At 38.1% G+C, this 72,089-nt stretch overlaps 3 protein-coding genes and 1 long non-coding RNA gene across 4 annotated transcripts; 2 read left to right on the top strand and 2 right to left on the bottom strand.

Moving 5' to 3' along the window:
- The first annotated feature begins 36,883 nt into the window (after window positions 1–36,883).
- Window positions 36,884–51,912, top strand: LOC107582011 (uncharacterized). Its single transcript, XR_001608887.1, has 3 exons — window positions 36,884–36,987; window positions 40,901–40,902; window positions 51,901–51,912. It is a non-coding gene; the product is annotated as an uncharacterized lncRNA (long non-coding RNA).
- Window positions 51,913–58,395: 6,483 nt separating this feature from the next.
- Window positions 58,396–63,803, bottom strand: brcc3 (BRCA1/BRCA2-containing complex, subunit 3). The gene is made up of 9 exons (XM_016267701.1): window positions 63,597–63,803; window positions 63,384–63,503; window positions 61,629–61,716; window positions 61,448–61,536; window positions 61,310–61,365; window positions 60,921–61,052; window positions 60,786–60,829; window positions 59,237–59,294; window positions 58,396–58,663 (listed from the first exon to the last, which is right to left on the bottom strand). The coding sequence occupies exons 1-9, from the start codon at window positions 63,699–63,701 to the stop codon at window positions 58,573–58,575; spliced, it is 783 nt and encodes a 260-aa protein (XP_016123187.1). The 5' UTR covers window positions 63,702–63,803; the 3' UTR covers window positions 58,396–58,572.
- A 1,441-nt stretch (window positions 63,804–65,244) lies between these two features.
- Window positions 65,245–65,680, top strand: LOC107581974 (cx9C motif-containing protein 4-like). Its single transcript, XM_016267670.1, has 2 exons — window positions 65,245–65,499; window positions 65,598–65,680. The coding sequence occupies exons 1-2, from the start codon at window positions 65,442–65,444 to the stop codon at window positions 65,678–65,680; spliced, it is 141 nt and encodes a 46-aa protein (XP_016123156.1). The 5' UTR covers window positions 65,245–65,441.
- A 404-nt stretch (window positions 65,681–66,084) lies between these two features.
- fundc2 (fun14 domain containing 2) lies at window positions 66,085–71,257 on the bottom strand. The gene is made up of 5 exons (XM_016267572.1): window positions 71,176–71,257; window positions 68,739–68,886; window positions 68,583–68,658; window positions 68,364–68,492; window positions 66,085–66,540 (listed from the first exon to the last, which is right to left on the bottom strand). Exons 1-5 carry the CDS (start codon window positions 71,186–71,188, stop codon window positions 66,463–66,465), a joined length of 444 nt encoding a protein of 147 aa, XP_016123058.1. The 5' UTR covers window positions 71,189–71,257; the 3' UTR covers window positions 66,085–66,462.
- Window positions 71,258–72,089: the final 832 nt, after the last annotated feature.

Genomic DNA, 72,089 nt, shown 5'->3' with positions numbered 1-72,089 from the left:
TGGCAGCATGTAGAAAATGTAGGGGGCAGCGTGTATATGGAGATTGTATCCATGATTTACAGTACTTCAGACTCGCCAGCTTTTCAACCCCCACAACGCCAAGTTCAGAGAGACACCTACTAACATGAAAACCATGGCCAGTCAAGCTCCTCCAAGCGACAGGGATTCTTTATGATGCTGGTAAATCAATATTACACACACAAACAGAAGTTGAACATCTTCATCTGATTTAACTGTCGATACTGGTGAATTCAGGGAGATGTGAAGTGAGATAAGCTAATGTGAATTTTTCTAATGTGACTGATGCTTGTTTTTAGTAGTTAAACAAAAAACTAAGAATTAGGGCTGTTAACGTTAATTTAGTACAATTAATACAAATACAAAAGTAACACATTTAACCATGTCCTGGGTCTGTATAGATGCTATTTTTTATCTATATCATATATATATATATATATATATATATATATGTATGTGTGTCTTGAGTAGTGTGTGTAAACCAACATGCAACAAACAAAAAATAAAAACATGCAGTAAAACAAGTAGGCTTGTTTTTAAAATGACATTATTTGACCTTTTACAACGAGGTTTAGTTCATAATAGGTCTTGTAATGCAAATCCTGAATAACTTAATGGTATTTTAAATGCATTTGAAAAACGTTTTTATCTAAATAATCTTATGTTGCATTCAAGGTATACATTTTATTAGCTCATACCGTTTAAGCTACTGGAATGTTATGAATTAAATTTATGATAATAAATCATGATATTTTTATATTTTATGTTTAAAAAAAATATTTTCAAATATCAAAATAGTTTTTACCTTAAATATGTACAAACCTTTTTGAAAATAATGATGAAGATGTAAGGTGTATTCAATGTGTATTCACCACATGAGTCATTTGTTTAAATATATATATGTTTAAATGACTCTTCCACAATCTTGACACCTCGGTGTGGAGATCAGGAAAAACAGCAGACCCCCGAAATGGAGGTTGTGATTTTATTGGCAGGAAACATTCATCCAATTTATTTTCAGCACAAACATCCTGCCTCTTAGCTGGCCAGTCAATGTTTCACTCAGCCACGTCACGAGTAACAACCTCCACCATAAGCAAGAGATAAGTGGCGAGTCATCAATGCTGAGCACATCCACCTCCTCATTTGCGATCCCCACAATCTCAGCCGCCACTGTGCCTCAGCAACAGTAGGCCCTGAACCATGAGGACCGCAAGCTTGAGCACCCTTTTGTAGAACAGCTTGAACTGAACTCACTTCAAATTGATGAATGTTACACTGTTATTGATCTCAACTGAACCTACACTGAGCTGATTTGAGCTAATGACACTATTATTTCAAGCAGAAGGAACTGGATGAATATTCAGAAATATATCAGTCCATAATTCTGACTTGTGATGCAGCCTGGAATTAAACCACACCATGTTGGTTCATCTTGCCAGAGAGGAATCCCAGGAGAAGAAAAAAAATTGCACTTCCATTATGTACTTAAAGTGCTCTATATTCACGCAAATTTGCGATCCCCACAATCTCAGCCGCCACTGTGCCTCAGCAACAGCAGGCCCTGAACCATGAGGACCGCAAGCTTGAGCACCCTTTTGTAGAACAGCTTGAACTGAACTCACTTCAAATTGATGAATGTTACACTGTTATTGATCTCAACTGAACCTACACTGAACTGATTTGAGCTAATGACACTATTATTTCAAGCAGAAGGAACTGGATGAATATTCAGAAATATATCAGTCCACAATTCTGACTTGTGATGCAGACTGGAATTAAACCACACTATGTTGGTTCATCTTGCCAGAGAGGAATCCCAGGAGAAGAAAAAAAATTGCACTTCCATTATGTACTTAAAGTGCTCTATATTCACGCAAAAAAAAAAATTCCAGCAGTTGATTTGGTCAGTTTTGTATTTGCAGTTCAGACATTGCCAGTTTCTTGCCATGTTAGATGATCATAGACGAGATTTAAAGACAAAACGATAAGAACATTTGAGACGATAGACACACCTTGCACTGTTATTGCTAGAGCTGGGTGTGTGCCACCATCTTGGATTTCTTAGAGACAAACATTTTACAGCGAGACATAAAAATACATAGAGAGAAAGGGGGAACTGAATTATTTGGATAAGTATTTTTCCAATAAGCCTGTGCTGATTACAGACAACCCAGAATGTTGTCCTATCTGTTGCTGCCTCACAAGCGTGACTTTTCAGTTGCTCTCTCTCTGCCTTCACAGGCCACAGACTCAGAGTTGTATCATTGTTATACCTGTTATTGCCTGCTATCACACGGGCTGAGACTCAGAAGCATGGAATCTGTTATTGTCTCTTTCTTCACAGGTCTCAGAACATGGAAATATCTGTTAATGTTTCTTCTCTCATGGGCCAGAGGCTCAGAACGTTGTATCTGTTATTTTCTCACAGGCTGGAGACTTCTATCTCTTTCCAATGAGAAGGAGATTGGCATCAGATGATCAAAAATGCACACCGTTAGAACAGCGTCTTTTAAGTGTCTTTACTGTATTGGAAGTAGTAGTAGTAGTTGTTGTAGTAGTTTGCTATTATTTCTATTTATTTCATAACTATACAGGTATATAACTACAACAAAGAATTACAAATTATGTAAATTTTATTTATAATCTATTATTTTTAATCTTTTTTTCTTCTTAACTCCTTTTTCCAGTTGGATTAAATTGTTGCAGTACTTTCTGAGACTTCTTTCTCTGTGACTGCCTTCATTTTTTATTTTTATTTTTTGCAGGTATTCTTGCAGCATAATGTTGATGCCTACCTTGTGAAACAGCTTTTGCATCAGTCTATGATGCCTTAAAATGCTTTTGTCTTTGTAGGCAGATCTTTGTAGGCAGTTTTGAAGTGGAGCCATAAAATCACAAACAGTGAGGAAGTAAAGCAGCCTCATTGGGCCCATGGGTCACCACACAGCGCCGATGACAGCACACAAGTCAGCTTGCACCCTTGACTCACCGAAGGACATGTCGTTTGGAAATTACAGCCCAAGTGAGAAGAAAACATACTGACTGAACACTCCTGCCTGCACATTCCATCACCTTTATTAGAAGAATGTTTTCATTATGGTGCATCTAAACGTTAATTATTTAAATCATCACAGGGCATGGGACTGCTATCTGAGCCCAGCTAATTGAGACAGTGACTGGACAAAATTGGTAAAAAGATTAAAAAATAAATCATCAAAGAAAATTATGCTGGTTTTGCTGCTGCTTTCTGGTATGTGCATGTTATCTATATTAGTGACACTGACATGGATTGGGGATTCAAAGCAGCATCTAGATAACTATCGGCCCAAACGTGGTTGTCCTACTGCGTTCAAGGGCCAGACATTTCTACTGTCACTGCCAGAGACTGATCAAGCCTCCTCAAGGCAAACTGCCAAGGGCTTTTTGCCCAGCCAAATACCTTCGTTCAAAGTGGGCCAACTGGGGCTTGAGTTGTCACATATGGACAAAGGCAGAGTAAAAAAGGGAGTTAGGCTGCGTTTACACTGGCAGAAAAAAATCAGATTTTTGACATGGATCGGAATTTGATGCATGCGTGTAAACACAAAAATCCACACGAGATCTACTGCGTTCAAGGGCCAGACATTTCTACTGTCACTGCCAGAGACTGATCAAGCCTCCTCAAGGCAAACTGCCAAGGGCTTTTTGCCCAGCCAAATACCTTCGTTCAAAGTGGGCCAACTGAGGCTTGAGTTGTCACATATGGACAAAGGCAGAGTAAAAAAGGGAGTTAGGCTGCGTTTACACTGGCAGAAAAAAAATCAGATTTTTGACACGGATCGGAATTTGATGCACAAAAATCCACACGAGATCCGATTTTTTTCGCATCCGATCTGAGCCGTTTCCAAATGTGGTTTTAAATCGGATACATATCCGATATCTGGACATCTAAACACGCATATCCGATTCTCCGTGTCAATTACGTCACAGTTCTACGACGGATTGCGTTGAACGTCATCATTTCGCGCCTGTTTCAAGCACGAGTTGCACGCGGCATTACGATATTTATGTGTTGCGATGGATGGAAGTCAGTGGAGCCAGGAGGAGGTGTCACGTTTAATTAGTTTATGGGGGGAGGCATCAACCCAGGCAAAATTGCATGGTTCATACAGAAATCGGGCTGTGTCTATGAAGACATGGGCCATGCATGAGGGTGGCTACAACCTAACCTGGCTGCAATGCCAACACAAGATAAAGAGCATTAAAGCCAAATATAAGGAGGACAAGGATCACAACAACGCAGTGGACAGAACAACCTGTCCATTTTATGAGCAAATGGAGCGAATTTTGGCCGATAAACCTAGCTGCCGACCCCCCGAAGTTCCAGACAGTTTGACGGCTGAAAACATGCCAGAGAATGAAAATGCGGATGCAGAAGAAGGTAATAATTAACAGAAATCATTAATTTAGTTTAAAAGTTTAAAGGATGAATAAGCAAAAGTCCATGCAGAATTCGAGGTTAAGTCGCTGCGCTCATGGTCATGAAAGCCAGTGGAATGATTTTAGGTGGGAGATTAGTGTAAACACGGATATCGGATACGAGGCGTGTCTAAAGTTAATGTAAACAGGCAGGACAAAAAAATCGGATATGGTGAAAAGATCGGATCTGTGCATTAAGACTTGCAGTGTAAACGCAGCCTTAGTGTCCCAGCTCATTTGTGTTTATAGTATAAGTATACTATTTATAGATTTGGCGGAATGCTAAAGGTTACGTATGTTAACTAATGGCATAATAAATAAACATTATTCTTATACAAATACCAGAGACTGCTTGAGGAACTTAGACAAATTATCTAATCATAATTCTGTGTTTATTTGATTTTATATTACTATCAATACCTCTGTCTGAAAATGCTGATGTTAGCTGGTAGCTACTATAAATGACAGACCCACTTTATATTAGGTGGCCTTAACTACCATGTACTAACATTAAAAAAATAAGTACAATGTACTTATTGTGTTCATAATGTATTGCAAAACATTTTTGTTGCTATTGAGGTGGGATACGGGTAAGGTTAGAAGAGGTTTGGTGGTATGGATAGGTTTAAGGTTGGTGTAAGGGATGGTTCAACAGTGTATTTATAAAGTACTGTTATAAATGAAATAATAACAGAAATTAATTACAGATGTAATAACATGCAGGTATTTTAAACATATACTGTAAGTACAATAGATTCAGTCTTTCCAGCCTGGTGCAGGTCTACAATTTTGTTTCTGGTGTCCTTTGACAGCTCTTTGGTCTTGGCCATGGTGGAGTTTGGAGTGTGACTGTTTGAGGTTGTGGACAGGTGTCTTTTATACTGATAACGAGTTCAAACAGATGCCATTAATACAGGTAACGAGTGGAGGACAGAGGAGCCTCTTAAAGAAGAAGTTACAGGTCTGTGAGAGCCTGAAATCTTGCTTGTTTGTAGGTGACCAAATACTTATTTTCCCGAGGAATTTACCAATTAATTCTTTAAAAATCCTACAATGTGATTTTCTGGATTTTTTTTCTCATTTTGTCTCTCATAGTTGAGGTATACCTATGATGAAAATTACAGGCCTCTCTCATCTTTTTAAGTGGGAGAACTTGCACAATTGGTGGCTGACTAAATACTTTTTTGCCCCACTGTAAGTACAATGTAAAAACATGTATGTTCACAATAAGTGCAGTATATCAAATTATTAATTTAAATGTAAGTACACAGTAGTTAAGGTACTAACCCTCTCCGGACTCATATAAACTCCACCTTTGTCCATGACCACACGTTAAGCCCCACACCGAGAATCTGTGTCCCTCAATTAAAACCTGATCCATGTCTAATCAAAACTGTCTCTGTGAAACTCTTATTGTGGACTTCTAAAAATCCTTCCTCCTACCACCTTGTAAAGGTGCTGGTCCAGCTGTTAAGGCTACTGTACAGCTGTTCAGTTTGTCGCCTTGCCAGCACTGGTCTTAATTTGATAACTGTCACTGTCAACTGTCAGAATCATTCACAGACAGTGTATTCCAATTTATTTTATTCATTCACAAATGAGTTGCCTTGTTTAGTGCTGCATCTCAGACTAAATCAGACTAAATCAGACTAAAACAACCCCAGTTAAACACATCTGAACTAGCTAATCTAAGTATTTCAGATTACTAGAAACTTCCAGGCTGGTGTGCTGGGACAGCTTTGAGCTAAATTCTGCAGGACACTGACCCTCCCGGAGCAGAATTGGACATCCCTAGAGTTACTAAAAATGCAACTACATTTGCTAAACTGCTAAACTAAGAACTCAATATGAACATATAGATGGAGATTGTATCATTGTGTCTAACATGCAACCCTTTATGATCTGCAATCTTTGCTCAATCTGAAACTCTGTTTTGGACCTTGACGACAATGTTTTGGGTGTCTCCCGTCCCTACCCTCCACTGTTCTCAGTGGACATCCTGGATTAAAATCAGCCAGGGAAGCACTGCTGCTCAAGACCTCACTGCTTAATGTTCATTCTTTGATTATTAAGAGTTTGATTTTACATAACTTTTTTTATATCACGAAACCTATCACAAAACCTGGATTTTATCTTTACGACAGAAACTAGGACAAAAGATGGGACTTGAACTTTTTCATCAGAACTTTTTTTTCCTGAACTTTTTTAACCTTTTTTAACTCCCCGAGATGATCGGGTATAAGGGGGGAGTAGTTGTTGTTTTTAAAAACAAATTGTATGGCCTAACCATTCCATCAGATGCATATGGCAGTTTTGAGTTACAAACATTTTTTTTAATGAATTGGCAGATCCTGCAGACTATATATATCGACCTCAACAGTCAAATATTTTTTAAACAAATTGGCAGACTTCCTGGGGGTTATACTATCAAGGTTTGATCAAATGTTATTTGGTGATTTTAATATTCACATTAAGCCACTACCAAGGGAGTTTTGTAAACTTACAGACTTTTAACTTCACATAGTGGGTACAAGGACCTACACATACTAACAGTTACACTTTGGACCTGTGTTTTTTGCACATGGCTTTTACATCTTGGACACTGAAAGTTGGGATACTAGTTTTCCTCACCATAAATCTTAATTACTAGTGGGTTTCCCGGTCGATTTGACCCAATGCAAGCCCAAAGGACTCATAATTTAACAGCAGTCTGTAACTATGGCACTATGAAATCAAAATGACTAAGTGTAAAAATGACTAAATGTAACATTAATGCATACAAAATGATTTTTTTTTTTAAATATTACATAATCAAGCACTGTTTTATCTCTGAACTTTTTTAACCTTTTTTAACTCCCCGAGATGATCGGGTATAAGGGGGGAGTAGTTGTTGTTTTTAAAAACAAATTGTATGGCCTAACCATTCCATCAGATGCATATGGCAGTTTTGAGTTACAAACATTTTTTTTAATGAATTGGCAGATCCTGCAGACTATATATATCGACCTCAACAGTCAAATATTTTTTAAACAAATTGGCAGACTTCCTGGGGGTTATACTATCAAGGTTTGATCAAATGTTATTTGGTGATTTTAATATTCACATTAAGCCACTACCAAGGGAGTTTTGTAAACTTACAGACTTTTAACTTCACATAGTGGGTACAAGGACCTACACATACTAACAGTTACACTTTGGACCTGTGTTTTTTGCACATGGCTTTTACATCTTGGACACTGAAAGTTGGGATACTAGTTTTCCTCACCATAAATCTTAATTACTAGTGGGTTTCCCGGTCGATTTGACCCAATGCAAGCCCCAAGGACTCATAATTTAACAGCAGTCTGTAACTATGGCACTATGAAATCAAAATGACTAAGTGTAAAAATGACTAAATGTAACATTAATGCATACAAAATGATTTTTCTTTTTTAAATATTACATAATCAAGCACTGTTTTATCTGTCCGAGTTGTTGTGTCCACACAAGTCATTGAGACCGCTTGCATCTGGACACTTATGAATGCTCTCTATCCCCAGGTCCAAACTGAAACACCATGGCGATCAAGCTTTTGCTATAGCTGGTCCAAAATCTTCCGTTATCTCTCTGAACAGCGCCTTCTCTTCCTGTTTTTCAGTCCATGCTTAAACTGTAAAAATTTGAACAGGCATTTACAGCTCAATGATGTCTAAACCAGCACTGATTGTGTTTGTGCATTTAATTATTCATCTTTTAAACCTGCGACAGTTGAGTGCATTGTGTTCAACATTCCACACTTTATTTTTTCAGTTGATTAAGTGCATCATCTGGTTATTTAAAGTGCACTTTTTCATTTTGTGATTTTTAGTATGAACACACTACTCACACAATTTTACTACAAAGCTATATTAATAGTATGCAAATTGGCATGCACCTTATATTGATAAAGTATCTGATTCTCCAAAACATTCATACCTCTACCATGAATAATACCTCAACAGTCTGACACATCAATAGTCATTCAACTTGTACCACGTCACTGTTATACAAAAGCAGCAAATAAACAAAAACAAAAATTCCATATATACAGTCACTTATTAAAATAGGTCACTCACACAGTGACACTTTAGGTGCGGCAAATCTAGTCACATTCAACAGTAGCCCCTGCTGAGTCCTAACATTCAACTAGCTATATAAATAAAAATTTGATTCTCCAAAACATTCATACCTCTACCATGAATAATACCTCAACAGTCTGACACATCAATAGTCATTCAACTTGTACCACGTCACTGTTATACAAAAGCAGCAAATAAACAAAAATTCCATATATACAGTCACTTATTAAAATAGGTCACTCACACAGTGACACTTTAGGTGCAGCAAATCTAGTCACATTCAACAGTAGCCCCTGCTGAGTCCTTACATTCAACTAGCTATATAAATAAAAAAATCACCTTCAGTTTTCTACTATTAAACCTCTGGGGCACTGGCCTGGTTCACTTTAATTGTAAGTGTCTTTTTTACTTTTTTGGCTTTATTTATTACAATGTGCTGTGAGTGCACTGTAACTTTCAACAAACAGACAGCAGAAATATTTACAGGTCATATAATAGCTCTGTGTTGATGGTGACATTATTTTAGCAGAAGGTTCTGTCCAGACTGATCTCATTGTTTATATGTAGCTATTAATATGTAACATTTACAAGTACAAAATGTACATTTAGTACAAATAACCATTTTAGTAACAATATAGCATTAAAAATATTTGTATAGACGCTAATCCTACTCCAGTTAATAAAACCTTACTTGTATCACACTTGACGTGTTCATTGTTTGCTCATAACCGGAGTCACTAATCATGCAGATTTACGCTACAAGCTTTGTAGAATTGTACAGTAAGAAAGTTATTTCCCTTAACCAGGAAATTAACGTTCTTAGAATTGACAAGACAGTTGACCCTGAGAGGTCAGCTAAATATCTACAGCGGATCTAAAATATGAATAGTTAATTATAACTAGTTATGGTTAATTATTCATGTTTCACATGAGCTGATTCGTTATATCCAAATGACGATGCATTGCAGCCACAGTCCTCTCTGGCGGAATACAGTAGGTTTGTGTGATGTGGAGAGCAGAATTTAAATTGTTAATCGCTGAAAATACTATACAGATTATTTTCCCAAACCACGAAACCAGGCATGTCGTAAACTGTGACGATTGCAGGCATGATCCAATGAGCGTTTGATTATCCTGCCGTAAAACCTGTCGTTTGAAGCGACAACATTTGAATTTGTAAAGAGCGTGTCAATCTTACTGCTTTGCAGCTTACGGTCACTGGAGTCGCTGCTTGGGATGGAGATGAAGATCGCTGAATAAAGGTTTGAATTTGGGTCTGTTCCTCACAATCGTATTGATTCTGACGATTTAGATTACAGCGCACAAATAAAATTGTTTTATTTCGTAATTATGTTGCATTTTTTGTTGGGGAAGTCGTGGCCTAATGGTTAGAGAATCGGACTCGTAACCCAAAGGTTGTGGGTTCAAGTCTCGTACCGGCAGGGATTGTAGGTGGGGGGAGTGAATGTACAGCGCTCTCGCCCCCCTTCAATACTGCGACTGAGGTGCCCTTGAGCAAGGCACCGAACCTGGTGCCTTTCAACTGCTCCCTGGGCGCCGCAGCAAAAATGGCTGCCCACTGCTCCAGGTGTGCATTCACGGTGTGTGTGTGTGCACTTTGGATGGGTTAAATGCAGAGAACTAATTCCCTGTATATAGGTCGCCATACTTGGCCACATGTCATTTTTAAATTAAACTTTACAATTTTTGGTGTATTTTATAGTTCTATTGTCAGTCACAGCATGTCGGAGAAAATGCCTTTTGTGGCCCATGGCAAACAAAGTAAAAAGTATTACATGACAAGTAAAAGTTAAACGATTGCAAAAATTTTATTTATTTTAAGGGTTTAAAGTGGTCTTGTTTAACATTATGTAGGCCTATTCTTGGAAACGAGCAGAAATCACACAGAACAGAACGAAATGTTATCATTTCATATTAAGTAAAGGAGTAAACAATGTAGTAATGCAATTGAAAACAAGGTCATTGATATGACAACTAAAAACAACAATAATAATAAAATTAATGCCGTGATTTCAATATTTATAAGGATGCATTTTTAGGTGTTGTCAATACGTCCGTTTTGTACGTTTAAATGCTGAAAATACAGGTGTTTTAGATGCTGAAAATACGCCAGTATTGTACATTTTAGTGCCTGTAAAAACATAAGTACATTTTTGTTTTATAGAACCACATTTTAAGTAAAATACATATGAATTATTATGAGATCACGTTGTTCTGTTTCACAGAGGGAAGCTTCACGTTGTTGGCTGTTATTTCATTACCCTCACTATTGGATGTCCTGACCAGAGTGGAATTCAGTAATGGAATTTATTTTCCTGGGAATGCATATTTTCTGGGGGTAGACAGCACAAGCTATCTCTCGGAATGAGAACGAACAAGCACGGAATTGATTTTGCTTATGCATCAAGTGTATGTTAATATACAACCCCTACATGTGCTCCACTACACATCTAATATATCTAGCAGCAAAACATCAACTCTAAATGTGTTCTTCTGGGCTATACCACTTTATGCCAGCAATAACCCAGTTGGCTTGTCAATCAACACTGAGTGCTTGCAGCCGTTTTTGCTGGCACAGCATAGAACCTAAAGCTTTATGAAAGATTTGTGAAGTAATGGTCTGCAGATATACTCAAAGCAAGCATTAAAGTGAAAAAGAAGGTCATGAAATAGCTAATATAACTGATGCAGATGATGAAAGACAGGAGGAGACACGCATGCCAAGATTTTCCCAAATATCCATATTTGGTTTCCTGAACATTTTGGAATGCAAGTTTATGTTAAAAAGAACTGGCAATTGTCTTAATTTTTTCAGTTGTTTTGACTAAATGAATTTTAGACAGAAATGAAAATTACACCACATGTGTCCCTCTGTTATATGAATATGTGTCAGAGCTGTAGTTGGTTTGTTATGCATGATGCCTGGTTGAAAATCCCAGAAAAGTGCTGAACAACTTTATTCCAGAGAGAAAGATTTACATGAAAAATAAACCTCAGAAAAGATATGACAATGTAGATCTTAATGTTTGCCGCAGCCTTTGTCTGTAATCGCTACAAGCTCATGTGCACAGCAAGCACTGCATTCGTTGCTAAGAAACTGTATAGCAATGCCGTCTTGCTTCTGTTTTACGTGTTGCGTATAATGGCTTCAGTGATGGTGTCAAGTCATTGACATCTAACTCTACAAACCTCTCCCCATTGTGGCTTCTGGCTCTGGCACTCCTGATGTGTTCATTCATGCTTCCCCGGCTGTCAGCACAGTGAGCAGCAGGTACCGTGGAGATTCACAGGTCATGTGCATTGGAATTGAGACTTGTTTACTTGAATTTTTTTGGTTGGCAGGAAACAACCCCTCTAAATTATTTTTGTTGTTCCTCTAAGCTAATCTGCCCATTGTGCCAAAGTAAACAGCCTTTGTTTAATTTTCTGCATGAGATGAAATTTATTTGTTCCAAGAGAATACAGATATTATTCACAATGGCCCGTCTTTCAACATCTGCGTAAAGACTGTGAATGTGCTTCTCACTACTCATGGGTGAAATTTGATGTGCTAGGAAACACCCCATTATGCTGCGGCAGCGGCGGCATTTGCATGTCCCTGCTGAACAACAGGATCCAATAAGCATGTTCGCTAACAGCTCTCTTTTGCTAACTTCAAACTGAACTGACACATAAAATGAGGACAGCCAAACTTGTAGGAAGCAGATTCTAAGGGGAAAATGCATATTTCATTTCTTGCCTCTGATATGAGTGCCAAATATGATGCCCCATGTTTGTGAAAAAATGGAAGAACTGGTGGACAGTATAAGTGCTCCTCCATCTTACAGTAACTTTGTCAGTGCTAAACCCCTTGGCCTCTGTGAGCGTAAATATTTTCAAGATGTAGCTAACCTTCATCCTTCATGGTAATGGAACGTACTGCAGGTAATTTGAGCCCGAATCCATGAAGGGCTACTCACTCAGCGGGAACTCATTTACACAGAATCACTTTTACCTTCTACATGTAATAGCCCTCCCAGAAGAGTTAAGTGAGTGATGCTCTGATAATTAGCAGCATAATCATGCAAAACCATGTGGTGAGGAGGAAAAAAAGCAGCCATAAAAGAACAAATCACATAATATTTTAACTTTCCACAGATTTTTTTCATGCATCCTTTCAATATAATCCATGAGGTTCATCTTCATTCTACTACCCGAGTGATTGATGGAGAAGGATGTGTGAGCATAGCATGAAAGGTTACACCACACACTGACATTTTCTCTATCATGTTGAGTTGTGAAAGGCAAGTCTTTCCCAGCCACTAATGAGAACCTCAGCGTGAGATGGGTCTAGCTGCAGACTTGTACTCGCATTCTTTGACTTGCACTCTCTGACTTGCATTCACCACCTGCATTCTCCACTATGACACCACCTATCAATACATAGTGGCACCAATTAAGAATTACCTCCAGCGAAGTTCAAGAAACATCGCCGTATGTTTTTGTTTGTTGTTTTTTTTGCTATGTTGAAACCACTGTAGGCTATAGTTTACCATCCCACATTTCTTTACCTTCTCACATTGAAAATGTGGCAGTGGGTGTGATTGTGCAGGTGTTGCCGACTTAATATCTAAACTGAATGAAATTACAATGAAATGTAGTCTCTTTATTAGCAAAATAAATTGGGAATTGTTTTAGGGACAAATTATTTATAAAATAAACTCACAACAAGATGTAAGTATATCAAAGGGTATACAACAAGCCATAAAAAAATACAGTATACTAAATTGCAAAAGCATTCCAAAAAAAACACTCAAAGACAATCAGCATAACAATATGTTTCAAAGGCCAGGGAGAACAGATGGGTCTTGAGATGAAACCCATCTTGCACATAACCTGGGAATAATAAAGAACAATTGATTGGCTGACCTCAGGGACCTTTGAGAGTGACAAATACTGGTATGAACAGCTACCATTCCATGTAAAGCTTGAAAAATTGGCTAATACCCAAATAATAATCTAAAAAAATATGACATAAATGCATGTATTCATTTTTCAATACACGCAAATGACAAAATATGTTTAAATTTTGCAACGACTCTGAGATGGAAGAAACCACTCTTTCGAGCTCAGAATCAAAAATCACTCACAGATTTTAAGTTTCAGTTTATCTATTTATAAAAAATGTTAAGCTCTGGAGGAATATGTTCAGATAATCCAATCAATCAGCATTAGAGGAAGCCTATATATAACCCTCTCTTGCCTCCATTCTGCAACAGTTTTCTGGAATTTGGCCCAGCTTTAAGTGGCCATCATATCTGAAATCGTTAAAGTGGTCATATGATGCGATTTCTATTTTTCCTTTTCTTTAGTGTGTTATGTAGCTATTTGTGCATGTATAAGATCTGCAGAGTTACAAAGCTCAAAGTCTCCCACAAAAGGATTTATTCTATCTAAAAGAGAAGGCTGATCCAGACCGGGCTAAAACGCCTCGTTCAAACACGCCCCCACATCTCTATGTCACGATGTGGAAATATTAGCATAATGCCACCCAAATGTTCACGCAATGAAAGTAGGCGTGCCATTAAATTTAATTAGAGTTTCTAATTAAGAACTATTCACAAATATTGGTTACATATTAATTTAGATATTTATTTAGATAGGGCCTAGTGTTAACTAAGGCCAAATTCAGAAGAGGATATGATGGCGAAGTAAAGTCCAGTTGAACGAAATCTAGTTCTAGATGTAGGTTTAAACAGTTTAGTCCTCCATGGTGAATCTGTAATAGCGAAGGAGCAGAATAAACAGATTATTAAAAAATATTCAGAAGAATGCCAGGGAAACTCCATCAAAGATTGTATAGAAGAAGTAAATGCCTATCTGATTTTTACTCGATCACCACCATGAGTACCTCTCTTCCTATTTCTCTTTCTTAGACGAGGAACACAGCAAGGTAGCTGGTGAACACAATCCACTCCAGGTTGATTGAACGAGGAGGGGGGGGGGGGTTCTTAAGCTTACTGTTATTGTTGTTTCTGTTTCTGAACTCCCCAAACTCAGAACTTACAAAACTTCTTTTCTCTCTCTCACTTTATTTATCCTTCCTGATTTATCTTTTTTTCTGTTAACCAAACAACAACTATTTTATTACCATTTTACCATTTTATTTCTTACAAAGAGGGACTACACTTTTCCGCCAATGTACATACGTGGTCTAGAATGCACTTTTCTGTTCTAGAGTGTTGAGCAAAGGCTGTACAAATCAAGTAGCTCATCTCTGCAGCATAGTGTCTCTATTTTGCCCAGTTACATCACCGACATGTGGTGTAGGCAAGGTGTCAGTGTTCTTATTGCAAATCCATTTCAGTCTAGACTCAAGGCATGTTCATGTTCATCATATTTTTTGAGGTGGTGAGTTAAAGGAGAGCTCTTTGTGAAGGTGAATTTTCAAACCACTCCGGAAACAAACGTCATGGTGTGTCACCAGCTGTCACCTAATAGTCCCTGTCATTGGTGATTGATTCCACTGCACCTGCTGAGATGACAGATTCATTTTTATTGACCTGTCTCAAGAAGGATCCTCAGAGAGATATAAAGTTTTGACCACTTAGCTTATTTGACTTCCCCATTTCAATTAATTTTCTAAACTTCATTTCAAGCTGTATTTTTATTCATTCAATATGTTTCGCAACTTGAAGTACTTAAAGGATCCAGGCTAGTGACAGATGTCTTCATCCTGGCATACAGGATTGATGGGTACTGCCACTGTCCCAAAACACAGCTTGATTGTTCAGTTTCCACATACAAAAGACAAAATACATGCATATAATAGAAAGTGTGATTAAATACAATGAGCCTAAAAATGTTTGTCATTGCAGGGCATTCTCACTACCCACTAGTCACATATTGACACTTAATCAGGATCCCTCAGCATCACTTTTAAACACTCAGGGTATGCCTTTAGTGTCATTTTTCAACATGCAGAATAGTTCATTGTTTTCAGTTGCTTGCCTTATGCATCAGATCAAGACATGCATGTGTCAGATGATAACGCATGTAAATCTTTGCATATGTATTTGCATTTTTGTTTAAAAAAATAAGTATAAAAAATGTAAGTGTATAAATATTAATATTTTCATAAACATTGGAGCGCCTAACCAAACTCCTACCCCCACTTCTCAACAACATAAACGATTAATAGGCAAAATCACGGGTAATTCTCCAAAATGTAATGTTATCATGGCAATTTTCCCATGCCCATCACACCTGTGTATGACCACAACAGCTTCTAATTGAAAGCAATGCATCCTGCACATTGAAAAAATGATGGTAAAGGGTTACCCTGAGTGTTAAAAAGTGATGCTGAGGGATCCTGATCAAGTGTCAATAGGTGATGAGTTGGGAGTGAGAATGTGTTGGTCATTGCATTAGATATTACAACAGACAAAATGTCAATACATGTGACAATACACAACAAACAAAACTACTTGTCATATTCTCAATTGCACATGGTAAATTTTCAGTTGGCCCCAAACTGATGTTTGCCATGTTTAATAATAGGCACAATGCAGGAAATGTATGTTTTAATGGTTTGATTGTAGTACTAACAAACATTTGTTGTTGGTGTGTGTGTGTGTGTGTGTGTACCCACAAGTTTGTACACACACCAACAAATATTTGTTAGTACTACAATCATACCATGTATAAAGGGATACTGGAGCAACAACAATTACTTTTTAATATGATAGCCGGCTTGTTACTTTTGATAGCTTTTTGCCATTTTTGGGTGTTTTTGCAAACTCCATGAACCTCTACAGTATAGTAGTGAATTTTTCCTGCTAGTACGCAACTCTTGAACTGGCACTGTGGACCCTTTGGCGGCATTCCTTGTGGAGTTATCTGGTTGGAATATACTGCGGTAAACCGAGGATGGGTATTCAAGCTGAAAGGTGTGAGTTAGAGGGGGAGATCGTGGTGGATTGCATCAGAGGCAGAAGAGACAAGGCCATCGTTGAATACCTCTCCCTGCGATCATGTTGGCTAATGTTCAGTCACTCCGTAAAAAAAACTGGACAAACTTATAGGCAAATGTTAAGTTCCTGAATGAATAAAATAGGGCAGGTCTTCAAGCTTTTATGGAAACATGGCTCAAAGAACAGCACCTTTATTCCAATCTGGAGACTGATTTTGGCTACCTCTATTGCATGGACAAAGATCCCACTGTGATGGATAAATCATCTTTGTGTTTACAAAAACTTGTATAATACAGTGATGTTAGGGAAACATTATGTACACCCGACACTGAACTTATATCTGTAACACTACAACCTTATTACTTTACAAGAGAGTTCTACATCTATGTGTTATGCTAGTGCTAATGCTGACATGGCAATCCAAACTTTTGTAACACTGCACAAAATCTTCAAGTGATGTGTGATGTACAGTAAACACTGTACATTAAGGAAGCCCTTGTGGGTTTGTAACCTGCTTGACACAACAAATGAAATGTCTGGACCTTTGTTATGGATGCGTAAATGGAGCTTATATGTCCGATCTTAACATTGTATACCTGGTTTAATTGTACAAATTATTCCTGAAGAAAACTAAGATTAAAAGAAAATTGAAATGAATGATGTTTAGTTCCGGTGTGGTTCGATTAACTGTCTCCAAGACTGTTTTAGTTGTAAAGATTGGGATTTGTTTTTAGGTTTATCGGTTTTAATATTCGTGAGTTTAGTCAGGAAATGGCCGTTTTTTTGTTTTTGTTTTTTTTTTAATGATGTTCCAGAGCAAAAGAGAGTATATGCTGATATAAAGGCATGGTTTTAAAACTTTTCCAGGGTGTTGGAGAAAGAAAAAGCCCTGGCCCGGATGGTATTGGAGGCTATATTTTTTTCATTTCTATATTGTAATTGCACCTTCTTACGATTCCATAACTTTTAATGAGTATAAGCCTGTAGCACTTACCTCTCTGATTATGAAATCATTGGAGAGGATTGTGAAAGATGTGCTGTTGAACATAAAGCAGGCAAATCTAGATTCAGTTTGCCTGCAGGGCTGGCAGGGTTGTTGATGATGCAATGAGTGCTCTATTAAATATGATTTTAGCACATCTTGAAGGTGCAAAGACTTTTGTGTGGTTAGTTCTTATTGATTTTTCATCAGCTTTTAACAGTGTGCAGCCTCATATCGCAGCAGAAAGGCTAGAGAGTGTACATAACATTGATCCTGGTGTGACATGTTGGCTGATGGATTTTTTAACTGAAAGGTCTCAACATATGAAGGTGGTTTTATCTGATGCATTCATTTCTTTTACAGGTCACCACAACGGTGTGTTCTTTTATTTGTGCTTTATAGTAAGTGTCAAACACAGCTAGAGGCATCAAATCATTAAGTTTGTGGGTGATTCAGTGATCGTTTCTCTTCTCAGCAGTGACGATCCTGACCATGGTTCTGTAATGGCAGATTTTATCGACTACTGCAATCTGTCCTTTTGTGACATGAATTATCAAGAGATAGTAATAGATTTCAGGAAGAATCCTACACTCATCTCCCCTGTAGAAATTAAAGATCAAGCTGTTGAGGTTGTACATCAGTATAAGTACCTTGGTACTGTAATTTATGAAAATTGACTTTGAGGCTCAGAATGTCGCTTTAAATCCAACCAGCAAACATAAACTATGTTAGCTAATATACAGTGGGTACGGAAAGTATTCAGATTTTAGCAAATGTCTGCAATATAACAAAGAGTGAAAAATTGAAGGTGGTCTGAATACTTTCCGTACCCACTGTATGTCTATGGCCTAATGTCATCTGTATTCTCGCTCGCAACAGAAGCATGCCAAATATGACAAAGCTGCTCGTTTAAATTTTTTTATTAACAAAATATGTTATGTATATGCACAGTATAGTCAACCAAAATGCCTATTGCCTATTAAACTCGTTCAAGAAATCACCACCAGGTGACACAAAGGGACACCATTGCTCAGTAATGTTGGAATTGTGAATTCTCATTTGTAAATGAAGGTAAAATAATGAAATAGTAATTGTTACCTGTAATAATTATATAACATAATATAGCATTATAACATTTAATCTCAACTAATTATTTAACATATAAATGCTTAAGATTCTAGCTATTGTACCATGCACCTTACGCAGAAGCCCTGCAATTTCGTTGTATCTTGTGTACAATGACAAAGCATTCTAATTCTAATTCTAATTCTATTGGACTACTGGTACAATAAAATACTGCAACAGTAATATGACAGCAGTGCTTGCTTTTTACCATGTAGCCAGTACTTTAGACTATTATATAATTAAGAGATGTGCATATAATGCCCTGAAATAAAAATGGCAGAAAGGCTGAATTACACTGAATGGGAACATTATGAGTGGTAGCCTAATTTCCGAATGCATGGGTTTATTTACTTTGTCAATATTGTGACCACATTATTTAACATGCCACATGCAGATGAAATGTTTATTAAATGTTACATTTAATAATTCGATGATGGTCTTTTTCTGACACCTCTATTGCCATGCTACAGAATATAGTGTCCACAAATTATGCAATTGTTGATAATTTTTTTATTAAATGGTTCATTTGTTTAAAAGGTGAGAATTGCACTAATTTGTTCGAATGGTTTTATTACCCCACAGCACCATAAAGTCAGTCTCGGGATGCGTGAGGAAAACGGCTTCTTCCATTCCTTCTCGATCTCCGTATGGAGATCAGGAAGGAAAGGAAGACTCACCTGAGCTGGAGGGTTATGGCCAGAAAGATAACGTTCGTCGAGACGACCTCGCGACGCCACTTCCTTAGTCCGCTTCCATGGCAAGTCAAGTCTTGCCGTGGCGCGCTCCATAACCTCTAAGAGCTCATCATACGCAGGGCAGGAGGATTGAGAAGGCTCAGCCTCAGCTTCTTCGCTCTCATCATCCATTTCCTGCTCTTCCTGGGCTGAAACCAGCAGAGCACTGGCCCCTGGATCAGATGATGTTAAAGAGAGAAAATCATCCTCCAGTGGCTGTCTCTCGCCCCCCGCCGATGAGCGCGAGAAGGAAAGTCCCTCTCTAAACTCATCGGCCAGGTCCACCTGAGATCCCCACGAGCTCATTCTCCTCCGTGCCTCAGCAGCGGAGGGTCCTGAACCGCGGGAAGCAGATGGCTGCCCCTCTTTACTTGAAAAGAGAGACCAACGAGAACGGAGTTTTTTCATTGGAGAAAACTCGCAATGCACGCAGATTGCCCCCTCGAGGACATCGCGTGCGTGCTCTCTTTCCCAAACAAACAACACATAGATCGTGTGTGTCATCTGGTGTCAAATAGCGCTGACACGGATGCACACACCTTCTAAATGCTCTACTAGTGCTCGCCATAATATTAATAGATAGCTCTTACTTTTTCCTTGAAAATGCACGCTTCAAACAGAACAGTCAATGAAGACGAAGAAGAGAACGATGTGTAGCTCCCGGCACCGATTTATACTGTAGTCGCACCGGTAGTGACGTCATGGCTGTCGCCGGCCAACGAGTTGGTGTTTTTTCAATGTATGCTTCAGATACGAGTCACGACGAGGCGTTCCCCATAGCGACCCCTAGAGGACGCAGTTCGAAGTTCCCATGAAAGGGAACTACTTGTCATATTCTCAATTGCACATGGTAAATTTTCAGTTGGCCCCAAACTGATGTTTGCCATGTTTAATAATAGGCACAATGCAGGAAATGTATGTTTTAATGGTTTGATTGTAGTACTAACAAACATTTGTTGAGAGTCCCCATAAACCATAAAAACAAACCTGTGTGTGTGTGTGTCAATAAATGCCTGCATTTGGGTTCCAACTTTCTAGCCAACTATCCCTTTCTTTTATTTTTTGGCTGAACTATTGTTTTAATAATCAAATTTTCATACACTCAGGAGATCCACACATCACAGGAGGCAGACCAGGGGATTGAATCCGCTGTTCATCTTCCCAGCTACAAAGTGCATATTTGAGAGTTTTCATACATGTATTTTGGCATCCCATCCATCTTCTTTGTGCAGCTTTTGCAAACCCACTGCAATAAAGAAAGCTGCTGGAGGTTCAGGCAAAGGCGAACCTAATGTAACCTCATGTCTCGTATTGTGCTTGAATTGAAAGCCCAAAATATTCTCCCAAAGCAGTTAGTTTTTCAATTCAAGATAGCTTTAAGGAGAAAGCTTGAGCTGTCCCAGCATTTAGAAAAAAATAGTGGCAATCAGAAGCATACGAAATTACTCTAGCCGGTGGTCATACGCCGGGAGATGAATAGCTGTAGGGCAGGTATTGTGTATCTCTTGAAAAGGAAAAGGCATGGCTGTGTCTGATGGCTGAACGTCTGATTAAAGTCTCCTCCCTGATTCCTTATACATTAAGATCTGTCAGCACAAGCCACAATTTCCAATTTCCCTGCAATTTATTGTCTCTTCTGATGACTGCCTTTGTCCCACTGCTGTCATTGCACTATAGAAACTGATAGAGAGGAGAAAAGCTTGTTTTTAAAATCACTGCTGAAAGAGAAACATGTATGTGCCAATGGGCAATAAGTGAATTGTGGGTACTGCAGATCAAATTTGCTATTTTCAACATTCAAGAAATGTATCTGGTGCAAAAAAAGCTAACTGACGTCACTGTGAAAAAGGTCTATTATACGTAAATATACTATTATTCCTTCTTTATGTAGCAACAGGCCATCCTAGATTGTCCAGCAGCCCAGAGGGAAATCTCCTGGTGGATCTCCAGAGGACCAGTCCACCCCTGATCTGAGCTAACTTAAAGCCTGATTCAATATTGGAGACCCAAGGAAAACAAAAGGGCAAAACAAATAATCTCCTGGTGGATCTCCAGAGGACCAGTCCACCCCTGATCTGAGCTTAAAGCCTGATTCAATATTGGAGACCCAAGGAAAACAAAAGGGCAAAACAAATCAGGTTTACAAGCATTAATAACATATGCTAAAGGATAAGATTTGTCCAAATGTGCACCCCAAAAGTTGGGAACAACCTTCTTTGTGACATCTCTTATATACGACAATCAAAACGAGATGACTTCTTGAAAGGCCTTATAGATATGGACATTTGTGTCATTAGAAAGGAAGGATGCGATCTTGTCATTTGCGTTATAAAAGTGCATTGTTGCTGGTTACCTATGTGACCAATAGTACAATGGAAGAATTTAAAATCTATAAAAATCTATAAGAATCTATAAAACGCGTGAGTTTTTCAGTGAGTTGTAACAAAGCTGATTGTTATTGAACATGTTCACTAAATATTTACTATAGGCCTACACTATACATTTGATGGAAAAGTCATTAAAGATATTTTTAAAACATTAAATACATTTTTGTGCGTATTTGAAGTGCATTCCATGAACTCATGCTGTCGATTAAATACTGCTGTTGACACTTAACTAGTAAGTAGATTAAGCTAGATCATTTACAAACTGTAAAAAGCATAATTTTAAACACAGTATTAGTAAATAATTTAAATAGGCCTACAACTGTTGACCATTTGCTCACGATGTGATTACCTTAAATGGTGCAGGGTATATAATATATTATAATTGAGTGCTTACTGAGATACATTCACATTTGTATAAAGAGCTCAACTCTGCAGGACAGTGGCCCTATAGGAAAACCCTTGTCACCCCTGTCCTACTGAGTATGGGTTGTTTCAGTAAATGGCATAAAGGATGACAATGATTGGAGGAGGGATTGTGGAGGACTTGTGGAGGACACTTCACAACTAACTTCTCCCTAAGAGGATAAATATTTTATTCTATGATTTTATATGCATAAGATGTATGCTTTTAAAGATGAGATGTCACGGCTCTTTGGTCAGGTGAAAGTTGAAAGAAGATGCAAATGGAGGGAACAAGGGCTTGATTAGTGGTTCCCATCCACCTCTCCCGGAGTCCCCCAACACTGCACATTTTGCATGTCTCCAAGACCTGAAATGTGTCAGGCAAAGACCATAGACTGTATAAAAACATGGACGTAGTGTCCGTGACGTCACCCGTAGGTTTCTGAAGAGCGTTTTTGAAGCTCAAAGTGGGCAGAGCCGGCCATCGCCATATTGGCAGCGCGTCACCACGCGTCACTCCCGGATAATCGAAAAAGGGCAAAGAGGCGGGAGCTGGTTGCTGAAACCACGCCCACCTAGCTCGATGGCGGTGACAGCAGCGGCAATCCACCTGTCACTCAAGTGGCCACGCCCTTAATTATGCAGAACTTTAAGAATTAATATAATTTAAACGGATGAGTTATAAAAAAATTCACCCTCCTCACAGTTGTCATGAAGGGCAAAATTAGCTGTATAGACCAAAACAACTTTTTGTACCAGGCTGTTAACATATTTTTTTCTGCTGTAAAGTTTGGCATTTTAACATACTGGTAAAAAATGTATAGCCTGAATGCACTGTAAGTCGCTTTGGATAAAAGCGTCTGCTAAATGCATAAATTATTAATTAAATTAACATGGGGAGTCTATGGGACTGACTCCCTTTTGGAGCCAGCCTCTAGCGGCCAGTCGATGAATTGCAGTTTTAGTCACTTCCGCATTGGTTTCACGAGAGAGACCGAAAGGTTGCCGCTTGGCAAAGACGTACAATGTTGGGAGGGCTCCAGGAACGTGGTTGGGAACCACTGGGCTAGACAGTTGTCTGAATTTTATATTTAACTTGTTTAAGCAACAAGCTAAATTACATTTTTCAAAATTTGTTTCAAGATGCTTGTTGCACATAACCCCCATTGCCATGTTTAGGTGATTCCTTTAATACTTAATGGAAATAGTTTAAAGTAATTGTAAAGCAAACACAGATTTCCTCTACAGTAGGTGAATAACCACCCGTGTTTATGGGTTGTAGAGACAATGCATTTATTCTCAGTGGTGTCCTGTGCACTGATGAAATCTACTAATTTAATTAGGCAGTGAAGACAGTGATGCCATCTGGACGTGTCTTTCCTATGACAAGCGACTCTAAAAATAGACCTGTCAGTCACTATTTCAAATGACACAATCCGGAACGCAAACCAGCAATGAGAGAAAGCATTTGCTAACAAGGCTTAAAATGAGTCTGGCACCTGTTTTAAACAGCTACACCAGACCTGCATCAGCTGCCGTCATACATATCAGCTTGAGATTATCATCAACTTGCCCTTCTCTGATCCATATCCTTCTTCCTTTGAATGCAATTGTTCCCAAACATGTTCCTGGAGTCTCCCCAGCAGTGCACATGTCTGCCTAATCAAACACAACTGGTCAGCTCATTAGTATAGACCAGTGGTTCCCAAATTTGTTCCCACCCCACCTCCTCCATATTTTGTATGTCCTTCTGTAACACATGCAATTCAGATCGTCAGCTCATTAGGAAAGTGCTCTATAAATGAACTGAGCTTTGTTTCAATTGACAGGGTCCCTGCATAGGATTTACTGTTCCTTATTCCCTGAGCACATTCCCTTAACCTGACACAATGCATTCAATTGGAACACCCTCATCATACACAAGAAACTTCAGTACAGTAGAGAAGCTTATGTTAAGCAGCACTTTTATAAAACGGTCACTACCCAATACAACTATTAAAAGCAAAAATATATCTATTAATATGTTACTTTAAGTAAAAGCATCAAAAGCATTTTTACGCTAGAAAAAATAATCCCTGACAGCAGGAGCAGAGCTGTTTTTCTTGTCAAAAAATAATATATATTATTTTTCTCAACACTTCTCGTTGTTTATTTTGACCTCGACATGTGAGTATTTGTGGCACAGAGATTCTCCAACTGTCAGTTCCACTTTGGATATTTTTGACATCCGACAAAATAAAATGAAACCAATAAGAAGATCCTGATAGGGCCCGACTGGTAGGGATCCTGACAGTATAGTTTTATGTAAATAGTGTACATTGAAATATTGACTCAAGGATATGAGAGCCCAGAGTAGCATGAACTTCCAAACTACAGAACCTGATAAATGTGTACACAAGAAACTTCAGTACAGTAGAGAAGCTTATGTTAAGCAGCAATAATATATATTATTTTTCTCAACACTTCTCGTTGTTTATTTTGACCTCGACATGTGAGTATTTGTGGCACAGAGATTCTCCAACTGTCAGTTCCACTTTGGATATTTTTGACATCTGCTTTTTTGGCAGGTTTTGTGCATACGCAACTGTGATAAATTAGGCCCCTGGACTGCTTCAGCCCAACATAAGTGGGCATACAATGTTCACAGTAATGATACAGACTTTGCTCTTGAGGATAGAGTTTGGTTTTATTGCCCTGAAAGGAAGAAAGGGCGTTCACCAAAGCTTTGTAGTCACTGCCCTGTTGAAAAAAACCAGCATATGTTTGCTAGGTATGTTTTGGTCATGTGCTGGTCCTAAGCTGGTACTGAGCAGGAGCTAGTTGCTTAGGACCGGCTTAGAAACAGCACATGACCAGCTAAGGACCAGCTCAAACCAGCAGTCATGCTTCAAAACATACCTTACCAGCATTTGCTGTTTTTTTCAACAAGGTGGCGCAGCCCTCGTGAGGTCGAGCTGGGCTGAGTAAATATAGAGATCACAGTAAAAGCTCAGTTAGTATATGAAATGACAGACAACCGGTGTTAATTCAAACATTGTTTTGAAAACGAATCATGTCTAAACAGTATTATGGGTGGAGAAAGAGCCAACAAACAAAATGTCTAGCATGATGTATCAAAAATAAAAAAAAATGTGCTGGTCCTAAGCTGGTACTGAGCAGGAGCTAGTTGCTTAGGACCGGCTTAGAAACAGCACATGACCAGCTAAGGACCAGCTCAAACCAGCAGTCATGCTTCAAAACATACCTTACCAGCATTTGCTGTTTTTTTCAACAAGGTGGCGCAGCCCTCGTGAGGTCGAGCTGGGCTGAGTAAATATAGAGATCACAGTAAAAGCTCAGTTAGTATATGAAATGACAGACAACCGGTGTTAATTCAAACATTGTTTTGAAAACGAATCATGTCTAAACTGTATTATGGGTGGAGAAACAGCCAACAAACAAAATGTCTAGCATGATGTATCAAAAATAAAAAAAATATATACGATTGGCAATGCCAAAGGAATTACCATTTTACTGATGTTTTACTATTTAATTCATTTAAATCATCACACCAAACCGAGTGTTACATCAATTTAATATCATATTTCTTTAGGGATGATGTGCGTCACGTTTAGCCGCTGAGGTGACACTAAATGGATTAGTCTGTCAGTCTCTGCCAGGTTCACTGAAAACCTTAAATCAAATCAATGATGCCAATTCCATTCAGAGCAATCCATACAATCTACTAAGAGATAATTTACAATCCATGCTGGAAGCCATCTTAAATTACAGACAGCCTCTGATTTGTTTAAAGTTGTCCTATAGGAATCTTTTAAAATTTCTAAATTAATCGTTCCAAAGTGCAAGGAAGTGGCACACTTCTGCTAAGTGTCCATCAAATGATGTCTGTCTTGTTTAGGGTTAAATTCATGCATGATTCCAATATTTGAATCCTGAAAAGACAGATTGTAAAGACTTTTTTGTTGTAATGTAGATTAATAAATTAGTGAGGCAGTTTTAAGAACAAGAAGAAAGCAAGACCTTGAGGCATGGAGGTTTGACTGTCAGTGAGACTAGTCTAATCAAGTTTACTCTCTAGGGACCTCATTGTATGATGTGAGACCTGTGTAAATAATATTTACAGCTGAGTCCAATCATATTCAATTTCATGGGCAAACAGGGCTTCCTCTTTGCATTTCATAATGACAAAAATTAAATACCATTCCTCCTTTTTCAAGTTGACTTGCAAAGTCTTAATTATTAAAGCCATTCTTGTTAACATTCATGACTCATCTATTATGCCATGAGAACAGAAACACATTTTGTAATATAAACCAAACTAAAAATGCTCAGTCAAGCATTCACAATTTTGGAAAAGCAATTATTAGGATTAGGAGAATAGGATGTTTTAGGAAGCCTTTTCTGAATAATATTCCATTTTGACATGGGCCCATATTTGGTAACAATGAGCCAATATCTATTCCATTTTAAGTGCTCATGGCCAAATGTAAAGCAAGTTCTTTGAGAAACTGGTTCAAAATTGCCTATAATTAATGTGTTTGTTTGAAAGATTTGTGCCCTGTTGGTTAATCTCGGTCTCGTTGTTTATATGTAGGTATTAGTGTGTAATATTTACAGATATAAAACATATATGTTTTTGTATGTTTTGATAGATGCTGAAATGTAAAATTTTGTATGTATTGAAACATCTAAAATGGAAACATTATTATGTATTCTCAGCTAAAGAAACAAAAAATATTTATTTTTATATCATAGATACACTGCTAGAATTCAATATCAATAGTATCAATAAATGATTTCGAATTTTATATCCATCAACCCATCCACCAAACCTAAACCTAAACATTTTATAGTGAATATAATATATAAAAAGTAATATACAGAAATGTGCAATTGTAAAAATACAACTTAGTAATAAATAAAAAAATACAGCAATAAAAAGATAGTTTGAAATGCCAATTCCACTCCTACCTCCAAACCTTAACCATTTTTTTTTTTTAATATGTACAGTACAAAGAAAATCATGACAGACAGAAAAATCTAAATAACTTATTTATTGCAAAAATGCCAGAAGCAAGAGTAGTCTAAATGACCAAGACCAAATTCTATTCGTACAGATCCAGGGTTATTCTGGTGGTGCAATTAAATACAAGATTCAGATTCAAACGTCAAGATTCAAACTTGCAATTAACCAATAAGAGTTCATACAGATCAGCTATAATATCCACCAATCATATGACCCACCAAAAGAGAGACCATCAAACAATTGAATAGCCATTATTTATATTATATGAGTTTGTCACCACTATTATACAAAGCAAAATAAATAATTAAAATACAAAAAAGTACATTTGTATGTTTAAATATTCATTTCCACAGACACATACATATACATATTTTCAAACATATACATATGCATGTACACATTGTTTACATTGGTGGATATCATATAATACGATTTGTATTAACTCTTACTGGTTTATTTTTAAGTATGAATCTTTTCTTTTTTTGTCTGCTACTTTAAATAAACTCCCTTTCAGGAAACTTGCACTGGTTCCAAAAGGCAACGCTATTGGGAACACCAATACCAGACCGTGTCTGAAATACGTGTGCAGCTCCTCCAATCCTGATTGGTGCTGCGTCATCCCGTGATGTAACAGCGTACCACAGAAGTTATAAGTGCTACCTGGAATAAAGCAGCACTAGCTCTGCCTTTCAGCAAGTGCTCTGTGTCAAACTGTCTGTCCTTTGGTGTTGTTTGTCAAAGAAAAAGAAAAGTATAAGGTGTATAATGGTGAGTATAAGAATAATCAGTTTAGATCATGTGTGTCTCCCTGCCCACATCACAGTTGACACACACACCATCTCAGTCAGTACTTGGTCAGTTACTCAGTTGGGTAGGATTGGAGGAGTTGCAAATGTGTTTCAGAGGTGTTCCCCATCATTTGGATGCATCGTCTCGTTCCCTTTTCAGGGAACCGTGTTTAAAGTCATACCCTGAGACGTTTTCTGCATTTAAAGTCTTTTACACTGAATAAAACCTATTTGCTGGAACACTTAGGCAAAATAAAGGATATATTTTTACTGATTTTATAATTTGATTCTTACATTTCTCCATTTCACAAGTGTTGCTGTTGTTTTTGTGCTAACTGGTCGTGTCATAAGGATGAAAAATTGTTGCTAGAGGAAATTTGGAAGAAAAAGAAAAGTATAAGGTGTATAATGGTGAGTATAAGAATAATCAGTTTAGATCATGTGTGTCTCCCTGCCCACATCACAGTTGACACACACACCATCTCAGTCAGTACTTGGTCAGTTACTCAGTTGGGTAGGATTGGAGGAGTTGCAAATGTGTTTCAGAGGTGTTCCCCATCATTTGGATGCATCGTCTCGTTCCCTTTTCAGGGAACCGTGTTTAAAGTCATACCCTGAGACGTTTTCTGCATTTAAAGTCTTTTATACTGAATAAAACCTATTTGCTGGAACACTTAGGTGTTTATTATATTTTATAATTTGATTCTTACATTTCTCCATTTCACAAGTGTTGCTGTTGTTTTTGTGCTAACTGGTCGTGTCATAAGGATGAAAAATTGTTGCTAGAGGAAATTTGACTTGTTGGTGACCTCTCATTAACAGCATGTCCTCTGTGATATCAAGCTAGTAAATCTGTTTTAAAATGTCTTTTCTTTAAGGTTTTAGGAATGTATTTGAGCCTCTTGTCCAATGAAATGATGCTAGTACCAAACCTCTGTCAGACCTGTGTTTCCACTTATTTGTGAGACACATATACTGCAATGATGAAACAGATTAATTAACTACATAACCTACCCAAAAAACATCCCACATCACATTTCTTTTTTCCATCAATTTTTGGCGATTATTTCTCAAATAAAGCAGTGTTGCACCATTGGCTTTGGCGCAAGGGATTAAACTGGTTTATTTCAGCAGAGAGCTTCTGCTATGGCAGAAGTAGAAGTCATTACCTACATAATATTATATGGGAATCCTTCTCCATTGATGGCCATACAAATTTAGCCATGTACTATAAAGAACTTTTTTTCTTTAAACAATTTTTGTTGATAACATGCATAACTTTTTTGATGTCAGACACCGATCAGTCTACACAAATTAGTGACAATACATAAGGACTCTCAGTGTGTTAATTTCCCACACTCTGATGAAGGCTTGCTAGCCGCGATGTGTGGGAATTTGACTTGTTGGTGACCTCTCATTAACAGCATGTCCTCTGTGATATCAAGCTAGTAAATCTGTTTTAAAATGTCTTTTCTTTAAGGTTTTAGGAATGTATTTGAGCCTCTTGTCCAATGAAATGATGCTAGTACCAAACCTCTGTCAGACCTGTGTTTCCACTTATTTGTGAGACACATATACTGCAATGATGAAACAGATTAATTAACTACATAACCTACCCAAAAAACATCCCACATCACATTTCTTTTTTCCATCAATTTTTGGCGATTATTTCTAAAATAAAGCAGTGTTGCACCATTGGCTTTGGCGCAAGGGATTAAACTGGTTTATTTCAGCAGAGAGCTTCTGCTATGGCAGAAGTAGAAGTCATTACCTACATAATATTATATGGGAATCCTTCTCCATTGATGGCCATACAAATTTAGCCATGTACTATAAAGATTTTTTTTCTTTAAACTATTTTTGTTGATAACATGCATAACTTTTTTGATGTCAGACACCGATCAGTCTACACAAATTAGTGGCAATACATAAGGACTCTCAGTGTGTTAATTTCCCACACTCTGATGAAGGCTTGCTAGCCGCGATGTGTGGGTGTGCGGCATTAGTACTTGTTTTTAATATTCCTAGCCATGATAGGAATGATAAAGGCTTTTTAAACCATTTTTGAACTTGACTGCCTTGGCATAAAAAATGGTGTAATTAATTATCATCTACACCACCTAAGTAGAACTCTCTGTATTCTTTTTTATTTTTTTGCCAGTCAGCTCCAGATATTAATTTGGCTCTAGACTAATTACTGTATATGGCGTTCAGGTTGTATACTTCCGTTGTTGCATGCACACACTGAGCAAATGCCATTGAGATGAATGAGAATGCTATTGGATAGCTGTTTCCAGATCATCTAGACCTTCTTGGTTGAAAACATGAAAAAATATATATATGAGCCAGATTGAATACTGGTACCTGGTCGTTCCAACGGGGCTCTGTGTGCTTTTACTCCTCAAAACTTGCTGGTTCAAATAGAGACTTTTGTGTGAAATATTGCTCAAATGTCAGGGTGGACATTTCATAATCTAACAGTAGATCTAACAGATTTATTATAGTCTACAATTACTATAATGATCTTAATATTAATTCATTACTAAATTAAGCAATGAGTCGGTTAATATTATATGCTCTATACTGCGATTTCAAAGCTTCTCTAAAGCACTCTGTGTTGCACACACTGTTCTTTTGGTTTCTCTGCAGCGCCCCTTTACGTCTGACTACTTAAAATAGGAATACCTAAGGCCCCTGCCTGCAGCATTAGCCCCAGAATTCTCCACAAGCAAAGTACATTTACAAGACTGGGTCTTAGTGACCTAGATTTGTCAGGTCAGATTCATCAAGTCACTTGCATTACAGCCGCCCTGTCAAGAAGTGATACTCATATTCACAACATGACAACTCATTTTAGAGCAAGTTGTGCAGATTCATACTCTGTCTTGGATTGGAGGAGACATGAACGGGTCATAGTTAAGAACATGGGCTAGTGAACATCGAAAAGTGAGGGATATGTTATCTGTGGCCTGCGGCGTACTTAATTCACTGTCACACCCATAGCGCTTCACGTCTTAAACCCAGTATGTCAAGAAAGCTCAGTCGTATTGGTTTTTACTGGACTACTTTTTGAGTGCAAAATGGTACTCTCTTTCTGTTGCTCTCTTCCTGGTAATTTCTTATTGTACCTTGACACAACTTTTTATTGGTCCCTTGTGGCCTGGGGCATATTTCCACAGAAACAGAGGCCAAAACCACGGATGACAAATTGCTCCAAGGTGCTGTTTATTCACTCTCTTGCTTTTACAGCAATTCCAGCCAATTATTTTGAAGTCTGACACTTAAAGCGCAATCAGCGGTGGATCATTGTCTGGCGGGAATGATAGCCAGCAGCCTCCTTCCCTGGTTTGCCCAATTTGACAGGGAGATTGCAATTAAGGGCGCACAACTCTTCCCAGTCTCAAACTTTCTTCACGCAGTTATCGCTCTTTAAATGTTGACTGTCCCTTACAACTTCTCGGCATGAGAGATTGTGTTTGAAAGCAGATAAGGCAGCCTGGAACTTATAACCAATCCATCCTGGTGACATGCACGGTTGAGACATCTGATTTCTGGCCGAGTTTGATGTTCTCTCGGTGTGATTTATGAGGTAACGCTGATGTTCAGAACAGTCACAAGTGAGAAGGGAGAAAAATGCAGACCACGCAAGCTGGCCTTTCCACAATGTCACCAAACCTGTTGGAGATAGCATTCAGATATAGATGTTAAACCTTGGATTATTTGTGCAGTAATAACCTCAGGCATCCCGCTGCTGAGACAGGCGTCCCTCATGGAGCAAATTCCAACAGCTGTGCAATGTCCTTGTGATTAGGGAAGTCAGGAGAGGACGACAAGGAGAGGGAGGAGCATACCTGATAAAAAACCAATGAATATTCACTATTGTTGTATCCATGTCATACTCCCCTGTCGTTCAGTAAACATACACATTTCCCATCAAAGAGCCCATTGGCATTTTGTAATAGACATTTGTGTTCTACCGATGAGTGAACAACTTCTGCACTTCCAGGAGTAAAATATGAAAACCCATTTGTTTTGCAAAATATTCATAATTTGTTCGCACCCACTGAGACTCTTAAAATTTCTCAGATTACAGGAACTCATCAAGCACAGAGTTCCCATAAAACCTGCTTACAGCAGTCTAAACAGAAGACTAATTACTCTCACAACTGCCACACACATTAATAATTACTTATCGGATCATTAGCCCATTATCAGAGCTGAATAAAGATTTTGATATTACAGATTAAACTTAGTACGAGAAACTCAACTTCTAATGATGACAGGACAGTAGCATGGTCTGTATTGTTGAAGTTACTCCAGTACAGCTGACTTTCCATACGTCTTCCTTCAGCAATAGCATGCATGATTCTGCTCCATGACTGCTTTGCATACATGACTGATGTTTAGCTGACTATCCTTGAGTGATTCATGAATACAAAACCTCTTCCAAACAGCTTTTTTTAACTTGGCAAGTTGTGCTCGCCCACAGGTGTCCAACTTTACTGTGGGCCTCAGAGAGGGTAAATTGGGATTTGTTTTATACCATTATACAAAAAAAGTCCAAAGGCGCTATGAATATCTACTTTCGAGTCTTGACAACCTGTCAAATGCTTTGCTTCTTGCTTTCACTGTAATTTTATGCATTTCAAAAGAAGCATCACTTAAATGCATTTCACTTGCGAAGGAAAGGATCAATCTTTTTTATCTTGTTCTGGAAGCTAGATTAAAACTGCTTCAACTAGGTCAGTGGTACAGTTGTTTCATTTTCAGCAGCAGCAATTCTAACCCGGCTACAGCCTCATGTTAAGCTGCCCTCTACAATACCATCAAAGCTAATAAAAAACCTTTAGCAAGGTCTTGGATGTGTAACAAGGAAACTCTTGATGCACCAAAGTAATTTTATATAGGTAAGAGGGGACCAGAAAGAAGACGCTTGAACAGAAGTCTACAAATACAACACAGAGCAATAGCAGCATCTTCTGGTAGGATGTACCTACTAGCTACAAAACAGCTCTGAGAGAAATTGACATACAATAAAAAGAATTACACCTTCAGGGACTAAATGCAAATATTGAAGCATTCAATCATCAGTCAAAATGCAACAGGAGATCTTTAGCTACATCTTCATAATTATTGTCCCAGAGGAAAGAAAAATTAGATCCTTTTAACGTCTGAAATGTTTCTCCTCTGAGATCTCAAGAAAATTATGCATTGTGACTTTTCTCCTTCACTAGAGACTGGTGCTCCCATATTTTTCTCATCTTAAGTCCATTAAAGATCTCTACAAAATCACATACTGTGCTCAGATGTTACATTTTTTAAACAAGTAGGTATTTATATTCTAAAACTTGTAAAAAGGGAAAGAAAGAACAAAAAAAACAGTTTGTATAATGAAGTCTTGAAAGAGATTACAGCAAAGCAATGATGATATCTCCCATGTTTCTCATTTTTTACACTTTTCTGCTGAGAACTTTCTCATGAAATGTGTGTCTACTTTTATTTCTCCTGGAGAATTTTAGAAGAAACAGTCAAGACACTGTTGAAACTAAAATGAGTGATATCCGAGAATCACCTCTGAGTCTTCCGAGTTTAGGAAAAGCTACCTCTTAGCAATAAATATTTACTCTGCCATGTTTGTGGGAAAGATGTAGAGAAAATATGTCAGCAATAAATAGAATATAAGAGTTATAAGAGAATATAAGAGATCAAATATCACAGACCACAGGAATATAATACCTTAACTAACTTAAGAATTCACAAAATGACTAACAGGATGGAATTAAAGACATAAAGTTGGCCACTGCTCAGTAAGAGATCATGTGGGTATCAGAAGATCATTTTCAAATGTCTTTAATTGTATTTGGTAATTCTGTGCTGATTTTGTCACAATGACAACCACCATAACTTGTCACATCTCATGCATCCAACTGGCAGAGGGAGCCCTCTCAGGAATAGTGACTGAACCCGTCTCTACACTTCCTGTTTACAGCATATTTAAACCAGTGGCCTGTAGCACGGAGCGAGATGAACAAACTCAGAGTTGCAGAGTAAGTTTTGAGTTGACAAAACCCGATAAAGCCAACCTGAGGGCTGTATCAAAAAACTAGTTTACCAAATAAGCCAGGCTTATTTCAGTTAGTCTGACTTATTGTCACTTGATTTGGTTCCCGAAAGCAAAAATGCCATAGCTCAATCTCAGTCACTGTGGCAACATATGCTGGGAAACTAACCTGGTCCGGAGCAGGCTAACTGTCAGGCTAAGCTGAGCTCCTCTAACACTGACCAATAGGAACGCATTGATATTACCGATGACTCTCTCACATACAATTAGTTGGATCATTTTCAAATGTCTTTAATTGTATTTGGTAATTCTGTGCTGATTTTGTCACAATGACAACCACCATAACTTGTCACATCTCATGCATCCAACTGGCAGAGGGAGCCCTCTCAGGAATAGTGACTGAACCCGTCTCTACACTTCCTGTTTACAGCATATTTAAACCAGTGGCCTGTAGCACGGAGCGAGATGAACAAACTCAGAGTTGCAGAGTAAGTTTTGAGTTGACAAAACCCGATAAAGCCAACCTGAGGGCTGTATCAAAAAACTAGTTTACCAAATAAGCCAGGCTTATTTCAGTTAGTCTGACTTATTGTCACTTGATTTGGTTCCCGAAAGCAAAAATGCCATAGCTCAATCTCAGTCACTGTGGCAACATATGCTGGGAAACTAACCTGGTCCGGAGCAGGCTAACTGTCAGGCTAAGCTGAGCTCCTCTAACACTGACCAATAGGAACGCATTGATATTACCGATGACTCTCTCACATACAATTAGTTGACTTTATTATTAGTCCAAAAATAAAAGCATACAGAAAATGCAACTCTGCATAAATAAAAAATAGGCTACAACCAACTGTATTTAATCTATTGGGCCCAAAATGTAATGACCTTTTTTTTAAAGATATATGAAAACATTTTAACATAGTTGCTACCTGCACATTCAGTTGATCAGCAGTTTCTAGCCATGCAACCTTTCTCTCGGGTTTTATGACAGCTGTACCTTTTATGGTTATTAGTATAACATTAAAACATTACAATCTAAATTTGCTCTTTAAAGCATTTAAAACACTAAATTAAAAGGTAAAACCACTGAATTAAAAATGAAAATAAATAATAGAAATCAGACTACATTTTACCTGATAAGAGGAACACACATTTAACTCATTTGAGATAGTAGGGCTGAATTAGCCAGCTTACATTTGATTTACAGTTACTGCTATGATAAAAATACACTTATATGTAGGATTAAAATTCTACATGTGTCACATTAAATGTCCAACAACAAATATTTTAGCAGAATGCATATTTTATTCAGAATTATTGTGCTATTATTCTATTGCGTTCCATCTGTTTAGCACGCATGCGCGCAGCAGAATGCGTTCCGAACGTTTTTCAAGCGACAAACGGTATTGCGGTATTTTAGAAATTCATATCATAACAAAAATAAACACCGGTATTCGGTATGAACCGGTATACTGCCCAGCACTATTAGACATGGTGATGAAACCCGCTCAAAACCAACCCATCTTCTAGAGCCCCAAAACTCAAGAGTTTTCTCAAACTAAACGTGAACTTACCTGGGTTATTGTCATTTTCCTTTTGGGTCTTGTCTGTTTTGACTGAAGTTTTGACCACTGCTTTGTAGGGATGTAACGATTCACTCAACTCACGATTCGATTCGATTCACGATTTTGATTTCACGATTCGATTCGATTCACTTTTTTTTTTTTACAAAATGAGGTTTAAGACAAATTATAAATTAAATGTGTCCTTTTATTATTGCTTGGACAAAATGCTGCATGTTTCTTTGTGAAATTGAAATATAACACTATAATAATATACTAATATAGCACTTGCATATTATTGCTCTTTTGTTGGTTTTGATTGCTTCTATTGTCTTCATTTGTAAGTCATTTTGGATAAAAGTGTCTACTAAATGACAAAATTTAAATATAATGTAAATGTAAATAACAAAACAAAATTAAAATTTTAAAACAAACCCCAAATCAAATAAATAAGTAACACAAATAAAATAAATATCTTCATATAAACAAAATGCTTTTTCCATTTAAAATTAGAGGCAACCACTGCCTTTTAATCACGACCCAAACAAAGATGCTGCATACATGCAACATGAGTAGTTTTTAATCTAAATTAGATTGTAACATTTCGAAATTTGAAGCAAAAACAGAATGGTTTGACTTCAGTTTTGTGAAACTATACATAAAAATATCTGCATGAAACCGAAACAGCAGACGAGCTGAATGAGACGCAGATTCACTCTCTGCCAGCAGGTGGCGCTTAAAGCGTTTCCTTGGTTTCCGCTGTAAACAAAGCAGCGCTGCACTTATGAACTTATATGCATTATACAGAGGCAAGATGAAAATAAAAAAAATACCATCTAAACTTTTCTAAAGACAGTAAGTTCCCCTCAGACATGCATTCATATAAACTCCTACCCCTAATTGAATCGCGATTTGTTTAGCATCTCAACCGATTTGAATCGTCACATATTTGAATCGATTTTCAACTGGCTCGCGGTTAATCGTTACATCCCTACTGCTTTTGTTTGATTGCCTTTTGGAGTGTTGTTGTCTTCTGCCTGTATTCTGACCACGTCTGCTTGCCCTAAGATTTGGATTTGTTTACCATTTTGGTACCTTTGTGGTACAAAGGCTAAAAATATCAACTTCACCATGCACACAACCAGTTCACAACAAAGCCATCAGGAATGGCGTCTCACAGCAGACTATGCCCATCAGTCTATAGACTGGCCTATTGCTCACAGAAAACATTTCATTGAACATAATTTCCTTCTCAAAGAATCCCAGGTTTAAAAAAGTACACTTCCATAATGTACTGAAAGTGCTTTATTTTCGCACACTAATTGTGTACTTAATATACTAAAATGATTCTTTAGTACTTCTTAAGAAAAAGTTAAGATTATATAGCTGATTGCAATTTATAGCATATCTTTCATGCATTTGTTTGATGCATAATAAGGTTCTTCACCTTATTTCTTTCAGATTAGCAACAGTTTATCTTTCCAGATAACGTAGCTCTGACATAGCAACACCCAACATAATCACTTGCATTTTATGCATCTTATGCACTTTATTCCTTTTCCATTCATGGTATTCATTTAGTAGTTGTTGATTACTCTTGTCTATCTTTTGTTAATAAAATTAATTTTATTACACTTGTGTCTTCCTTGTGTTGATGATACAGAATGAGGTTCTACAAGTTGGATATCCCACCAATCTGTTTTATGTGATGTACTCTTAACCACACCTTAAGTGACACGTGATCCAAAAATCATAACGTCAAATGTGACGTGAGTACCCATCACTACACTATTTCGCCTCCTTAGGTTGGCGAAAGCTAAATTCACTACATGGTCTTGGATAAAAGCTATTTCTCAGTCTGTTTGTACGAGATTGTATTGTCCGATACCGTCTCCCAAAATGAAGAGGGTTAAACAGAGGATATCCAGGGTGAGTAGCATCTCTTATAATACTTATCGCATTCCTCTGTAGCCTGATGGTGTAGACTTCATCCAGACTTGAAAGCTCACATCGGGTTCAGGCTCCTGGGAAGCTGGAGTAAACTTTGAAGATGGCCCATGCACACAGAACAGCCCTGAGGTGAAAAGTGAAGACGGCCTTCTTGACTAAGGCAGCAGCAGAGAAATTGGGTGGCTCTGTAGCGGGCTCTGTGGCCGAGACAAGGAAAGCAGTTTGCTCAGTGACGGCCTCTATGGCAACCGCAGTGAGAGCGAGCAGCTCTTTGACGGCCTCCATGGCTGAAACAAGGATAGCGGGCTGCTCAATGATGGCCCTCGTGGCAGTAGCAGTGAGAGTAGGTTGTTCTGTGGCAGGCTGTTCTGGAGCTGATGGCTCTGGGGCCTCTGGGACCTTTTGGACTTGGGACCACCAGAGTCGGGTCCTCCAGGACCATCGGACTTGGGACCACCAGAGTTGGGTCCTTCAGGACCACCGGACTTGGTGACCACCAGAGTCGGGTCTTCCAGGACCATTGGACTTGAGACCACCAGAGTCGGGTCCTTCAGGACCACCGGACTTGGGACCACCAGAGTCGGGTCCTCCAGGACCACCAGACTAGGTACCACCAGAGTCAGGTCCTCCAGGACCACCAGACTATGGACCACCGGACTTGTTACCACCACAGAGATTCCAGCTGCTCGCACTGACATCAGCGGTGGGTCCGCCAAACTGGAAGCCAGTCTCAAAAGTCTTGGGCCCACCTTAATGGCTTCATGAGGCACACTCATGACACCCGGAAACACTGACATGGTATCCATGATGGCTGAAGCCTTAGGCATGGCACTCATGATGGCTGGAGACTCTGGACTGGCAGCAATCCTGTGAATAGGCTCTGAACTGGTGGCCATCTTGTGAGTAGGTACCACACTAGGGGGCTCTGGGACCACCAGATTAGAGGAAGCAACTGGAGTCGCGCCACCACCGCGGAAGCTGCAGCAAGGCTAGAGGTGGACTTGTTTCTCCCACTGTGGGCTAGGAACTCCACAAATGCTTCAAAATATAGATGCTCCATAATGAACATCCTCCCAATGATGATGGGCTCATCAAGGGCATAATTGAACAAGTCCTTGAGAGACGCATCATTATAATCTAGCCCCTCCACAGCACTCCTGAACTCCATGACGAATTCCCTCAGGTCAGTCCCCTGTTGATGGAGGGAACTCAATGCTGCTACCTGAAGCATGCGTTGGTAGAGGGGCTGCAGGTAGTCGAGGCTGGAAGCTGGAGTGAGCCCATTCTCTGCTGAGTTCTCAAATGGCTGGTTTGTTCTATCAGGTTTGCGGGTAGAGAGATGAGACGAGGACTCAAATGCAGGAAGTATGGGCTATTTATTAATAAAACAAAACAACAACAAAAACTACCCTGAGGGGGAAAAACAAGCAGGCAGGCAGGCCAGGACAGGGCACAGCTGGACAAAGAGCAACACAGGTACATCCAGCACACGTACATATGAATAGTAACGAACCAGCACAGGACAGCAAACCCTGGGAGACTAAGTAGGGCAGGTAATGAGGGAGACACCGGTGGAACCACTGAAACAATAATGAGGTTGAGCGGGGTGAGACAATAGACAGACTCACACAAAAGACACAGTGTCCTCTGGTGGCCATCTAGTGCACACCAGCTGAAGACTGTGACAGAAAACAGTAATGGGGGACTGCTGGAATCGCTTGTTCTGAGAGATGATTTATTGGGTTTATAAAATATGAGTAGGTGGATTTTTACCATTGTAGGCTGGCTGTTTTCACACGCTGCGGCCACACAACTTCAAGTCTTCAAACATCTTATAAAAGCAATTTTTGGCATAATAGGTCCCCTTTAAAAAAAAAATTTTTCCTGATGTGTTCTGGTGTGCATAAATTTATGAATTATATGGACTCTTTATATAATTTGGTGAATAGCCAGGATCGTGGTCTGGAGCTCCAAGCACAAAGGCATGATTAAACACATGCTATAGATTTCCACATTGGATTTTTATGACCTATAAATCCTGAGGCATTGAAGCCAGTCTGGTCTATAAAACCAAGTGCTATAAAATCTGCTCATCTCAGTGAACTAAAATAAATAAAATTAATTAAATTTTTATGCTTCAGTGAGGGCATCACTACAGGGTTAAAGATCAACAGTGATTTGAACATGTGCCAAACAGGAGTCAACTGCGGCACAAGTGATGATGCGAACCGAATGTGCTGGTTCAAATATACAGTGGACATTTCTACAGGCTTTGACTCAGAACCAGGCAGAACTGAGCTTTTCCTTTCAGCACGCTAGCAGCAAAGCAGTTGAGCTGAAAGTGCCATACGGTTATGCATGCAAAGCCCTTGAGCAAGATGGCAAGACTTGCTGAAATATTTCTCAGTGAGAGCCACATTCAGTTTAATTGCTGAATATGGCACATCAGATAGGGTAAACTGAAGCTCAACTCTATATGCTTGATGCAAGAAAACAATCCTCATTGGTTCTTATGGAAGCTCAGTGCAAAGTGCTAGATGTATTGATCAATGCGCAAACCTTGAATTAAATGTGTTAATATATTTGCATCATATAAAGGGATTGTGTCTCTTCAGAAGACTTGGATTTAAATTGATTACTTTTATAATGTTTTTATATACATTCTGAAGCTTGAACATTTTGGTTGCATGGACTTTCAAACTGATGGACAAAAATGATAAGAGAATATTAAAAATATCTTTATTTGTGTTCCAAAGATGAACATAAGTCTTATAGGTTTGCAATGCTGTGTGGCTGCGGAAGGTCAGCACATAGTAGACACGTCAGTGCTGGAAGCTTCTTCAGCATTCTGATCCTCTTATTCAGTGCCTCTCAAATCTGCCCTGGGGACCCCACACCACTTTTTGGAGTCCCCAGGACAGATTTTAGAAGCACTGCTCTAATTGGGCTCCAATAGAGTTTCCTCAAACTCACTTCACCCAGCACAGGTCCAGTCTGGACCTGTTTCAGACTAAATCTAAAAGGGGTCAGTCAAGACAAAGTACATCAGTGTTAAGAATTAGAACAAGTCTGGTCCCAGAACCTTTTTAAGTTTTAAATGCACACAAACAGACTCTCCCTGTACAGAGATTTTCACCTTAATAAAGAGTGTAATAGATCTAACTTTCCAATGTAAGATTGTTTTCTTCTTTACACCGTCCATCATTATTTAATTCAACAATATTGAATGCAGACAATTAACATACAGTACATGAGCAGGCTGCCCAATGGCTCTCTGATTAAATGTATGCTTTAGGACTGAGGTACTGTAAATCTCCCCCATTCCCATTGGAAGCCGTTCCAATGAGAGACTGCATTCTGATTCTCACAAATAAATACACAAATATAGAACAGGCCTAACAGAGCACTCACGTATTGTGTGCTGGCCTAAAAACCTTCTAATGTGCTGACCACAACATCCAACATGGCCAAATTTCTTGGATTACATGGTGTTTAGCTCACAATGCTTTGCATTAGAGAGATTGAGGCTCTCTGGAAGAGCAGTAGTCTCTGATCCAGGTCCCCAATGGTTCGCTGCGACTTTCCTGTCTGCCTGCAGAGTAAAGCTGGGAGGCATGTCTGAAAGGATTCACCAAAGCAGAAATAAAGACAAAACCATTATGTAGATAGTTTGGTCTAGTTTAGAGAACAAAAATTAAAAAAGGAAGTGCATTAAGAATTTTCACAGGGCACTTTTATTGTTGTTAGCCTTACTTTAAAGGGTTAGTTCACCCAGAAATGAAAATTAGCCCATAAATTACTCACCCTCAAGTCATCATATGTGTACATGACTTTCTTCTTTCAGACGAATCCAGTCGGAGTTGTATAAAAATTGTCTTTGATCTTTCAAGCTGTTTAATGGCACTCAGCGGGTGTTGCATGCATCAGTCCAAAAGAAGTTAAATAAAAAGCGCCCATCCATTAAAAAAAAGTGCCTCACACAGCTCCGGGGGTGAACAAAGGCCTCCTGTAGCGAATTGATGCATTTTTGTAAGAAAAATATCCATATTCAAAACGTAATAATCACTTTAATGTAGCTTGCGCCAACAGTCCTACACGGAAGCAGCTCCGGGCAGATAAGGTATGAGGTCAGCGCTGCGCATGCGCCGGTGAGTCTCGTGAAAACCAATGTTTGTTAACAGGATCAAAAGAAGCAAAGTTTCTTTACTTTAGCAAATGAAAACCAGTCTCCTCTTGGCTTATATCGAAATCCTCCGAAATTCTTCTTTACAAATCCTCGTTTTGTACTTCTAATAAGTGACCGCTGTTTTGTTTTGATCTCTCCGCTGCGCTTCCGCGTTCGTCACTTCTGAGCAGCGCATGCGCAAAGCCGACCTCATACGTCATCCGCCTGGAACTGCTTCCGTGTACAACAGCGAGCACAAGCTACATTAACCCTTTAAGCACTCATGAAAGTACATTATGGACAGGGCTGGAAATTAGTCCAGGGAGTGAATTTTGAGAAGGCACGGCATTCCAGAGAATGGGATTGTATGCACGACTTTGTGAATAATTCTGCTTTGTCGGTACAGCTAACTTATTATCTGTTTAGTAATTACTGTGATTTCGAGGAGGATCTATCGGCTTAATATTTTACTGAACTTAAGACACAGAATAGCTGAAGTTACTGTTTACAAGCTCTTGATGACTGTACCTCTCAATTCTTCAGGCAGAACAAAGCTGTTTTAAGCCCCTCAGGATCCGTGGATTAGCACAAAATCATGATTTTACACAAATTATGGTAATTAATTGCATTTCAGGGCATCTGACAAACCTGAAAGTAAATGGCTGAGTTTACATTTTAAACCACAGCCATGGTGACAAATAGTATTTTTAAATTCTACAAATATTATCAAATAATTGATATATTTTACCAATATTTTTTTAACAAGATGATTTTTTTATTGCACAATATGACATGCATAAACTATATGCAAAACCAGAGTTTGCAGAATTACAAATCAAACAAAAAAGAAGGTACACTGTCCACGTAGGATACTGCTCCCTCTTTTCCTTGCTCAATAAAGCAAAAAGTGTGTGACCCTAAATATACTCAGCTGCCCTATTGAGATATAAGAGAGTTTCTCAATAAATTCTGACCATACCTTAATTGTTCTTGGTTTTGCTCTGTTAATTCTCACTGTTGACTGCAGTATTTTTGAGTTCTAAAAGCCACATTTTGTCTGCCCAAAATGTAGGTTCATACGAAATTTTAAACATTACTTTCTCGGCAGCAGTTAGTACAGTGTGAAAAATCCTACGCTGATTAGCATTCAAATTAAGGTCAGCATCATCGTTCAACAAACAAAGACTGGGCTGTCTAGAAATAACCCTCTCACATAACTCACATCCCAAAATTTGTGAATGATTTGGCAATCGTAGAACAAAGGGAGTAGACAGACATCATTTTGTGGAACACATGTGTAGTAACATGAGCCTGTGGAGAAGTTTATAGTATAAAAGTTGATGGGCAGGGTTTTTAGACATTATAGGTATACTTTCCCATATCCAGTCGCAGTGGAGTGTGCTGGAAGCATGATTGAGTAATCTGTTATAGATAAATGACAAATGATAAATGACTTGAGAGAAATTCACACAGTCCATTGAAGGATGAGAGTCCAGGTTACAGTTCCATGGCACTCTATACTCTATAAATTGCCCTTCTAAACCTTAATTACAAAAAATGGGAATGTCCAGGAAGATTATAACACTCTTTCAAATCCTGAATCTTTTTTCTCATCCTTTCCCACTACACACTGAATTCCAATCATCAAATTCCATTATCGTCATCTTCCTTAATTGCCACATCATCCTGATCCAGTCACAAACCAGTTTATGTTGACCACCATAGACACGAACCGCACACTCGTGTCAGGCTACATCTACATTAATCCACGTACATTTGAAAACAGCGTTTTCGTTTTAAAACGCTCTCCGTCCACACTACTGTTTTCAGGCATTTTACAAAGGTTTCTCATCCACACTGAAATGTCAGAAAACATTAAATTCACTTTATTGCGCATGCATAAAGCCTCAAAAAAACTCACTGAGATGATATAGACGGAGCAGACATGATACGTCTTCATGCAATTCTTCTGGCAGGATCATTTTATTTAGGAAAATATCTCACCATTCACCCACGCGTTCAGGTCGCATTCACTCACGATTGTATGTCTGATCTAAAACTCAACTGCCCACATGTTTTGCCACAAACAGCAATCGCAATAAATGTTCTGTCATCTTTGCAGGATTGTGATATGAAGAGTGTACAAAGTAACAAATCTGTAGCAATAGCATAAAAGTAAATAGCACGTAACAGGCACAGTATAAATGAATATATATAGGCTATATCTATATAATATGTGTCACATGACTAAACATGCATCATCAAAAGCCTCCGTTTTCACAGTCCACACTACAATGCAAAAATGGCGTTTTCAAATGTATCCACTTAGGAGAGCGTTTTCAAAAAGCTCCATTCAAAAGCTTCCATTCCTTGACAAAAACACTGTCTCAGTGCGGATGGAAGGCCAAAAAGAGATGTGTTTTAGAACGAAAACGTATTAGTGCGGACAAGGCCTCAGCCAGCAGATCCTGCGACCACCATTAAAACCATGCCTGCTGATCTTTTTTTTTTTCAAGAAGCTTAGTGGCTTCAGAAGTAAAATCATGTGATTTTACTTCTGCAATGACCCAAACGCTAACTTACAAAGTGTTAGGAGACCTTAAAATCTGCCTGTCCTGTTATCCTACCCACCCTTGAAGAAACAGCACCCTCATTCTTATCAGTCTTATTACATGGTTATCTGGAATACTTGATTCTAATTGGTCAACTATAGCACTAAGAGGTCAAATAAGTTTTTTTTTATCCTGGTTTCTGACATACTGTTGCTTATTTCATATCTTTTGTGCATTTCGTATTTCAGCTCCAAACCTAATCAAACACATTTGAACCAGATAATCAAGGTGTTCAGGGTGTGTTGGAGCAGGGTTGGAGATTCCTGCCCTACTGCTTTCTTATGTTGCAACTTATAACCATAATTAGATGAGACAATGGAGACCCTCCTCAAATATTGGATGAGAAAATAGTCCACAGTATGAAAATAAAAGATGAAAGTATTGTGAAATATGAAAAAGTGTATAAATCACTAGTTCTTCTAAAAAGACATTGTCCAACACCAGTGCTTCTTGCCTCCCTTTATTCCATTGAGTTTTAATAGACCCCCTAAGGCGTACCAGGGTTTGGTGGGGGGTAATTGAGAATGAAAGTCACACGAGTGGAGGCAATACATCCATCATGCTATGATTGGCCTATTACTCTGTTCACATGATTCACACGCCCAAGAATCTGTCAGAATGAAAAAAATAAAGATGTTAATATGAAGACAAATGAAAAAGTAAATAAACAGCTCACCCACTTAGATATCACTGCTTTATGTTGCGTCAGAATCAAATCTGAAATGGCTTGAAAAACAACTTGAAATTTGTTACTGTGTTCTTATGATTATTATTTTGCAATAAATGTAAAAATGCATAAAAGGCACTAGCATGATAAGAACTGTGATTGGTTTAAATAAATAGACCATTTCTTGTTGTGAATAATGCCTATTTAACCTTGAAAATGTGTCAACATTAAATATAACAGGAACATGAATTCACATTAGATTAAAAAAAGTGAGGACTTTGCCTACTCGTTTCAGAACACTGCACGCCACTGGAACCTATAGTAACTAACTATAGTATAACTGGCTTTGGAGGACAGTACTAATTTTAATTTACAGAATATAGTGAGCATGAAGCCTTTAACAGATGTTAAAGCAAAAAGTTAATATGTCTCAGAAGAACAAGTACCATAAGAAACACAAAGAGGTGGATCAAAGAGATGTTTTATTTTAGATAAATGTGTAAGCTAGAAAAATTGTTTTCGTAGAAAAATGTTCATAGGAAAATACCTTTTAAATGTTTATTATGATTATTAATAATAAAGTTGATAAATTATTGTATGTAAATGTTATATTGTTGCAGTGTTAGTATAACACAATTTTAACTCAAATCATTATTTCTTGTTAATTTATTTATTTGGTATACATCCATGTAATAAGAAGAGTGATACAAGACCCTTTACGTTGTGATAATGATGGGCTTAATGTACGGTATATCCTATAACATTATGGTCTTCAGTACATCTTTAAAAATCTATTATAAACAGAACACAACTCTTGATGAGAGCAATTCTCAATTATGGTTAAAAATATATATAATGTCTATCAGTAACACACTGCTCACCATAACACTCTGCACAAGTAAATCAAAGCCTGATAACTCTGCCTTCATAAGTGTAGCAGCATTTTAGTAAGCCAGTGAAAAAAAAATCAATGACCTCACTCAGCATTTCTTTGCTCCAAAACGTCACCACAGGAACAGACGGTTCCTCGAGATGGGGCGTTCCGCTATATTGAATTTAATTTGTCAAAAATGCCTGATACAGCAAAACATATTTTATTTATCTGCTTGGTAAAGCCCCCTTTTAAATGAACAACTGAACCTGAGAATAGTCTGCCAGACTATCCTTCCTTTCACTCACTGTAAAATTCATTTTTATGCGGCTGCTGCTTCCCCCACGGAACCCACTGAAGGTGCTCGTACAAAAACACCAAAAAGGAACAATATGTGTACTGTGCATTGACTGTCATCAGTATTACAGGGCTACATTAATGGTGCATTGTGCTGTCTAATTGCAACATAATTTTGGTAGATGCATTCTATTTGTATATTGTAAACCAATAATTGTACATCATTTATAAACCCCTGTAACAGCATGCCAAGTTTAATTTACCCCCCACCCAACACAACTTTAGTGAATGATATATTTGATATTTATTATTTTGATATTTAACCTCATAATACTTTCTGATACCTTAACCTATATATTTTATAGAATGTCCCAATCATACCTATAAGCATATAAAATGGAGCATCAAACAAATTCATAAGAGAAAAATGTAAATAATAAATCAGCTCCATTGCATATACCAAGTGATCAAGGACTTAGAAATTCCAGTTCAACCCATTGCAAGGGTTCTGACAGTCATGCAATGTAAGCAATGATATGCATCCGAGTCCACAACATGAAAGGAAGGTAGTGAGAGAAGGGCATAAAAAGTGAAAAAGAGTGTATTATCTGCAATCACTGCAGTTCTCTGTTCTTTATTGCCTCTTTAAACCACACCCACTGACATATTATATGGACAGACAGAAATTACAACTACAGCAACACTAGCCTAAAAATAACATTACCTTTCAAAGAATCCTACAGAGCCCTGGACATGACATTTTTGTCACAAATTATGAATTTGTTCCCATGACTTGTTAATTTGTTCCCTAGTTTAATTAAATTGCGGCTACACTGTGTACTACTTCATTCCCTTGTTTTAATTTAGTTAAATCGCGACCATGAGGGAATTTTTCCACTTACATTCCACTGTGGATTCTTTGATAAACCAGTCATACTTTGATGTAAGCTTTCCAAACAGACTTCATGCAGCAACATGTAAGCGTGTTCATTTTAACAGCTTAACCAGTAGGTGGCACTATGCCAAAAAACTGCTCATGTACCCTCAGATTAAGGTTGTTATAATGGGTACCAAGTTTGGTCTAAATACGCTAAAGCATTGCAGAGATACAGCCTAATGTCCGTTTTGGTGTGCTCTTTGTCACATTTGTTGATGCGCTATACATAAACTGTTTGGTCTATTGAAAATCTTTTCATAACTTTTTGAAGGTTTGAAAAAGGTTGAAGATGTTCTGAGCCAATTTTGGTAAAAATCAGACAAACCTTCTAGGACAAGTATAACAAAATAGGTTTTTCTGAAAATTCAAAATGGCGGGAAAATTTTTATGATGGAAAATTACGTCATAGGGTCAATTCATCATGAGCCAATAAGAAGACACAATTATTTTGTTTCTAGCCCTTGTGGTTCAAAGGTTATTTGCATAAACATGAGTAGCAATTTTTGGGCACTAGAGGGTTTGACTTAAAGACCACAAATTTGTGGTGTTTAATGTACAGACTGTCCTCCATCTGTGTGCCAAATTTAATAACTTTTCTGTTAGTGGTTCTATGGGCTGCCATAGATTCAATGGTGGAAGAAGATAGAAAGAAGTAGAATAAAAACACAAAAAATTACAATAGGTGCCTTTGCACCCATCTTTTTTGCATTCTGATTTTGATATCCAAAGGCACAAGACAGTTTTTCCTTATTCAGTGAATCTCTCCCGTTTTATTCCAATTGTTACCACTGTTCGTCTTCCACGATAGTGTGTACAGTACTGCAGTGATGTAACTGTGATATGTTCTCCTAAATGGTCTATTGGTAAAGTCATCACTTCACTGAATCTGCTGTTAGAAGCTCCGGTCAGTGTCCTTAGACACACTAAAAGGACTGAACACACGCATTGGCTTGTGCATTGACTCGTTCAAAATTCTGCATTAGGATGTATTGAACATAGAATCAACAACTCTGTTAAATGACCCCAAAGGAAATGCTGCCCCAGCACTACTAGCCAACAACAACTAGCCAATAAAGATTCAGTACTCACTACCAAACCCACCCTCCCATCTATGTAACTACGGCTCTTGCCTATAACTGCCACATTCATCTTTTTTGTACCCATGCATACTATGATTTATTAAATCAGCACAGGTTATTACAGAAGGGCACTGGGGTGGTGATGTATCCTGTGATTCCTCGGAGTCGGCTGTTACGATCATCAAAATAAGTACTCTTTGTATTAGGCAAATAAATCTTGGAGCAGAATTGAAGATGTAAATACTCTCCAAGTGTGGGGGGTACGGAGGAGTGGATCAGGGGCAGGATCGACATGAGCAATGAGGGCGCCCACCCTGCATAGTGATGTTATTTGAAACACTTAGGGAATTACATATCTGAAATGATTGACAGCTTTAGAACAGATTTATGATGCAGAACTCTAGATGTACTTGTTTGATGAAAGAAATATTTCAAGCTTGTCCCTATACCACTCTCTTTGACATCAAAAATCTATTTTTATAGCACTACTTTCTTAAAATCATGACTATACATTTATGTTTGTCACATCATGATTTATTATGAGCTTTCCTATCATGATGTTGGCACCCAGATAAGTCACCTTACCATGTAAACCTGGCCAGCCTCTCATATATGAACTAGTTTATGTAAGAGTCTTACATAAGTCTTTGTAAATCCCTTATATTATAAACATATTTGTATAAATTTTGTATAAACCAATGGTACCAAGAGAAGGCAAGGGAGGTAGTGCCTCCTCAAAAAATTGAATAAGAAAATAACTCAGTACAAAAACAACAACAAAAATATTGCAAATACAGCATTAAAAATGTGCATAAATCACAAATTTGTCCAACACTTTCCAACAGCGACCCCAGTGGTTAAAGTTACAGTGGGAGGCAGCATCTCCATTGCCTCCCCAAGCCATTTAAGTTTCAACAGGCCCCCTAATGCGCAATGACCTAGAATACTCTCTAGCAATGGCAGCGCTTCGTTGTCTTCATTGTCAGTTAGGAGTCTGGGTGTGCTCTTTGATAGCAATCTTTCATTCGCAAATTTTTCCATCTTAAAAATATCTCTAAATTACAACATGCTGTCAATGTCAAATGCAGAAAAGTTCATTTATGCATTCATGACCTCAAGGCTAGATTATTGTAATGCTTTATTGGGTAGTTGCCCTGCGTGCTTAATAAACAAACTCCAGCTGGTCCAAAATGCAGCAGCTAGAGATCTCCAGGTCTCCAACACCTGTACTATTTGGACATAACATGACCTAGAAACTTGACTCTTTTCTTGAAGAAAGAGCGTGTCTATCGTCAAATGTCCAAGGACCACCCCATAAGGCATTGAAATGTCGCAGGAGCATTGCATAACCCAAATGGCCTGCAGGTCAACTCAAATAACTCAAATAGAGTAGTCACTGCTGTCTTTACTTGATCATGGCATTTCCTAGGGCATCAAATGATTACTCCACTCGAGGAAGAGCGTATGCATTTTTACAGGTTACCTGATTCAGCCTTATGGGCTGCCATAGATTCAATGGTGGAAGAAGATAGAAAGAAGTAGAATAAAAACACAAAAAATTACAATAGGTGCCTTTGCACCCATCTTTTTTGCATTCTGATTTTGATATCCAAAGGCACAAGACAGTTTTTCCTTATTCAGTGAATCTCTCCCGTTTTATTCCAATTGTTACCACTGTTCGTCTTCCACGATAGTGTGTACAGTACTGCAGTGATGTAACTGTGATATGTTCTCCTAAATGGTCTATTGGTAAAGTCATCACTTCACTGAATCTGCTGTTAGAAGCTCCGGTCAGTGTCCTTAGACACACTAAAAGGACTGAACACACGCATTGGCTTGTGCATTGACTCGTTCAAAATTCTGCATTAGGATGTATTGAACATAGAATCAACAACTCTGTTAAATGACCCCAAAGGAAATGCTGCCCCAGCACTACTAGCCAACAACAACTAGCCAATAAAGATTCAGTACTCACTACCAAACCCACCCTCCCATCTATGTAACTACGGCTCTTGCCTATAACTGCCACATTCATCTTTTTTGTACCCATGCATACTATGATTTATTAAATCAGCACAGGTTATTACAGAAGGGCACTGGGGTGGTGATGTATCCTGTGATTCCTCGGAGTCGGCTGTTACGATCATCAAAATAAGTACTCTTTGTATTAGGCAAATAAATCTTGGAGCAGAATTGAAGATGTAAATACTCTCCAAGTGTGGGGGGTACGGAGGAGTGGATCAGGGGCAGGATCGACATGAGCAATGAGGGCGCCCACCCTGCATAGTGATGTTATTTGAAACACTTAGGGAATTACATATCTGAAATGATTGACAGCTTTAGAACAGATTTATGATGCAGAACTCTAGATGTACTTGTTTGATGAAAGAAATATTTCAAGCTTGTCCCTATACCACTCTCTTTGACATCAAAAATCTATTTTTATAGCACTACTTTCTTAAAATCATGACTATACATTTATGTTTGTCACATCATGATTTATTATGAGCTTTCCTATCATGATGTTGGCACCCAGATAAGTCACCTTACCATGTAAACCTGGCCAGCCTCTCATATATGAACTAGTTTATGTAAGAGTCTTACATAAGTCTTTGTAAATCCCTTATATTATAAACATATTTGTATAAATTTTGTATAAACCAATGGTACCAAGAGAAGGCAAGGGAGGTAGTGCCTCCTCAAAAAATTGAATAAGAAAATAACTCAGTACAAAAACAACAACAAAAATATTGCAAATACAGCATTAAAAATGTGCATAAATCACAAATTTGTCCAACACTTTCCAACAGCGACCCCAGTGGTTAAAGTTACAGTGGGAGGCAGCATCTCCATTGCCTCCCCAAGCCATTTAAGTTTCAACAGGCCCCCTAATGCGCAATGACCTAGAATACTCTCTAGCAATGGCAGCGCTTCGTTGTCTTCATTGTCAGTTAGGAGTCTGGGTGTGCTCTTTGATAGCAATCTTTCATTCGCAAATTTTTCCATCTTAAAAATATCTCTAAATTACAACATGCTGTCAATGTCAAATGCAGAAAAGTTCATTTATGCATTCATGACCTCAAGGCTAGATTATTGTAATGCTTTATTGGGTAGTTGCCCTGCGTGCTTAATAAACAAACTCCAGCTGGTCCAAAATGCAGCAGCTAGAGATCTCCAGGTCTCCAACACCTGTACTATTTGGACATAACATGACCTAGAAACTTGACTCTTTTCTTGAAGAAAGAGCGTGTCTATCGTCAAATGTCCAAGGACCACCCCCATAAGGCATTGAAATGTCGCAGGAGCATTGCATAACCCAAATGGCCTGCAGGTCAACTCAAATAACTCAAATAGAGTAGTCACTGCTGTCTTTACTTGATCATGGCATTTCCTAGGGCATCAAATGATTACTCCACTCGAGGAAGAGCGTACGCATTTTTACAGGTTACCTGATTCAGCCTTCTGTAATCACAGAAAAATCCTTTGCAACAACAATTATTGTAGGGAAAACCCATGGACTGCAACACTACTTAAGGATGCTCTGGGAAACAAAGTCCTGTACATGTTGATTTCTTGAAAGACTTGTGGTGGGATATGTCTGTGGTGTCATTTTATTGGCTGGGCATCACCAGTAGAGATGCAATGAGTAAAGGCAATGGTGTGGCCAATAGTCACTCTCTGGCTTAAAAACACATTGTTTCTCTAGAAGTGCCCTCAATTTCAACACATGTTTGGCCAGCAAAAGTTCCAGATTAACCTCTATTGGGATTGGTAAAGGGTCAGATAATCCATCATGAGAACTGGATTGCTCATTTTTAACCAGTACACAGAGAGCATCCTGTTGCTCCACAAAAATGATCGGGTCTTTCAGGAAGATCCTTACCGGTTTAATGAACTTCATCAAGCCTAGCTCTGAATGGAAGCCTAACTTACTTTCTAGTGACATTTAATATCCGAACTGGCACCTTCTTTTGCCAGGGTCACTAGCCACCAGAACCCCACTTGGCAGATTTACCCCTGTTGTGGACTCCACTAAGCTTGCCAATGACTGTTAACTGGAGTTCGGAAACACCCTTGTACAATTACCCAAGTGTATGGCAGAATGGTAACTTTCTTGGACCCTGCCACCTTGACATAACCTATTCTACCTGTTGGAGCAATATTGTTTGTCTCCCTCTGAGTGGCTGCCAGTACAATCACACAGGCATCCTCTCCAGACACTATGCGGTTTAGCTTGGTCACCTCTGTGTGCCATAAGTAGTCCCATAGGCTCCCCCAATATGTTCATGCCAATGATACCAGGAACTCCCACCTCTCCTTGCTGTTCTGAATCCTTAAAAACAAACACACATTTACATTAGGCCTGCCCTATACACTCCACACTGGTCTCCAGACAATCAACCACTGGGATCTCTAATCCATTTTTGCATAAATAGCAAGCAGTTATCGAATGCCTGACTAGTAACTGGGTTGCCCCAGGCCTGAGATGAGGCAGACTGAAGATGAATCAATGCTGCCATATCTACACCTGTACTATCACCATGCTGACTCAATATGGTTAGAGTCCTGGTCACCAGCACCCCTGGCTGCCCTTCCTGATTTTGGTCACAACAGCGACTTGTGTGGCCAGGCTGGCCACGGGAGTATCAAATAGGCTATATATACCATGACTATCATTCAGTGGGGACTGGAAGCTACATTTACCTTGGCTCTAGCCTCATTTCTTTATCAAGGTGGACCCTTTTAAACAGCTCCTCTTGAGGGGCTGCTAATTTTTTAATAACCCTATGCAGGTTTTTTAAAGGGGTCATGTGTCAATTTTTCCTTTCTCTTTGAAGTGTTACAAGCTCTTGGTGCATAAAGAAGATCTGTAAAGTTGCAAAGACTAAAGTCTCAAATCCAAAGAGATATTCTTTATAAACGTTAAGGGTCAACCACGCCTACCTAAAACGGCTCATTCTAACACGCCCCCACATGTCTTACGTCACAATGTGAGATTTGCATAACGCCTCCCAAATGTTCACGCAAAGAAAGAAGGCGTAACTTTCATTCTCGCTGTAGTATTGTTGTTGCCGCCGCCATGTCGTGAAGAGCTTTGTGTTTCGTTGGGAAAGCAAAACTACTTTGTTTGGCCTTCCAAAAGAGGACGATATCTGCTTCGTCATGCCTAGAGCTGATCCGTGCTGGTCGCTGAGGAAATACATAAACTTCGCGATGTGGATCGCCGATAGGCTTTCACCGTGGACGAAGCAGAGTCTAGCCCAGGGTCGTCACATGTGGTTGCCGCAAGCCCGCCGGCCGTTCCTCACTCAAGCCCACCATGTGTGACGATGTGTGTTTCATTGTGAAAGCTAAACTACTTTGTTTGGCCTTCCAAAAGAGGACACAACGCGTTTAAAGCGATGCAAGGCTTAAAAATACAGTATAAGTCATTATAATCCATAATTATGTCCCCACTGGATGTAACAAATGCCTCGTTTATAATGGGTTATAATGTTTTTGTCTCGTCGCTCCGGCCGGACAGGGCATCACAGTATGGTAAGGGCATAACATTTCCGTCACACACTTGAGGTATTCGGCTAATCACAGCACACCTCACTTTTCAGACCGATGAGCTTTGAAAAAATCGTTTCAGAAAGGCAGGGATAGAGAAGAAACAATAATGTACAGTATGTGGTTTTTTAACCTTAAACCGCATAAACACATTTCATTAAACCAAATACACAAAATAATGTTCTTTTTAGCAACATCATATGACACATTTAAGCTGAGTGAAGGTGATTTTTCCACAGCAGTAGAAGGACTCACTTTGGCTTTGGTCTTGCTACTACTTAAAGCTTGGGCTGTCACATTATTTTCAATAAAAGACCAACAAGTGGGCGGGCAATATGCTAATGTTTCATGTTGACGTCAACATGAAACGGCTTGGGATTCTTTTTTAAAACGACTCGTTTCAATGATTCAGAGTCGACTCTTTCTTTTGAGAGACAATAACTTTATACATGGTGCACTTTCAGATTTAAAACTTTGCAGGATGTTTTCATTCACTTAGAGCTGTGTTACACACTGCATGAAAGGTAATTTTCAAAAATCCATAATAGGGGCACTTTAAAAGTGTGTTTAGTTGTCTGGGATCTGACCTACTAGAGATAGTAAATTCCTCACTTAATTCTGGCATTTTTCAGTTTTTAGGCATCTCCTAAAGAACAACAACCTGGATAACTCCGTTTTGAACTATAGACTTATCACAAATCCCCCCTTAATTGGCAAGGTAATAGAGAAGGTTGCTTTCGATCAGTTTCAACATTGGTATTATTTTATCTAATTGCTGTATTTCATACTGTTGAACAGAACATACTCCTCAACAGGCTGGAAAAAAGTGGATAGGACTGTATAGATTATATGTAGAAGGCAGAGGCTACTTTGTGAGCATAGGGAATTACGAATTTAACTGGACTGCCATGACACATGGAGTTTCACAAGGCTCAATCCTTGCGCCTCTACTGTTTAATTTGTATATGCTCCCACTAGGCTACATAATTCGAAACAACATTGCTTATCACAGCTATGCAGATGACACTCAGATCTACCTTTCTCTATCACCAAATTACTTCAGTCCCATAGACTGCCTGTGCCAGTGCCTAAATTAAATAAACAGCTAGATGTGCCAAAACTTTCTTCAGTTAAATAAAGACAAAACAGAGGTCATTGTATTTGGCAATAAGGATGAAATACCCAAGATGAATGCATATTGACTCCAGGGCTCTAAAAAGTAAACATGACGTCAGAAAACTTGGTGTCATTCTGGATTCTGATCTTAAGAAGCCACATCAAAGCAATTACTAAATCAGCCTATTACCATCTAAAAAAAAAACATATCCGGATCCTTTGTATCCAAGCAAGACCTAGAGAAGCTTATTCATGCATTCATTACCAGCTGGATTCCTGCAATGGACTTCTTACTCGTCTTCCGAAAAAGTCAAGCTGCAGCTAATAAAAAACGCTTCAGCCAAGCTTCTGACCAAAACCAGGAAAACTGAACATGTCACACCAGTCCTTATGTTATTACACTAGCTTACAGTTTTATTCAGAATCCATTTTAAAATACTTTTAAATTTTATATAAATCCCATAATGGCCCTGGACCAAAATACCTGACAGATATGTTGGCTGGTCAGTTAACAAAACTTAGAACTGTCTAACTGCTATCCTTCTATCTGTACACAGTTTAAAATACCTTTTAATTGTACATTTTTGAGAAAATAAAAAATAATAATTCAACAAATGCAAAATATAGTATCTTTTTTTTCCATTTATTTGAATTTTGTGTTGTTTGGCTTCAATATGCTTTCTTTTGGAGTTTTACTCAGAGTTGAATATAGTGTGTGCAATGAGGGAGACATCTAAATTTGTGCAGTGTTAAGGGGTCTCAGGATAATTTTGAGAAGCACTGGCTTAGGCTCAGCCAAAATTCTGTGTCTGAAATCCTTCACTTGTTCACTATTCTCTAAATAGTGCATGGTAGTTTCCCTTATAAGTTATAATCAATTCCTTACAATATTGTGACTTAACGATGCAACCTCAGCAAACTAGTTGTTGAAGAAAAATGACATTAAGCAATTTATTATCCATATAATTTCACTTAATTTTTAAATTCATCTATATTATCACTCTATATTTTAAATATTTTTTATCAAGTATTAGTCATGCAAATGGTAAAAACTACAGCCAGCTCGAAATACATTTGAAAACATTTTAAACTGCATCTCTCACTCATTCTCTCATGCACACTCTCTTCCAGCTCATTAGTCCTGTCCATGTTGGATTTCAAGAAACAGTGCTTTAGTGAGTGTACTCTAATCAATGTGCACGGACTGTGGGTATAAAATAGTAAACAATTGTAGGGAATCACTTTAGAATTTAAACACCACTACTCAAAAAAAAAAAACAGATTCCCAAAATAGACACCTAAAACTCCCCATTTCAGACTTTTGATAGCACCACTCAGTCAGCACATTTAATATGTTTACACTTTTCAGAAAGTCATCCTACTTATGGTTGTCTCTGCATATTGATCTAGAATAGGAAAATGTATTTTAACATACAATACATTAAGCACAGCAGCTTTAAAAAGGAGCGAGTCAGATCTCATATGTCTAGACCACAAGAGCCAAACCACCCAAATTTGGTGGGCTGGTGAAACCGTATGAGCTCTGTCCTGCCTATTTTGGAGGTGTTAATTAAACACTGTCAGCCTCTGGGACGTCATTGTCCACTACCTCATTGGCCCCTCTGCCATAAATATATCGGCCCAAGGTCCCTTAGGCATCTCATCAAACACAATGCCCTCCAAACACACACTCATAAACTCACTTCCTACACACAGACAGACCGAACCCCTTCCCCCAGCAACCATTTCAGATTTATAGAGGCTTCGGGTTTACAGTCAACTTGCCTTCACACTAAATAAATGACAGTGTTCTGCCAGGAGTAATAACCAGTGTGTTGATGCGCAAGGAGGGAGAGACGTCTTTGCTCGCTCCATCAGTCTCAGAGCACATCTTTAATATTATCTGCTTGCTTCCAATCCCAGGATAAGTGCTTTTAGACACACACACAAGCCGTTCTATTTTAGTGGAGTGTTAGACCTCGCCTTGATACAAAATGGTATTACTTTACGGTCCACTGTACGTAGCAATATTGGATAAAATAAAGGATATTTACTCTATATGAGAATTTGCACTTCCATATGTTGGACAATGTCTAGAGACCGTGAGATTTCATTTCTCGAGGACAGAAGTGCTGTAAAAAATATTGTCAAGAGTATGTGAGCATGACACTGCATTGGGCCATTTCCATTTCCACTGTCACCACAAGAGCAATGTGAGATCGCTTCAGACTGATCGCATCAGAACACAGCTCATTTTCCAACAATTAATATCATGAAGAAACTCAACTGCACTCATATCTGCTGCCTTGAGTGACTTACTGCTTTTATACAACAGTAAATACAACAAATATTAAAGATCATAATTCATTATGTATAATTATATTTTTATACACCTCTAGGTAAGCCTATTCAGTCTGCTCTGCTTGACCAGTTTCACATCTAAAGAGACTAAGGTCTGTCTGTTCAATAAAACTGTCTGCAGTTCAACAAGGACACCTGTGCCACCTAGTGACAACAAATAAAACACCATGTGACTACTGGGGTTTCAGTTGGATTCATATTTTATCGCCACACACAGAGATGCTATGCAATTAGTTTTCCATTAATACAGCAAGGCAAGATTAGTCAGCACCAGTGGCTTAACTTGTAAAAAATCTGCTAAACACAACAGAGTGTTGGACAGGACTACAGTTAAAACAACCCTCAACCCAGTTATTTTGCATTAAAATTAAGTTTTGATATATTTATGGTAGGAAATTTACAAAATATCTGGTTACACTTTACTTGAAGGGGTGTGCATAAGACTGACATGACACCTTCATAATTATCCTAATGATTTTTGGCATAAAAGAAAAATCGATAATTTTGACCCATACGATGTATTTTTGGCTATTGCTACAAATACACCCCAGCAACTTACTGCTTTTGTGCTCCTGGGTCACATTTCTATTTCATCTGGAAAAGCTCATCTTTATGACACCTTTTCTACTTAAAAGTCTAAGCGCCAGACTGTTCAACCAGGGAGCTACTTGACATTCACAGAAACATTCTAGACTGAGAATCTGCATGTAAATGACCAAAAGGAATATAGCTGTTTGCAAGTGTGGCCCATGCAACGTGTTACAGAGTTTAAGATGTTAGAGGTTTGATTTCAAAACAGATTCCAAACTTAAACTTTAGTTAAGGAGAGAAAAGAAACATTCTGTAATCATTATGTGTGTCACTCTAGATTTCATGATCATATTGTTTAAAGAATCATAATATTTAGAGATTCTCCCTTTTATTTCACACTGTCATTTTAAATTGGCATGTATGTACTAAGCTTATATTAAACTTATAAAAAAACAGCATCAGTAAAATGTCTGTCACTGTCACGTTTACAGAACCATCAAAATCAACTCCATAAGAGAAAAAAAAACAACCAACAACCTTTTTAAGAATATTCCGTGAGTATACATACTACTACTACAACAAAGATACCAGCATGTAATACACAAACACATATACATACACACATATATATATAGATATATATATATATAAGCACTGAGAATGTGCTGAGTTGACAAAATGTTAAATTACAGACATCCTGTCTTTGCCCTCCCAGTAATTCCTGATCAAAATGTGGCAGTAGGGCAGAAAAAACAGTGCTTTCAGTGCAAAAACTTAAGAACTTCACAAAAAAAAAAAAAAAGAGGAACTATTCTCCTTATAATGAAGCCAGTTCTTGTGTCAGTTGCTCTTTCTCTTTCTGGAGTTTGATGATACTTTGTTTGTTCTGTTCCAGTCGGTCTTCCAGCCTAGATTTCATGATCATATTGTTTAAAGAATCATAATATTTAGAGATTCTCCCTTTTATTTCACACTGTCATTTTAAATTGGCATGTATGTACTAAGCTTATATTAAACTTATAAAAAAACAGCATCAGTAAAATGTCTGTCACTGTCACGTTTACAGAACCATCAAAATCAACTCCATAAGAGAAAAAAAAACAACCAACAACCTTTTTAAGAATATTCCGTGAGTATACATACTACTACTACAACAAAGATACCAGCATGTAATACACAAACACATATACATACACACATATATATATAGATATATATATATAAGCACTGAGAATGTGCTGAGTTGACAAAATGTTAAATTACAGACATCCTGTCTTTGCCCTCCCAGTAATTCCTGATCAAAATGTGGCAGTAGGGCAGAAAAAACAGTGCTTTCAGTGCAAAAACTTAAGAACTTCACAAAAAAAAAAAAAAAGAGGAACTATTCTCCTTATAATGAAGCCAGTTCTTGTGTCAGTTGCTCTTTCTCTTTCTGGAGTTTGATGATACTTTGTTTGTTCTGTTCCAGTCGGTCTTCCAGCCACTGCAGCAGCGGGCCGCTAATGGCCGACATCTGACTGCACAGGGTTTTAGTGAACACTGAGAAGCACACATACATGCAAATTACAAAAGCACAACTGTAAAAATGGTTCTAAATGTTACACACTTCACAATTGTGAAATAAACTAGGTTAGTCCCACACTATACAGAAAAAAACTAAAATAATATTTTAAAGTCATATGATGCAATTTAAATTTTTAAACTTTATGCACCAAGAGTTACAAGCTCTTGGTGCATAAAGAAGATCTGTAAAGTTGCTAAGACTAAAGTCTCAAATCCAAAGAGATATTCTTTATAAACCATGCCTACCTAAAATGCCTTGTTTAAACATGCCCCCACATATCTACGTCACGATGTGGGAAGATTTGCATAACGCCGCCCAAATATTCACGCAAAGAAAGAAGGCGTAACTTTCATTCTCGTTGTAGTATTGTTGACGCTGCAGCCATGTCGTGAAGACGCTGTGTGCTTCGTTGTGAAAGCAAAACTACTTTGTTTGGTCTTCCAAAAGAGGACACGACTAGAAATCAGTGGTTAAGTTGTATTTACAACACTGTTCCAGAACACTTCAACTCAAATATTCAGATGTGTGCAGCGCATTTTACGGAGGACAAGGGATGTTTCCTGGGAGAGTAGCCTACAATGCATCTGTGCACAAAGGCTGTTTCTATAAAGTTGGGCAGTTCCAACTTTGCAAGGACAGTCTGGCGCTTCTGACTCACAGTCTGTAAGTACGTTTACATATTTAAAGGATTTGTCACTGACGATTCAAACGCGAGTTTTGAGCAGTGTAGAGTAGCGCTTGTGTTTGTAGTTTCTCCGATCACAAATGCAGACATGGTTTTTTGTTTATGCGGTGCGATGCAACGCTGCGCGTAAAAAGACAGTATAAGTCATTATAATCAGTAATTATGTCCCCACTGGATGCAACAAATGCCTCGTTTATAATAGGTTTTATTGGTTTTGTCTCGTCGCTCCGGTATCACACTATGGTGAGGGGCGTAACATTTCTGTCACACGCTTGAGGTATTCAGCCAATCACAACACACTGGATAGCTGGCCAATCAGAGCACACCTCGCTTTTCAGACCGATGAGCTTTGTAAAAATCGACGCGTTTCAGAAAGGTGGGGCATAGAGGAGAAACAATAATGTACAGTATGTGGAAAATAATGTGTTTTTTAACCTTAAACCGCATAAACGTTGCATTACACCAAATACACAACATAATGTTCTTTTTAGCAACATTATATGACCCCTTTAAAATGACAAATTATCACTTATTTAAAAACTAATCTTTTTGCATTATTAATTGAATAATTGATCTTCTATGCAGTGTTGCACATGGAATGTGTTTGATTGATCTTATTTAACAATCTACAGCTGCTTCACACTGAAAAGATGCTGTAACACATTCATTTGTGTGCAAATGAGAAAACAAATGTCATGACGATGAGAAAACAGCTCTGATTTTATTGACCCAAAACCACTACTAATTCCTTCAGGAAATACAAAGTAGATTTCATAATTACCTGATCCATTATGTATCTTTGTGATTGGATCCAGGTGAGTTAAACTGAAATATTGGTGCAAAAAAAATGTTGCATGAGGTCCTGAGTAACCATTCACTAAATTAAACAATCTGAAACATAATCCACAAGGAATACCTGTGAATCCTTCTGTATGTATCCTGTTCTTCTTGACAGAGGATTCTGGGTAGTTCCACGGCAGACTCCAGACATACTTTCCCGATGGCTTCATGTGGGACTACATGGATGGGGATCTCAATCCGCTCATACCTTGTCATAAGAAAGGAATGCAATTTCCATTTTTATGAGCAAAAGCACTGCACAAAAACTATTTCTCATCAAATCCTGAGAGATCAGATAAACAAAACATACGCTACCAGTCAGCTGTGGACACACATAAATGTATCTTTTTGTTTATGGAACTATAATCTAATGTTTTAGATTATGTAAGATGCATGGATCTGAGTTGCAAATCTAAAAATGTAAAGCTTTCAGTTATTCATTCAAATAAAAAGCAGATTATTTACTCTGAGCCTTTCTGGGCTTGTACTGACTGGAAACAGGTGTACAGGACTCTACCAGTCTACAAGAGAAATAGAAAGAAACGGCATGGTAAAAACGTGACAATAAAATAATAACTCTTCATGGTGATGAGCTTAATATACCTTTGTGTTTTTATCTTCTATAAAGCATGAGAAGATGAGTCCAACAAAACCCTGATCCATCATCTGATACATTGCTTGAGTCCTAACATCTGTATAATGCGAGAATAATTGGAATTTTATTCAAATAAAGGGAAGATAATAATGCATAATTCCATGCATTCATTAAAAAAAACCAACTAACCAACATGCGATGGCCACACGGTGATGTGTGGATGAGAGTGGTACCAGCCCACAACCCTCATGGGACGTCCCGTCATCTCAGCCAACCTGTGCCTCATATTAAGAAAATGGGCTAAAATAACATCAGGATTACACTTTAAGGCTTTATGAATCAGTACATGAAGTCCACTGATATATGAACATAATGGGGTCCAAATGTCTGAAACCACTAGTCAACTAGTGCATTTTTATCATTTAAAACTTTTTCCCGTTACATCATTATTATATTATGAGCATTTCGAGTGAAGTGTTTAACTGAAACATGTATTTTGGAAGGTATTAGAATGTATTTAGTATGTCCTCCTTTTTATTCATTCACGTTTACTGAGGTGTATCACGTGTAAAAACAATCTGACCTTTTGCTTTAATAACAGCGGCACCCAAGTTTATGCAAAACCTCATGGTCTTTATTATTCAGCGCGATCTGAGAATAGATTTTACTGAATAATTTGATAATGTTACAAATTTTCTTGACTGGTGAACTAAACTAGAAATAGTAGACAGAATACTGGAAATCTGAAAACTTTCCTTATTTGCTAGAATAAATCACATTTTGAATGTTAGATTTTTATGCGTACTGTACAACCCCATTTCCAGAAAAGTTGGGACATTTCGTAAAATGCAATCTTTAATAACAGCGGCACCCAAGTTTATGCAAAACCTCATGGTCTTACTGTACAACCCCATTTCCAGAAAAGTTGGGACATTTCGTAAAATGCAAAAAAAACTAGAATCTGTGATTTGAAAGTGAAAGGACATGTGGCCAAGTATGGTGACCCATACTTGGAATTAGTGCTCTGCATTTAACCCATCCAAAGTGCACACACACACCGTGAACACACACCTGGAGCAGTGGGCATCCATTTATGCTGCGGCGCCCAGGGAGCAGTTGGGGGTTCGGTGCCTTGCTCAAGGGCACCTCAGTCGTGGTATTGAAGGTGGAAGAGAGCTGCACATTCACTCCCCCCACCTACAATCCCTGCCGGTATGAGACTCGAACCCACAACCTTTGGGTTACGAGTCCGACTCACTAACCATTAGGCCACGACTTCCCCAGTTAAAGGGGTATTTCACCCAAATATTAAAATTCTGTCATTAATTACTCACCCTCGTGTCGTTCTAAACCCGTAAAACCTTTGTTCATCTTCGGAACACAAATTAAGATATTTTTGATGAATTCTGAGAGCTCTCTGACCCTCCCATAGACGGCAAGGTAACTACCACGATCAAGGTCCAGAAACGTAGCACGGACATCGGTAAAATAATCCATGTGACATCAGCGGTTCAACCGTAATTTTACACGGATACGTTTTCTATGGATTATTTTACCGATCCCCTTGCTACGTTTCAAAATGTAATTTCTGCTGAAAAAGTATTAAATATTATAGCCATTTTTAATATTGGAAGCTATTATTAAAAAACGGTTACCCAGAACATTATACATTTCAAAACAAATCAGTGGGAGTGTTTGATGCATGCCATGGTGCTGAAAGATCACTGCAGTTACATGGTTCTTCAGCCTAAGAAATACCGTGGTATTACCGTGGTACTTGTCCAAAAGCATGCTACTGCTATAGAACCAGGTTTTTACGACAAGGTTTGTGTTGCAGAATGAAGCAAAACGAGATAATAAAAACAGGCCCATACATAACCGTAAAAAGGTTATATAAATAATAATGCATATATTATATGTAAGAGAGAGTATGTCAAAGGATATCTCCGCTTCGGTGGACGCTGCTGACAGCTGCTCTGGTGAAATCTCCACTCGGTCTTTCCTCTTGTCTGATCGACGCAGAATTATGACAGAATGAATGTGCACGATGCGGTTTGTGTCCACCTGTTGGTCATTTACAGAGTTTCATAAGCACAGCTGTTGTCGTCCACGCGCAGTTATACAAAACCACACATCACAAACACGAGCAACCCAAACCTCGCCGATGCAGAGCCCCATTACTTCCTCTTTCTCCGTGCTCAGAGCGTGATTCATACAGACTAGAAATGCGTCTGACTCTAAATGTACAGCGCTCACTGCCATTATATGAAGTGCAGTCTAACAGTATGCGTTTTCTCTGATTTGTTCCCTTGTTTATCACTGTAAAGCACTTCCACATCAGCAAAGCGCATGCGCTCCATTCAATTCCTTCCGACAGGGAGGAGGAGGAGGAGGAGGAAGAGGAGGAAGAGGAGCATGAGGAGGAGGAGGAGGAAGAGGAGGATGAGGAGGGGGATCGGTGACCGAGAAGGAATATGTTTTGTTGTATATGGCAAGTCGACTTGACCAGTTAAAATGATAATTCTTGATTTCAGGAGTGGAACATTGACTAGTTACATAATGGTAATTCTTGATATCACCAGCAAAAAAACACAAATTCTTGATATCAAAAATGGAATCACTCACAGAAATCAAATTCTTCATATCAAAATTTGAATTGCGGCTAGTAAAAAGTGCACTTCTTAATAAGAGGAAGAGGAGGGGGAGGAGGAAGAGGAGGAGGAAGAGGAAGAGGAGGAAGAGGAAGAGGAGGATGAGGAAGAGGAAGAGGAAGAGGAAGAGGAGGAGGAGGGGGATCGGTGACCGAGAAGGAATATGTTTTGTTGTATATGGCAAGTCGCCTTGACCAGTTAAAATGATAATTCTTGATTTCAGGAGTGGAACATTGACTAGTTACATAATGGTAATTCTTGATATCACCAGCAAAAAAACACAAATTCTTGATATCAAAATTTGAATTGCGGCTAGTAAAAAGTGCAATTCTTAATTCACTTGTAAAATATCACAATAACTTGCCCTTCAAATCCAGTTACAGATAGGTCTTTCAAATAACTATTCCATTCCGACATACCAAGAAGGTCAGTGTACAGAACTTTTTACAACACAGACAGAGATGGGTAGATTGCAGTTGATCATTGTACTTGAAAACTGTAGTTTGTAATATAATCCAGGTTACGCATTTTAGGTAATGTATTCTGGCTACTTTTTAGCAAGCATCACAACAAAAAAGGAACCTCAAGGTTGATCTAGGAAAATGTGTGCAGATGTATAGGGCCCCATTACTATATTTTGCCTGGGGCCCCCAGTTCACTAAATCCGCCCCTGTGTACATGTATACCCTCCTTTACTTTGTCTTTTCCTCTTTATTTGTGTAGGCTATTCTTACAGTTTATCGTTGTTGTTGTTATTATGACCGATAACTGTTGTTCATTAAAGAATGCTGTTAACACTGTAATGTGTTCATGATGCTGTAGCGCATCTCCTGCACTAGAGAGCAACACAGAGCCACTGTACTGAATGTGAAACGTCCTGCAGTTGTGATATGTTGTGCTGTTTATTTCGCTGACAATAAAGAAGAAATTTGGAGTTGGGGCCCCCAGTTCACTAAATCCGCCCCTGTGTACATGTATACCCTCATTTACTTTGTCTTTTCCTCTTTATTTGTGTAGGCTATTCTTACAGTTTATCGTTGTTGTTGTTATTATGACCGATAACTGTTATGTTCATTAAAGAATGCTGTTAACACTGTAATGTGTTCATGATGCTGTAGCGCATCTCCTGCACTAGAGAGCAACACAGAGCCACTGTACTGAATGTGAAACGTCCTGCAGTTGTGATATGTTGTGCTGTTTATTTCGCTGACAATAAAGAAGAAATTTGGAGTTGCACAGTCAGCTGCACGCCGGTGACGTCGCTGTTCATGCGTTTACAAAAAGTGACAGCTTCAACTGGAATTCATTTTCCCTCGAAGCTGCAGCTTGCATGTACGTATCTTAAAATAAGATGCCACAGAAAGATCCTTGTCAAAAACAGGCATGTGCCATACAGAGATGTTTACAAGGTAGCTTCATGGTCTCAATGTTAGTTTAACCTTGTTTTGCATGAAGACTGCAGGCTAGAAGCAGTTTGACCATTTTATGACTTTTGTATTTTTAACAGCCAACAAATACATTGAAAGCCTTTGTGAGGATGTGATTCAAGCCATGAGGAAGTGTTGTTTTTCTGTGTTCAAAATTTGCTAGATGTATATATATAATGGGCGAGTGCATCATGAATTCATCTTCCAAACCGCGTTTCTGTCTTATTCCGAATCACTACGGCACACTTATAATAAGTACTTATATTTGGACTATTGTAGCCTGGTCACCGCTGCGGAGGAACACATACCTGCGTGAATCGCCAGAGACATAAACTTAGAGAAGTAGCTCCGGTTAAAATGTTCTTCCGCGGGATGTGTGCAGTTCTGTTTATTAACCGCTAGAGCGCCTAAAGTTACAGAGTGCTGCTTTAATATAAGTGGAATATTATATCATGAAGTGCTGAGCATTAGCTGTAATTTAGGAAAATAGATGAAATGTATTTCGTGGATATCAATACAACAAAGACGAAAAGGCAAACCAGAATTTTTTTAAAACCTGATTGTCTATTTACTTTGAAGATTTCTGTCATTATTCATTCAAATTACAACTTTTAGTGACCCCTTGGTCTTTGAGGTAATGTCCAGATTCTGAACATCGAGTTTGAACAATTAAATGCACTTAGTCACCATGTTTAGATAAGGGCCCATTTCAAATGTTTGAACTATTTACATGTTTAAACAAGCGGACTTATCAAGTCATGTGTCAAAAAATAGTTTGTACCAAAATAATACAGCAAAGTGTTCAAATAAAGGAAAATGTAACAGGGGCTTTAAGTACAAACTAAAGCAATGCACAATCACATCCTAACAATCTAATGTTGATCCAAGTTAAATACAAGCTGCAATATCACACAAAAGCTGTAATCTGCTGTTTGATAAGAGATCCTATGAAGCCAGACCAAGCAGAAATCCACCAGCGAAACCTCCAGTGAGAACAATGTTCTTCTTGACAAACACTTGCACCTACGAGGAGAGAAAACATTTCAATGAATTCAACACAAGGGCACGGTCCCTGCTTTAAATCAACGACACGCTTCAATCCAGTGACGTCCATTCATACACACGTGAAGACCGGAAAAATGTCAAAATGTATGTATGGGGATGAACTCTGACCAGCAAATTCATATGACGTAGACGTGACCAAAGTGCAATATAATGCATATTTTTACATGTATTATATGTTAACTATGTGTTTTTAAAAGTGTGACTTCTCATGTGCACAAAGTCTAGTGTGACTGCAGCTTTACAAATATCAGATGAAATGTTTGGCAAATAATGTCTGGGTCAATCTAGTCAAACCTCATATTCTCCCCAAAATCAAGAGAACAAAGAAAGAAAGAAATAGTATTTTGCTTAGAGAAAAAGATGACTAATTTGTGGACCATTCTGATGTTGTTGTCATGCCAATTAACAACATTTCACCCAAATTCTCACTGATGCAGTTGTGGGGGCAAAAAGAAAAAAAGGTTTAATATGACCTGAATGTTTTTCCTTAGATTAGGGTTTTAACAGTATGAGATTTTTAGGGTAACCAGCTCACGGTGTATGGTATCACACAAATGGATCTGATTTGATTCGATTCATACTTCAGTTAGATATCAACTAATGCTGTAAGCTATACAGGGAACCCTATTGTTTGGTGCATTAACGTAATACTAAAATTACAATTATGAATATAATACCCCTAACTACTTATATGCATTTTATACTTATATTTAACTGCTACTTATTATACATGTGTATAAACAGTATATTCACACTGTATAGCCTAACTGCACACAAAGTATTCTTCAGAAACTTATCATGACTGAAGACATAAGTACATAAATAATTAACAGTTTAAGTAAATAAGCTCCTCTTTAGTGTTTTAGCTAATTAACCAACTATATTTGTATGTATGTATGTATGTACCAAGAGTTCCTGTAAAACAACAACAAATTCCTTATGTTTGCGCACACTTAAGTGGTGAATAAAGCTCATTCTGATTCTGATTCTATTATAACTTTCACTTATAGTTTGTTTTTGTGAAAAGAAAGCACCCCTACAACAACTTCTGAAAGCGAACGGTAGTGTTTTACTCAAGCATTTTATTTCATTTTAACATGAGTTTAGGAACTGAATAATAAAAAGGAAAAATAAAGCACTGCGTAGTATTTACTCTATGAATTCAATATGCGCTGATTCTTATTTAAGCTACAAAAGTTATTTAGGTAAGAGCAGTGAGTGATTTTCTCTGTGTCTTTTTTTCATGGCCCCAAATATTGCAAGCCGTAGCGATATGCATATTGCGATATGTACATTTGCGATATTTCGATATATTGCACAGCCCTAGGTACATGTAACAGAGTTTCTTATCAGAAGCACCAATGCTTTTTACGATTATTGGATTGGATTACTGGAAGCTTTACTCGGGTAAAAAGGCACAGTCTAAAAAATTAGACTTGGATTTAAGAACTGATATCAAGACACAAAGTTCAAATGAATATCTGTGTATTTTGGGGGTATCTAAAGTTGCCTCGCATCAGCCTCTCTGACATTTTCTTCAGTGTGTGTGTGTGTGTGTGTGTGTGGTGCTTGTTTAGAGTCTGACTGGCAGTCGAGGGGAAAAAATAAGTGCATACTACATTCTGCATTCGTTTGCATTCTCTTTCTCAATACCATGAATACACTATTTGATATCAACTACAATACCATGATATATCGTGATTGTGTGTTTTGAAGCACATGAGAAAAAACTGATTACAATTACATAAATGCAAATACAAATTCCAACAGTATTTTCTCACCTCATTAAATTTAGTTCTCACTTCTTTAGGCGGCTTGTCTGAATTCATTTTCAGCTGCTTCTTTGCCTTGTTCACATCTTGCTCAACTCTTTTCCAGTCTACTTTAATGTAGCCTGTGTGATGAGCAATCTGAAAGTGCACCGGAGATTGCTTACAATCATAAGCAATATACACTCTCAACATGACAATCACGATAAGCACTTGGCTTTTACAGTTTACCTGGAGCAAAAAGAAGCCGCCGCCTACAGCCGATGCTGCCAGCTTCCCAACTTTCTGAAACAAGTACCCTGCACACCTGATAGGGACACAAGAGCAAGCTGTTTACTTATACTCTACTCAGTGTTTTGATATGCATCAATATTCATAATGACCTACCATCCGCTCACTCCTCCAATGGCCAACTGTGTTGCAACGGAGTACTTCTCAGCAGCGGGTCCAGAGGTATTTTTGCCAAACATTTTGTTCCACCACCGTTGTTTCTTGACATGCTCTGCCAGTTCGAGCACATCAAAGGTTTCGGTGTCTGTCAGAACACAGTAATATTCATTTTTTTAATAATATATTTAAATTAATCCTGACTTACTTCCAAACCACACGTTTCAGTATTCCAGATAAGTCTACAAAAGGGTGACAAATGAGACCACAATAAAGAAAAGCTCAATTTCTTCTAGCCTCTCTTTGATTTTGAGCACAAATGTTCTTTAAATAAATATTTATTTATTTATTGTATTTGCATTTATTTTTATAAATTATATTATTTATTTATTACTTTTTTAATTTTAAAATTACATTTAATTTAATTAAAAAAGAATTGAATTTGTTAGTTTATTTTAATCAGACTTTTTTTCTTCATTATGCTACATTTTAGAACTTTATGCCTAAATAAAAATATCACAATTTTAAAACAGAAATTAAAAACAAATTCAAGTTTTCATATTGCATGCGTGTCTTTGAGTCATACCTCGGGGTGTATTCCAGAAAACACGGTTAACTTACCGTCAGCTAAACCCTGAACTTTCGGTTGATTAACCCCAAACCTTGCTTACTCGAGGTAAGTGGTTCCAAAAAAGCATCCGGGAGTAAGTTCATTCAACTCAGAGTATGTTCCTGGTTAAGACTCAAGACATTCTCAACAGAGGACGAATCACTATGGAAACGCATGCTAAGAAAAAGCGTACCATGCTGTTTCTTTCTTCTTCTTTTGTTCAATGGTCGTTTACATGCTTAGTGCATATCGCCACCTAATTGATGGTTGTGCAATCATTTTTTTTTTTCCATTTAATCTTTAATCCTTGAGAATATGAATTATATTGTTTGTTTGATGCTAATTATTATAAGTCACATCAGATATGTATTTTGATTTAGAATTTAGACATTATAGAAAATGCCGATCCATGTGTGAGATGATAAAAATTTAATAAATAAATTAAAAACATTTTTTTTTTGTATATGTTAATGATGAAGCGCTAATATAAGTAATAAATAAGGTGATATATTATTCTAATATGGTTATTATTTATTTTATTGGTATATATATATAACAGTTATCTGTATAAATGATAAAACACTATGACAAATTAATGTTTCATTTATTATATATATATATATATATATATATATATATAATAGGCTATATTACATATTGTAACATTATATAATGTTGTGCGGTTTCTGTCGCGCCTACTGAAGGCTCGTCAGTAGATCACACGTGCGCTGAAGTGAACTAACCCTGGAACATAACCTGCTCCGGAGCAGGTTATCTTCAGAGAGCAAGTTGCCATACCCTGAGAGTAACCTCCGACTTTGGAACCGAAAGCTGAGGTTATCCGCTCGCTTATCCTCAAACATACCTGGGTATGTCACATAACCTGCTTTCTGGAATACCCCCCTGAAGGCATAGAAGCAAGTTTAAAGTAAGCATTAAGTCTGTTGTGAGTAGAAACACTGGCAGATACAGCACGAGGTCAAGGAGAAAAGCCGTTAAATGCGATGCCACTGTTCTCCATCCAGGTGGGATACAGGAGCTCCCAGAGAGAACTATCACTGTGAGCACTCAGCATCTTCACGTGATAACCCTGGCTAATGACGAAAGCTTGCTGGATTCCAGACATAAGCCAGACACAGAAATAGCCCACTACTGCAGCCAACAGACAGAGCACAGTATCGCTTTCACCTGCATCTGAAGTAAAGAGAGATTAGTTTGACATGGCATGACTCCTGAGTATGACTTGGCACACTATATAGACTTGGTGTCTATAACCTGCTAATAATGCAAAGCCTGAACTCTTCTTCTTAGGGTGGACCTTCAAAAAATGGTTTTGTAGATTTTGTTTGCATACCGAGCGATTTGGGTGTCAACTCAAGCAAATGTGTCTCTGTCTTTGACAGGACAATTCCAACAGGCTTTCAGGAGCACATTATTGTTGCTGTTCTAGTAGACAGATCCCAGGTTTCTCTTATATAATCACATATGAAGGACTGAGGGGTCTGTGGGTTACATGACTCATGCCACAAACATTCATTGGTTTTGCATGTGTCTATCTGTGCTTTGCTAGTGTGTGAATATTCGTGCTAAAATGCTATATAATTAAAAGAATCGTTTAAACTGCTTAAAATATGTATTTTAATGTGAATTGTACTGCATAGCCTACTGAAGGACGTGTGTTTATACGTGTGTAATCGTAATTCAGCAACTCTGAAGGTCCTTTCGTGATGAGTAGGCTTGTTGTAACGTCAGACAGAGACATTTGGTAACATGCAGTCTTATTTAAATGTGTATTAAGTGATAGAACGTGAAAAGCATGGTGCTTACCCTTCTCGGACATTTTCCTGCGTGATTTCTATCCGGACGATAATTCTCGTGCGCATCACGTGACAGTAGGCGCGTTCGGCTTGAAGAGGCGATCGGCGTTTGACATCAAAGTACCGCGAGAGCGATTCGAAGGCATAAGGAGCCGCATGCTCTCGCGGTACTTTGATGTCATACATTTATTTTGGAGTGAGCTATATATTGAAAAGTTTTGCAACAGATAATATTCAGTTTAGGGCACTACTTTTCTATGGTCTTGGGATGTCAGAAAGTTAGGCTATATATTATTTCATTCATTCATTTATTTGTTTTATCTAATTGGAATTGCAGGATCACAAATGTTGCCAAAAGTAGACTAATAAAAAAAAAACATTAAACCTTCCAAACTAAATGTCCTTTTTCATAACTGTCATGTGGGCAAATTGTCATGTTATAAATGCATACAATTTCTTATTTACAATGATTTGTTGGTAGAAACTGCTATGCTGTGCAAACATATGAGGATTCACTATAGGACCAGATGTATTGTGTCTGCTATTTATTTATTTTTTATGTATTTATCTATTTTTTATTGGTGCAGTTTTCACAGGCAAGTTGTACGTTTTCAAAACTCTTAGTACTAATCTCAAGTTTCCTTTTCACATCACAAATAAGTTATGACACAAATCAATCATCTATGCAAACTTTTCATTCGCAGTAACTGCCTTTGTAAATGTAAATGCCATTGCTATCAAACTTTTAATTTAGCTCTCTTCTCATTCAGTTTAATGCTTTTCTATGAAAGTTTAATCAATTATTTGGTAAATCTGTACATTTCTAGATATACATTTAGGTCCATATATCTTTGGACACTGGCACAATTTTTATAATTATGGCTCTGTATGCCACCAGAATAGAATTAAAATAAAGCAATCAAG

Source organism: Sinocyclocheilus grahami, unplaced genomic scaffold, assembly GCF_001515645.1.
Source record: "Sinocyclocheilus grahami isolate Dianchi unplaced genomic scaffold, SAMN03320097.WGS_v1.1 scaffold39.1, whole genome shotgun sequence".
NCBI lineage: Eukaryota > Metazoa > Chordata > Actinopteri > Cypriniformes > Cyprinidae > Sinocyclocheilus > Sinocyclocheilus grahami.
Note: the sequence above shows the minus strand (reverse complement) of the source record. Positions and strands in the feature narration are given on the sequence as shown.

Coding starts and splice junctions, on each gene's coding strand:
- brcc3 (XM_016267701.1), bottom strand. CDS start 63,701: ATGGCAGTGAGCGCTGTACATTTAGAGTCAGACGCATTTCTAGTCTGT. Junction 61,717..63,383: donor CAGCGTCCACCGAAGCGGAG/ATATCCTTTGAC, acceptor AATATGAGGCAC/AGGTTGGCTGAGATGACGGG. Junction 61,537..61,628: donor CGTGTGGCCATCGCATGTTG/GTTAGTTGGTTT, acceptor CGCATTATACAG/ATGTTAGGACTCAAGCAATG.
- fundc2 (XM_016267572.1), bottom strand. Junction 68,659..68,738: donor ATTGGAGGAGTGAGCGGATG/GTAGGTCATTAT, acceptor TGTCCCTATCAG/GTGTGCAGGGTACTTGTTTC. Junction 68,493..68,582: donor GCGGCTTCTTTTTGCTCCAG/GTAAACTGTAAA, acceptor GTGCACTTTCAG/ATTGCTCATCACACAGGCTA.
- LOC107581974 (XM_016267670.1), top strand. CDS start 65,442: ATGCCACAGAAAGATCCTTGTCAAAAACAGGCATGTGCCATACAGAGA. Junction 65,500..65,597: donor CATACAGAGATGTTTACAAG/GTAGCTTCATGG, acceptor TATTTTTAACAG/CCAACAAATACATTGAAAGC.